The sequence below is a fragment of the Terrapene carolina genome, unplaced genomic scaffold (genome assembly GCF_002925995.2).
Source record: "Terrapene carolina triunguis isolate 2854851 unplaced genomic scaffold, T_m_triunguis-2.0 Scaffold33911, whole genome shotgun sequence".
In the NCBI taxonomy this organism is placed as follows: domain Eukaryota; kingdom Metazoa; phylum Chordata; order Testudines; family Emydidae; genus Terrapene; species Terrapene triunguis.
This window is the reverse complement of record NW_020698262.1, coordinates 10,358,492-10,422,358: the sequence shown is the minus strand read 5'-3', so window position 1 is coordinate 10,422,358 and position 63,867 is coordinate 10,358,492. Positions and strand designations below refer to the sequence as shown.

The following is a 63,867-nucleotide window of genomic DNA, read 5'->3' as shown; positions in this document are numbered from 1 at the left end:
GATGATCCTTGCTCTGTGTGTCTGTCCATTCTCCTGCCCCCTGCTGGTGGGGGATGATGCCTGCTCTGTGTGTGTCTCCCCCCCGGGAGAGGCGTATGTGGGTGGGTGGGGGCACAGGGAGGCTCCGCTTGCAGGGGCGGGGAAGGCCCAGTGCACCCAGCTCTGGGGCGTCCTTTATTTGTTCACAAACATTTCTTTCTCCGGTAATGAAGAATTACCGAGTGGGGTGATTAGGTAATTCAGGCCGCCAGTGAGCTCCTGTGAGGAAATGCGGAGGCTTGCTGCGCCCGGCATTCCAGGGTGTAATTACCCCAAGGGGGGTCGTCAAGGGGGAAGGGGCGGGATTGGTGCTTGAACTGGGCCCCAGCAGAAAATTCATTGAGGCTATTAGCTTGTAATTACAGAGCAGCGAGGCAGCAGGCCTGAGGTCTGGTGTCTGCGCAGAGCCGGGGATGAAAGGAAAGAGTAATTATGGAATCGGCAGGAGGCAGGCAGAGTGCTGATTAGTAATGCTTCTTGAACCATTTATTGGGCAGGGGGGTGCGGCGGGATACAGATGCCATACTTACTGGCGGAGAAGAGGCTTGCTTTCTATCGGCTGGTGCCCTGGGACAGCTGGTCCGGCTCCCTGTGAATGGGGGAGTTACTGATTAACCCATCCGGGCTCCTTATCGCCAAGGGGTGTGGCAGCAGGAGCCGTAATGCTCACCTAGGGATCTCAAAGCGCCCTGCTGAGGTGAGTCCGTGACATTCGCTCTGCAGGGCCCGAGGAGACACGGAGACAGGGCTGAGTTAGCACCAGGACCCAGGAGTCCTGATTTGTGCCTCCCCCATCAGCGAGTGTGTGAACGTGGCCTCACTGGGGCGGGGCGCCGGGGTGAGTTGCCAGCCCTGGAGACGGGCAGCTTCATTAGAAACGCGACAGGGACAGCCCGGGCAGCGACTCTCTGCTCCCGAGAGAGGGGGATCGCTTCCAGGCTGGCCCGGGCTTCTCTGCTGAGATGCGCTTAGGGGGTTTGCCGTGGCATGGGACCCACCAAACATGTACCGCGCAGGCCACCGGGCGCCCCCGCCGCTCGCGATGGATGTTAGGAGTCTAAATGCTTTGGAAAACCTGGGCCTTGGTGACTGTCTGCCGGCGCTGCAGCCTGGCTCTGTGCGGAGCCCCCGGAGGCTGCGGTGATGGGCGACGGCTTTAGGGAAGGGACGGCACTGGGAGGGTTCATGGACCCAGCGCGCCGAAGAGCTGCTGTTTGACATGCTGCATGTTGGTTTAGAACAGACATTTCAGGGCTGCAGCCCCTCTTCCCCCTCCGCCGCCCGCTCCCTCTGGCTCAAGCAGGTGCCATAAAAGGCAGGAGATCCCTTGCTTGGCACACGCCGCCCCCACAGCCCTCATCCGTCAGCTCCCTTCCCGCTCAGGCAGGGTTTTATTCCCAGCTGTTAGGATAATGAATTTACATGAGCTGATCATGTAGACAAGACTCCAGTCAATGGCTGAGAGCGCAGAAGTTAATAAATGCCTCTATAATGAGGGCAGAGGCGAGGGGAGAGGCAGAGAGCTCGGGCTCGCTGGGTGTCTCTCGAGGCCACCGGGGCCAAAGATTAATAAATGCTGAGTGACACTCCAGAACCACCGCCCTCCCCTTCCATCTTCCCCAGGAATCGGGCCACTCAAGTGCTTGGCTTTCTCCCTGCCTCTTCCCCGTCTCCCCACAGACGTGCAGCAGCTGCTCCTGCGCTTCTCAAGCATCCCTGTTCAATGCACACGTAGGCCCCCTGTGTGTGGCACCGTGCCTGGAGACCTGCTGGCGGTGCAGTTGTTGTCTCACTGCAGTAGGGCTCTGTCACATGGGGCACTGAGGAGCTGCAGAGGCCAGGGAGGTGGGGAAGAAAGGAAGCTGGAAAGGGTTTTTGTTTGGTGTTTACATTAGAAATTCGCCTCCTGTCCAGCTGGGGAGAGTCTGTGGTGACCGGAGAGCGTGTGACAGCCAGAGGGAAAGCTGGGCGGCCGTCGGTTTAGCACTGCGCCTGAGTGCTTGGCTGTTGACACACATCTTACTCCAGTGGCCAGTGAGCATGCTGGAGAAAGGAAGTCTTGGCTAAAGATGGCTCCCTGTCCCCTCAGCCCACGTGCTGTGAGACACGCCGGCTGCTTGCCAAGGGCAGCCCGGTTTGCCGTGCCGGAGATTTCTGAGGCGAGACGGCCTGTGTGAAGAACTAGCCTGCTGTCCAGCGCAGAGAAGGGCAGAATGGCACAAGCTCCAGGGTTTCACAGGCCACCTTTACAGAGCCTGCTAGCGCCTCAGGTGATGGCCCAGGCCCAGCTGCAAAATGGAACCAGGCCTCAGCCAGGCAGTAGTGAAGACGAGCCCTTCCTGAGGTGCCGTCCGGGGATTGCGTTGAGTGGGGAAAGGCTTTGAGCCAGGCCTCACCGAGACTGCGTGTGGAACGTGCTAGGAGGCTGGGCCCAGCTCTCGTTCCCAGCCTGGTTCTCTGGGCTCCCTGGTCCCGTCGGTTGGGCTGTATCCCCCGGAGCCCGGTCGCTTAGTGCCCCAGAGGCTTGATTAGATGGGGCCTTCCTCAGATGGAGACAACCCCGGAGCTGGGCTGAGGGGTGAGGCGGCGCCATGCAGCTGAGACAAAGCGCAGCCACCCACCCTTTGTGCCCTCGCTGTCATCTGGCCCCTTTAGCGCCAGCAGAGATGCAGCAGAGCTCTGGCTGGGCCTCTGATGGGAAGGGCTCCTCTGGGCAGCCCGGGAGAGGGAAAGTCCTGGCTCCAGTGGCCACAGCAGATGGGAGCCAGGCGGGGGGATCCCCCCATGTGTGGAAGATTCCCAGTTTGGAGAAGTCCCTTGGAAGGTGCCAGGACAGGGGGGGATAATGGGGGAGCTTGTAGATTGAGGTGATTTGGGGGAAGCTGTGACCTGCCCCCTGGGGTCACATCAGTGCCAAGTTCCCTCTGAACCCAGCGGCATTTTCCTGGTGTGCCCCCTCGTCCCCTCTCCTGCTTGGCCACCTCCATGCCCAGGAGAGCCAGACACGCAGCTTCCCTGGGGGGGCCGCCGATGCAGGGACGGCAGCCTGGGGCAGAGAGCCCAGAGGAGATTGTTGTGAGGCGACACGCCCTGGCCTCCCGGCGCTGATGTGGGCTTTCCGGTGCTCTGCAGCCTGTTCTGAGTGCAGGAAGGTGGCAGGCACTGTCCCGGCACTTGGAGCCCCTGGCCGGCCTCCCGTCAGGGATATCATTCTGACTGTCTAGTCTGATCCCTGCCCAGCCCCAGGAGGGCCAGAGAACTTCCCCCCAGGGCATCCTGCAACAAACCAGTTCTGTCAGGTGCGGCGGTAACGCCCCACGGCCCCGTTTGAACCCAGAACTCCGGCTGGAGCTACAAGCCGAGAGAGCAGCCGGCAGAGTAGGTCTGACTGCAGTGAAGAGTGTTCATGGACGGCTCTGACGGATCACTGCTTGGGCGCCGGGCAGCTCCTGCCAGCCTGTCCGCCAGAGGCACAGAATCTATGCCCCAGCCTGCCCTTTCCTGGGCAAATGGGGCCTGGCACAAGCTGGCAAGAACCTGCCTGGCTCTGAGCTCACCCAGTTACCGTGGCTGTCCTCCCCTGGCAGCTCTTCCTGGCGCCCTGTTGCTGGCAGGTGAGCCAAGCCCTGCCCCGTCCATAGCGAGTGCTAAGGCCCCAGTGTCCTCAGCGACACTGCAGCGCAGGGGCGGCCCCACAGGCTAGGAATGTTCTCCTGGTGGGAAGGGAGGGCGGGCGACGGTGGCTGCAGGGGTTGCGTGGCTCCATCCTGTCTCTGGGACTTGGGGTGGCCAGTGGCTGCTCTGCAGCAGGGGTGGGTTGTGCCACGCGGTTGGGCAGGGGTGAGAAGAGAAGTAGCCTGGATGGACGGTCTAAGGAAAGTCTTCGGACCCGCTTGCTCCCTCCGCCATCACCTTCAGCTTGGGGTCGGTGCCTTGGGAAGGCGAGGGAGGCTGGGGGATGGGGGGCCAGCCCCCCATTGGTGCAGGTGACGGGGATACAGGAAGGAGAGGCAGTGCAGGTGGCCGGAGCGCCCGTTCCTGGGTATGCACGGCTGGCGCTGAAGTGCAGGGGGACCCGGCATGGGGTGGGGGGGTGCTCAGTGAAAGGGGCGGTTCGGTGTTGCCCAGCGGGGGCAGGGCTGGGAAGGGCCCAATGAGGCGGGACTTCAGAAGAGTTCCCGTGGCTGTCGGTGTTCCCGTCTCTGCAATGGTGACAGGCCCTTCACCCCATAACCCTGGATTCCCACCTGGCTCGGGGCGCGGGGGCAATGAGTGTGAGGGGCTAGTGGATGTTTGTTCTGCCACAAAACAATTCTTTACACCGTGTGAAGCCTGATCGGCAATTTCTGCCCAGACCTGGGATGGTAAAGGGGCTGCGGGTCGGGATTGAGGGGCATTGGTAGAGCTCTGTGGGTACTGGAGGAGCCCAGGGCTGGATGACTAGCAGGGGCTGCGGGTCGGGATTGAGGGGCATTGACAGAACTGCCTGGCAGCCATGGCCCTTCCTCTTTCCTAAGCTGTATTTGAGTCCATTCATTCCCAGCTGAGCGAGAAGCCCGGAGCAGGGAGTCAGTGCGGGGGGACAGCCAGCCCCCGGGCACTGCGGGAGGAGCTGCCGCCAGCCCCCTGGAGCAACCTCTCCCCGTGCGCTGCTCCGAGCGGCAGCTGCGAAGCCACGGCTGAGGGCCCCCAGCCCCTGCGTCTGGCTGAGCAATCAGTGGTGCAGTTTGTGCTAATTCTTGCTCAGCCCTCGCAGACTCATGGGCGAGCGCGGCGGCTCAGCCCGCTCCTGGCTGCTTTCTCCCTCTTCCGCCTTTAGCGCCAGAGCGGAGGACACGGCGGGGTCAAACGCCTGGATCAATGCTGCTTCAGACGCGCTCAATAGGGCCTGCTGCTGGGCGCTGCGCTGACAAAACACCACTGTTATCTAAAAGCGGCCCTGGATATTACAGATCAGCTGGGGCCATGTGACTTCGCGGCAGCTGTTCGGCCGAGAGTGTCAGCCTGGTTTCTGTGGGGAGCAGTGTCTGTGTGCCGCTGCTTTGTTAGATAAGCTCCGAGCGCTCGCTGGGAAGAATGGGGTTTCCCTGAGCGCCGCTCTCTTTTATAATCCATCGCGGGCTACAGAAATTAAACCCAAAGCCCCCGAGCCCTCAGCTGACGGAAGCCGGGAGTCACCTGCCGGCCTGCGCTCTGTAAGCTCTTTGATTCTCTACTCTCTCCTTTGCAGGGAAGTGGCCCGGCTGACCTGGGCACCGGGTGGGCGTTTGATTCATTGTTCTGGGGCTGGGGGTTTCGGAGGAGGGGATGGGAGAAGGGGCCATGCTTTGTGCCCCCGGCGCCATGCGACTCCACAGGCCATGGGGCGGTTGGGCTCGTCGGGCAGGAGGGTTTCAAAGACCATCTTGCCTTTGGCTGAAATCCTCGTCTATTTCTCCCCCCCCCCCACTTCCCCACGGAGCCAAAGGGGGAAGCCCAGTTGCTCGCTCAGTGTCCGATCTTGTGAGTCCCGGTGGGATGATGAAATCAGAGCTTAGATTCACTATTTTTGTTGTCTCTGATTCCCTCCCCTCCCACTGGATTTCGGGAAAAGGACTGAAAGTCCAACAGCTCTGTTCTAGCAGATCCTAGGCCGGTGCAGCCTGACCCCAGGCCTTCTTCCAAGACATCTGTGTTTGGGATCTGGCCCCAATGGTCTGCCCGCCGCTGCCTCTCCCCTTTGGGCAGGTCTGCTCCTGCTTTCTTTGGAACCTGCCTGGCATCAGTTTCTGCCTCTTCCCCTTGCACGGCTGCCCGTGACTTCCTCCAGATGGGCTCGTTTGTAAAGTCCGCAGTGCGAAGGGAGGGTCGGGCGCTCGTAGCGCGCAGGGTCAGCTGGGCTTGTATCAGTATTGATGTGGCAGGCGGGCTCCTTTTGGAGCTGGGACGCTGTTGGCGTACGGAGTCTTTGATGCAGTTCTGTGTGGGTGGAAAGGATGGTCCAGTGGGTGGAGCACTGAATGGGGATTTGGGTCCAATTCCTGGCCCCACCACAGGTTCTTGGCTGAGTCACTTTCCTTAGGTTCCCAGGGAAGTTAGGAACCTCACGAGCTCTGGGGCCCGGGCCCGTGGTCTCTGTCAGATGGGGGCAGCGTGCCCCTCTGGAGGGGAGCGTTGGGAGGGTACCTCAAGTGGGAGACGCTCAGATGCCGGAATGGGAGCTCCATGTGGCACCCAGAGAGACCAGGGAGGTGGCTGGCCTGGGTGGATGGTGAGCTATGGTGATTGTACGTGGTTGCCCCCTTAGGCTGATCCAAGTTTGGGGGTGCAAGCAGAGGAGACTCCCAGCCCTGCTGGGCGCGGGCCTGGGCAGCTCCCTTAAGAGACGCACCCGTTCCCCCACTACCACCCGGGGCTGGCCTTGCTGGGCATCGGGCAGCTGTGACTGGTGACCAGGGAGCTGGGAGACTTGGCTTCAACTGGGGGCAACTTTAGGGCAGTCCTGTCCCTCGTCTCCCCCTCGGTAAATGGGGGTGCTGCCTTTGCAGAGCGCTTTGAGATCTGCGGCTGGAAAGCCCTGCGTGGGTGCCGGGGGTGGATGGCTGCTGGGCTGCCTCTGTCCGTGCCAGGAGCCGAGTGCTGTCGTCTGCCCTGGCCTCTGTCCCTGCATGCAGTAGCGACTCTCGGGTGACTCGGGCGCCTTCTCTCCCGGTGATCTGGATTGTTCTTTTCCTTGTTTCAGGCATGAGCCATGAGCCAAAGTCACCTTCACTAGGAATGCTCTCCACCGCGACCCGGACCACGGCCACCGTCAGCCCCCTGACCCCTTCTCCTCTCAATGGCTCCCTTGTGCCCAATGGCAGCCCAGCGGCCAACACCTCCTTGTCAGTCCAGTCAGCGCCTTCCTCCAGCTTCGCTGCCGCCCTGCGCAAACTGGCCAAACAGGCAGAGGAACCCAGAGGTAAGAGTGGAGCCGGGAGAGGGGCCCTTGAAATGACGTCGGGGGGTGGCGGGGAGGGAGTGCCTGAGACATACCCCTCGCCCAGCCCCGCTCTGAGATACTCGCCTAGGGCCGGAGCTGACCCCAGGCACTCACAGCAGCTCCCTTCAAGGAGCCCCAGGCTTCAGGACGAAGCCGAGTGATTGATGGTGGGGGTCAGACAGGGATTTTCCCGTCCAGCACCATGCACAGCACCTGCTTTGGGAGGGCATTGAACATGGCGTGCGGTGATGGCGTTACTCTGCTCTTCTCGAGCACCTTTCACCCCCCGGATCACAAAGTGCTTTACAAACCTGAATCAAGACTCCCAGTGCCCCCCAGTGAGGCTAGGTTAAGGGATATACAGGGATCATGTCACCCTGTGCTGAAATGCAGCCTTCTCTGGGGTGGAATGTAACAGCTGTTTATATAAGGGTCACTTACCTGGTACTGAAATGCAGCCACCTCTGGGGCGGAACACAGCTGCTGTTGCACAAGGATTCCCCCACCCCCATGCAGTCACCTCTAGGATGAAATGCAGCAGTTTTTTATACAGGGTTGCCCACCCAGTGCTGAGATGCAGCTGCCTCTGGGGTGTGGGTTGGCAACTGTTTGTGCAGGAATCACCTACCCAGTGCTGAGATGCAGCCGCCTCGGGGGTGGGTTGCTGCAGCTGGAACAGCACACAGCAATGCTCTGTGCAGTCGTTTGGGGCAAGGAGGGAAGAAGTGTTTGTCTCGCTGAAGCTGAAGGGGGATACTGGATGGGCAGAGTGTTACTTACCGGAGACCGGGCAGGACGCCGGGGTTAACAGCCCCACTGCTGTGATCGCTCAGGGACTCAGGACCATGGTTTTATGTGAGATAGGTGTGGATGGGCTGCTTGGCAACGCCTGTGCGGATCAGTGGGGTGACTGCCTTGGAGCGGGAGCCCAGCAGGCTGCAGGATCAGGCCCTGTGTCTGAGCACAGTGTCTGTCTCTGTGTCTTTGGGACAGGGGGCCCTGTGCTCCCTCGCCCCTCAGGGCTACGGCAGGGCAAGGGCACAATGCTCTGAGCAAAGGGATCCCCAGATCCTGCAAGGCCAGCAATGCAGTTGTAGAGAAAGGCGTTACTGCCCGTCACCCTAGCCTCTGGGCATGTCCCCATCATTCAAAGCCAATCCAAGGCCCGCTCTGATACCCTGTTACCTGTCCCCACTCCCCACTTAAACCCCCTTCCCGATATTAACCCAGATCCAGCTGCGGAGCCCAGCTCTGTGCGCTGGGGGCTCTGTGCCCTGGGGCGCGGGCTGGAGGTGCTCCGATCCCAGCTGTGAGGACAAGGTGCAGGGAGAGCCGTGGCGGCTGTTACTGCTCGCTCGTCACACACACACGACTGCTCCGCGGGAAGCTCAGCTCAGATAGAGCAGCCAGCGTAAACCAAAGCCCTCCCCTCCTGCTGTCCCCGGCCTTGCCGCCCGCCCCCTCTCTTCTGGCTGTGCCACGGGGAACACATGAGGCCTGGGCCCCCGTGCGGCTTTCCCTAGCCACGGCGCAGTGCCCAGCACCTGGGGGGTGGAACGGGGGCCCCTGGCAAGCCGTGCAAGCGCTACCTGGGGAGCAGCGCTGCGCCTGGCCTGGCTGGGTCCGGCCTGCCCGCTCCCTGCACCGACCCCGCAGGCTGGGTTTGACGGCTGTAGTCAGGCCAGGAAGCTGTTCAAGGACTGTGGGAGGCCGGCACTGAAGGCTTGGCTGGCAGAGCTTTGCCCCCCTGGAAATGCAGCTTAGACTGGCCAGAGCTTAACCTACCTGCCTGAACGCAATAAGCTAGACCAGCAAATGGGCTTTTGTGCCAGGCTCCCGGCTCTGCACTGGGGCGTGGCCAGCACAGCTCTGCCCCTGGGGGGTGGCAGCTTTTCTGCACTCCTTCCCGACAGCGACGCCGAGCTAACTTGTCCATGTCGGCCAAGCCCCAGCCGCCGCCCTGTCCCTCTGCCGCCGTCCCTTCCTGGGCCCTGGGGCCTGCCTCTCGCGCCAGCCCAGCCCAAGGTGGCTGAGGCTGGGGCCTGTTTGCTTGTCTCTGTGCCAGCCTGTTTCTCCCGCAGCCCAAGCGTTCCATAAATCCTGCCAGCCCTAAACCTGTCACATCAACTGTCTGGCAGGCGCCTCTCGCTCGGCAGGGCGGAGGAGCTGGCAGCGGCTGGCTTTTTTCCTGACCTCATTGAATTGTCGCTGAAGGAGCCGCCCGGGCGCTCTCAGGGGGCGGTGCTGAGCCTCCCAGTGGTGGTGCTAAGCAGGCGCTGACTGGCTGTGGTTGGCAGGACAGGCTCCCACGGCCCTCGGGGCTGTTCCCTCGCTGCGACGCGCTGGCAGGAGTTCTGGGCAAGGGCTGGGGCTCACCCCGTACCCCGCTAGGCAGCCACACCCTGGCTGGCTGGTATAGAGCTGTGCCTTCCTCCGCATGTTCCATACAGTACCCACGGGCCTTACATTGGGTCAGAAGCTGCTTCCGGTTGGCCCGTTGGGGTCCGGCCATAGGTGCAGCCCATTCTTGAGGGGGCCCAGCTGCAGGTTTCAGAGCCAGGTCGGATTGACCAGCGAGTGTTTGGACCCAGGGGGTTGGGCCTGGCCTGTCTGGGGGTCCCAGGCAGCTTCAGTGCAGCTCCAGGGGTGGGGACCCAGGAGAGACCCTTGTAACATTCACTGCGACTGTCCCCAGACTTTGGGAGTCCACTGTGGAGAATGAGATCAGTGACCCCCCCGGGTGTGAGTGGATTGTGGGGCACTTCCCCATGCCTCTGCCCTCCCCTCCAGCCCTCCTCCGAGAAGCACTCCGCCTCCCCTGCCCTCCTCCCCTGCTCCCTCTGCTGCGTTTGCCTGGGGCCTGCCTAGATTGCAGGCCCGTCGACTCCGGGACCACATCCCTGTGTGCCAAGCGCCTGGCATGGGATCAGCACTGACCCGCAAGGGCAGGACAGGAAGCCAGGCGCTCTGGCTAGTGAGGAGCGGATCTGCGGCAGGAGCAGAGCCGTTTCCATCTCACCGTCCTTAAATCCTCAGCGGATGTTTTTCTCTTGCTGGTGATGGGTAGAATTAGCACGAACCGTCCATTGGTCCCCTCTACAGAATCAACCCGGGACTCCCCAAAGGGCTGCATTTCTTCCCCTGTCTCTTTGGGCCGGGCCTCCATAGCCCGGATGCTGCATGCCCAGAGCAGACTTGCCCACTGCTAACTCCCTACCCCAGTCCTGCTCCTTGTATCCCTTTGGCTAATCCTCAGCTGAGGGGGACAGCGGGGGGGGCAACACGCACAAAACTCAGGCACGGATGCTCGGGGTTAAGAACATAAGAGAGGCCGTACCGGGTCAGACCAAAGGTCCATCTAGCCCAGTATCCTGTCTACCGACAGTGGCCAATGCCAGGTGCCCCAGAGGGAGTGAACCTAACAGGCAATGATCAAGTGATCTCTCTCCTGCCATCCATCTCCACCCTAGATGGGATCAGCACTGACCCGCAAGGGCAGGACAGGGAGCCGGGCGCTCTGGCTAGTGAGGAGCGGTTGTGGGACTCTGAGGAACAGCTTTGAAAAAGTGTCGGTCTCCATAGGACGGAGCCGCAGGCCAAACTTACCAAGAGCTCCCCAATTTGCAGGTGCATCTGCTTGTCTCTCCCTCCCGCAAGGTGCGTCTGTAGATACCGGTCCCCACTTTACACATGCAAATGCTGGGGGGTTGCACTGGCCCACTACTGCCCTGGTCTGCACCTGTGGCCAATCTGTGTGCGAGAGGCCTGGGGAGCTGGCACCTGAGAGCCATGCTCCTGCTGTGGATGGTGGGTACGGGATCACCTGGGGAACGCGCTGCCCCTTGTGGCTGTAGGGAGTCTGGATTGGTTGTAGGGCACGGGGCGGGGGGCGAGTCCCAAGGGGGAGCAGTTGCTGTAGCTGGGGTTGGGGTGCTGGGGCCAGGTCCCTCCCTACGGGACAGGGTCAGGATCCTGGAAATAAAGCTCAATGATGCCTTGTGTGTCCCAGGTCCAGGTGGCACCAAACCCCAGGCCCGTCTGGGGCAGCCCGTCCATGGCCCCCGGGTGCAAATCTAGTGCTGGCTTCCCCGCGCATTCCATGCACCGAGCGGCTTGGAACTCAGGGACGGGGAGGGTACGGGGGAAAGCCGCCTGTCTGCATCGGACTGCACCCCCTGCACGGGAGGCCAAACGCCCCGAGCGACCTGCCCTGGCTCTGATCGCTCTGGGTGGCCTGGCCATGGGTGGCTGCTTCCCAGGGAGCTGGAGAGGCCGGGCTTATTGGTGGGCTTAGCCATGGCCTAGAATCGGGGCTGGCAGGCGAAGGACCCTGCAGAGGCAGGTAGTGGCATTTTGGAGTACCCTGGGCAGCACGGACTAGGGAGACCTCCTGCTGCCCCACGCACTGACTGCTGCTGTGCCCACTGGCAGACCTCTCAGTCCTTTAGCGAGAGCCCTTAGCGGGCCCCCAGCCAGGCCTTAGACTGTCCCCTCCCTGTGCTGCCCCCTCTTCTCTGCGGTGCCCAGCACCGTGCCTGCAGACAGAGCTCTGCCTGCGCGGTGGGACTTCAGCCGGCTCGTGGGTCTGTGCTGGCGCCGATCCCTGCGGGGGACTGTGGCCTGGGAAATGTGCCACAGCCCATTGGAGCCGCCCTGCCAGCGCTGTGAACGGGGATGGTTGGTCCCCTGATGCTGCTGGAGCCGGCTGCCCAGGGAGGCTGGAGGGCAGGAGCGGCCAGGCCAAGCCGGGGAATTGGGAGGTGCTGGGGCAGAGTCTCTCCAAGGACCTGAGGCAGCCGCAGGGAGGGGGGCAGCAGTAGGGGGCAGGATGGAAGCCAATGGAGGGTTGTGGGGGACGTGTCGGAGGCACAGTGCTGCAGTAGGGGCAGTGTTGGCAGGTGGCGGGCATGGGGGGAGCCTCAGACCCCCACGGCTGCTAGAACAGTCTGTGTCGGCCCAGATCTGAGTGCGCAGCTGCCCACGCTGGGCACGTGGGCAGGGTCAGGGGAGATCTAGCCACCCCGTACCCGCTTGTGGGCTCTGCCGCAGTCACAGCAACTGGGGGCAGAGGCGGGGGGAGCCTGGCGTGCACGCACACATGCTCTCACCATCACTGCAGGCCAGTTACACGGCCACGGTTTTCCTTGTCTCATTCTGATAACCCGGAGCCACTGGTTTGATTCTCCCTGGCGGTTCCGGCTGCTCCAGTTCTTTGCAGTGCCAGCTGAGCCCTGGCATGGGGTGGCAGCCCATATTGCCCAGTTGCCTGCCGACCTTTCCGTAGAGCTGACCCGGCACCGCGCCCCTGGCCCTGGGTTTTCTAACCACCTTCGAAGCCGTGGTCTGCGGCCCGGTCTCACTCCTCTCCGCCGTGGCAAGCTCCCTCGTGTTTTTTGCTAGACAACTGCCTGCTCTCCCCGCTGCTTCCCGGGCTAATGTCTTTCCTCGGCATCGTGTCTGGAGGGGGCAGTTTAAACACTCGGTTCAGATGGAGTGATCCACAGGCCATCTCATTTGCTGTCCCCTGAGAGAACGTGATTGAGAGACGCCGGCCTTGCCCCCACCTCGGCTGCCATGCTTCAGTGAAGTTTTATTTTGCCTAAGGCTCCTCCGTGCGTTTGCTCACCAGCCAAACTGCCCTGCTAATAACGAAGCCGGCGACTGCTGGGTGCCGGCCTGGAGAAATGGATTTCTCTTTCATGGGCTATTTAACAGGAGCCCGGCCAAAGGCAACGCGCGGGCGCCGGCGGGAGGAAGCGCAGGTCGGAATTAGAGGAAGAGTGGAGGGCTGGGGGGTAGCAGGGAGTGGCAGGACTTCCCGGCCCCATGCTCCAGATTCTCATTCATGTAACAGTGCCAGGTTTGGGACCACAGTCTGGGGGAAGCAAAGACCTTTAGCTCCCTGCAGCACGGGTGCCCCCGCTCTCTGCCTTGCCAGCAGGGTTCTGCAGCACTCCCCTGCATGCTGGCCTCTCTGCTGTGGCTGCAATGGGGCACGCGGTGCAGCTTCCTTTCCTTTCACACCCGCCCGCCAGCGTGCCCAGGCCAGGACGTGCGATTCCGGGAGAGGGGCATCGTGGAGGTGCCCAGCTGAATCCCGTTCCTGATCCCCCGAGGCAGAGCCGTCCCGGGCGGTCACTCCGTCATTCCAGCGAGGTCATTCCTTTCGCAGGCCCTTGCGGCTGGCTATGCGTTATCCCGCCGTGTGTGGCTAGGCAGGCTTGGAATTCACTCTTTGGGCAGGAGCCCTAGAGACGAGGGTGCAGGAAGCACCGTTGGTGGGCACACGTTCCTTACGTCACATGTTCGGGGGGAGTGGGGGTGCTAGAGGATGCCACCCGGGACAGCTGTTCTTGGATACTCCCAATGCGCGTGAGCCTGGCCTGCATCTTGCTAGGTCATTTGGCCAGGCGGGGTTGGGCTGGCACAGTGCGGACAAGGTATCACCTCAGCATGTCTCGCCCTCGTACCCCCAGCAATGGCACCCGCAGAGGCTGTGGCCGCCCTGTGGCACCGCTCGGGGAAGTGTGGATTGCATGACAAGCGCCTGGAAATCTGACCCGCGTTTCCATTGAAAGCCTCTAATCTGGGCGGGAAGCTGCTGTGGCCAGGGGAGCTCAGAGGATTTAAAGGACTTTGTCATTCAAACCCGTGTGCCTTAAAAGGGAGACCTGGCAACAAGCAAAATGTGACCCTCTAGCTAAAGGGCAGCCAGCGTGGGGTGCGTTAAACGGCGCTCACACCCTCGCACACACCCAGCAGGGCTTGTCCCATCCAGCAGGGAGCAGCAGGACATGCACACAGTGCCCGGCTGGCCCCAAGGGGTACGCTGGACGCAGGTTGGGGTCATTCCTCCATCAGATTCCCTCTCTCCTGCTCTGGGCCATATTTCGCCCTCTTTTCTCATTGGGATTTCTCCCTCTCGGCCATTTTCTCATCAACTCTTCCAAGCAAGATGGGAGCCTCGGGATCTTCCAACTTTCAGCGCCGGGGGGTGGGAAGTGGTTTCAAACAAGCTGCCTCCTGCCAGTCGGAATCTCCCCGCAGCGCTAATGGGCAGGGCTAGCGGGACAGAGCTGTCGCTTGAAGTTTGCTGGTGGCCTCAGCCAGCTCCGCCCTCTCTAAATGGACTCCCACCCTTTGAGCGCAGCCAGCACCCGCAGCGCCAGCCGGCAGGGGTTGGCCTTAGGGAGCGTCTCCGAGCTGCAGAGAGCCTTGTCCCGGGGAAGCCAGCTTGGGAGTGCTGCAGGGCCCTGGAGCCCAAGGAGGGACATCAGGAAGAAAGCAAAGCAAGCTCAGGGGTAGCTCAGTGGTTTGAGCATTGGCCTGCTAAACCCAGGGTTGTGAGTTCAATCCTTGAGGGGGCCATTTAGGGAACTGGGGTAAAAATCTGTCTGGGGTTGGTCCTGCTTTGAGCAGGGGGTTGGACTAGATGACCTCCTGAGGTCCCTTCCAGCCCTGAGATTCTATGATTCAAGCTGCTCCTGTGGCCACGGGCTGCCCTGCCTCCTGGCTGCTTTCACTGCAGTTCAGAAAGGTCCCTGCACAGCCATTGGCTCAGCAGTCTTCTCCAAGCCCAACCATTTTCTTCCTTGGGACCCCGCTGTCCCCTGCACCCCAGCCAGCTCCCTCTCCTTCATACAGAGGTTGGCCCCTGCTGGGTTAGCTCCGGCCCCTGTGGGAGTGGCTGTGCTGTGGACCAGGATCACCGCTAGCCACTAGAGCTCTGTGACTCTCCCCGGCACAGCAGCATGAAGTCGCTTCAGCTGTCCCATCTGCTAATACCGTTAGCACTGTGGTGGTGCCACAGGAGTGCCTGTGCGCAGGGCAGCTGAACCAGAGAAGCCAGGTCCCTGGCCTGCTCATCTGGGATGAGCGTAGGCAGGTTATGGAGCTAGAGCGTAGCGCTGGTTGCTGCCCTTCCATTTGTGCCAGATGCCTCTGGGCCGTGTGCTGCCAGGGCCAGCCCTAGTCTGGAGAGGAGACGGGCATGGGCAGAGCCCAAGGGCTGACCCGTTGCACCGCACGGCAATCCCGGCTCGTTGGGGAGCATGTTCGGGGCTCCTCTGCCTTGGCCAGGCCCCTTTAAAGAGCAACATGCCAGCGCTCAGCAGCGCGTGGATGGCGTGTGTCAATCGCCAGGCCCCCTCCTTCGGCGGCACAGCGCCTGTTTGGCAGCCCATCTGTTTTATTGGTGGGGGGGGAAGTTCAGTAATTGCGCATCATTTGCGCTGCCAGCAGAATTTCTCACAGGGAAGGGAGTGAAAAATGGAGACAAGCTTCAATCTGGCTGCTCGGGGCTGTGTCTTGCGACGGGGGAAGGGAGGGAGCTGTGGGCTGCTGGTGACAGGGGAGATCTCTATGCCCGGCCGTTTCTCTGCTTGATGCACCGTAACATTTTCCACTGGCCGGCCAGCGCCAAGAGGCAAATCTCCCAAGGGACGCTCCCCCGAACTCAGAGCGAGAGGGGGCCCGGAGTGGGGTGGCAGGATTACATCAAGCGGCTGATTGGCCTCTGAAATGTGGAGGATCACCACGGCAGAGGATTCATTAATAATTACGGTGGAAATTGCCCAGCCTTCTGGAAGAGAACATGAATCACACGTGGATCCTACCTGGCATAATGGGCGCTGGTCTGTGGGTCAGCAACCCCCGCATCCCCCCACCCCCACACAAGGTGGAGAATCAATTTGTAAAATGCTATAGATTCTGCCGCCCCATTTTCCTCCTCTGTCTCATTCTCCTCAGCCACGTCTCGCTGCTTAGCCATCAAAAGCGACATTAGTGGGTTCTGACATTGATTTCCTGATGCTTAAATTTTTCTCTCGCACGCCAGTCATCCTCACCAATGCAGACATTTTCCTTTGCAGCGATATACAGAGATCTGCTCCAGCAAATTTGGTTCATAATAAAAAGCCACACATTTTCTCTGTTGATTTAGATTTAACTACTGTATAATTTGATTGCAGAATCCTTCCCCGTCTTCAGATTTCCCCGCCTGCCTGGGTTTGTGAGATGGATCATCTCCTAGATGTATAATATATGAGATTATCTAGCTCGGGAGGCTTTGGCGGGGAGAGGAAGGGGATTGTGTAGAACAGGAATGTGGCATTAGGAAAAGCTGTGGGTAAAAAGAGCACTGAGCGCCAGTGGGCCTTTGACAAGTGGACGCAAATTGGTGTGTTTCTCTCCTGTAATGCTAGAGGCTGCGGTAGGTTGGTGCACTGATCTCTCATCTCTGGAGAGCTAGGTTCAGATGTCGGTTAGATCACTGGAGAAATGAATTCGAGAGGCTCAATCCTTAACAGGAGTGGCGGAAGATCCCTAAAAGTGTGGGGGTGGACACCAGGGCCCGAACTGTGGCCCCGCCTACTGTGCCGCCCCTTCTCCCTGAGGTCCCGCCCCCACGCCACCCATTCCTCCGAGGCCCCACCCTCACACCGCCCCCTCTCCCCGAGGCCCCCCCCCCTTGCCCCAACCCCTCCCCCACGCCCCCCCCCCCCCCCCCCCTCGCTTGTCCCCCCCCCCCCCCCCCCTCACTCAGCCTTATGGTTGGTAAAAAGTGGGAGGGCCATGGCCTCCTCCTCCCCCCACCCTAGTTCCGGCATCCCTGGCCCCTAACAGATGTTTATTCACCTCCTGATTCTGAGCCGTGGTCATTGTCTTCTCAGGGGAAAGCTTGAGAGCTGCAGGGCAGGGCTGAGGTGCATTGGGAGAGCGAGTCTCTTGCACTCCAGCCACACGGCTCTACCCAATGCTGTTCGTTTCTCTTTCGTGATCATCAAATTCACTCATCAAGTTTCCCCGGAAGCCGCCCCCCAGTACAAAGAGCTCTGTATGCCAGGTCTAGCAAACCGCCCCCCCCCCCTCCGCTGGAAAAGCTGCCGGAGCCTTTTGAGTAGGATTTTGTGTCTCCTAGTCAATGGCTCGGCTCAAGCTGAAACACGACTTTAAGGGGAAAACAAGAGCTAACCAGGGGCGCCGTGCCCGGTGGGGATTAAAGCGACATGGTTTCTCTTGCAATTTCTTTCTCTCTCATCTCAAAGGAAGAGGCCAGGCAGGCTCAGCAGCTGTGGGAAAGGCTTGTGTGTGTGAGCAGCCACGCCGGGAGCCAGCCGCATCCAGAAACAGGGAGCTGCTTAACATGGTTATTGATATCAAATGGATGTTAATTGAGTTCCGGGAGCTTGGAGATGCAGCGCAGAGTTCAAAGTCATTTTTCCCCCCCTTGTTGGTGTTGCGTGAATCTGTTAAAGGGATATTAACCTCCAGGAAGGAAGGGTCTGTCGTGTGAACTCAAGGGCCATGTCAGAGCAGCCAGGGCCCTTTGCTCTCGATGTTTGTACATGACAGACAGCTACACTGATCTAGCGGGTTGGACGTTGGCCTGCGACTCAGGAGCCCTGGGTTCTGGTGACCTGTCAGGTCACCTGGGCGAGCCATTTCCCTCTGTTTGCCCTCCCCTCTGCTTAGATTGTAAGGTGGATGGGCAGTGTTTGGGCAGTACCTGGCGCAGCAGGGGCCGGATCTCAGCCGGAACCTCTCGGTGTTACTGTAACCCAGATGATCAAGATAATATCTGAGCCCCAGGGCCTGGGCTGTGCAGAGCCGCCCCCCCCCCCCCCGGTGCTGCTGTTCTCCGGGATAGAGACTGCCAGGTCCATCCTCGCTGCGTTGCCGGCTCAGCCCCGTTCTACGAGAGTTAAGCTGTCCAGGGATCCGTGCGCAGGGAGGCTGGGTACAGAGCCGGGTTCCTGGAGGCTCACCAAAATGGAACTGGCTGAAGAGAGGGCCTGGTTCCAATCTCAGTCTCTCTGCTGTGAACCCAGAGGGGCTGCGCTGGCCGCTGTGGGCTTGTGCTGCTTTTACAGGGCGTCGCTGCGGCCAGAATCTGGCCCAGTGTGCTCATCGGGCCGGGCTGGTTTCCAGCCGCTCCCAGCCCCAGTGAAATGCTGCTGGGTTCCTGCTGGCCCGTTGCTGTTTCTGCCACATTTTAGGGCCTGACCCTGCCAGGTGCTGAGACCCTGGCAGGTGCTGAGTACCCGCGCCTCCCTGGAACCCACGGCTGCTTGCTGAAGAAGCATGGCGCGTGCTGCGAATTGGCAGGAGCAGGCCCCGTCGATCTAGTCCTGGGGAAGGATTTCAAGGGAAGGGCTATTTTTTAACGGGGAGGCTGCGGGGCGTATCCTCAAGCGCATGCGCTGCTGTGTGTCTGAGCTGGAAGGAACGGCCCGCGGAGTAACTCCGGCTGGTTAGATGTGGGGTACGGTAGTGTCATCCCAGTGTGCCCCATAAGGCTTTGCCTGCCCAGCCCCCTTGTGCTCCCTGGGTTCAAACTCGCTACGGCTTCCCACGGGGCAGGGCAAGCCGACCCCCACGTCGGCCCAGCGATCCCTCGCCTTTAGACTGCAGGTTCCCAAGGACCCCTGCAGCGTCTCCATCCTTGTGAGGATCGTGGGGCACAAGGATGCAGCCGGCACGGCACACAGCAGGGCCCCCAAAGCGCTACGGTCCTCATGCATGGCCAAGCCGGGCAAACATCAGTACGGGTGGAGAGGCCCGGCCAGAGCAAAGCGTCGAGAACTTTGCCTTTCCAGGAGAGCTGGGTCAGCCCTGCTGGGTTCTGAGCCTGTCAGATGTCAGCCCTGCTGCATTAGGAGCTGATACCCCCCGAAGCCATCCCTTCACTGCAGAGTTAGCCCCGAGTGTTACCCCAACCCACCCCCCTCGGCTGGGATTGGGGGTTTGGCTAGCTGGCCTGGCTGGGGGTATAGGCTAGCGCCCAGGTGCTGCTTTCACTCAGGCAGGTAACCCGCCCGCTTTGCAGAGAGGACACCGGCTAACTCACTCTCGAGTGCTCACAGCCCTCCAGTGCCTTCCCCCGTGTGCCCAGCCAGCGAGATGAGTTCTCCCCCAGCTCACTGGGAAAGGATCATTGAGCGGCTCAGCGATGCGCCCCCAGAAGCCCTAGCGACACACGCAGGTGAGCGTGGCACCGATGAGGACGCCGTAACTCGGGTGGGGCTTTGCAGGGGGGCTGCTCACACTCAGGCTAGGCTAACCAAGTGCTCAGACCTGGGTGCCGACCAGACCTCTAGTGGTCTATTCTACTCATAGTTCAACCGAAGCATGGGAAAGCTAAAGACTTGCCCAAGGTGGCGCCAGGGACTGGCGACCGAGCTGGGCATGAACCCAGGCGTCCTGATTCCCAGTCCCTTGCTCTATGCACCGGACAGGAGTAAGAAGCTGGAAAAAGAGTGTGTCTTCAGTGCGCCACATTCTTTGCCAGCAGATGGTGACTAGTTTGGCCTTTAATGCGAATGCCTCCCAGCTGTGGATGGCTTTGCTAGAGGGGAGGGGAGGAGAGGGGAGAGACACTGTGGATGGCCTGCGAGGTTGCTTTGCCGGATGAGTCATTCATAACTCGGACCTTTGCAGTGTCTGGGATGCAGGGTCCCCGACGCCTTTCTTGGCTGGACAGAAATCTGCACCTTTTCTTGCCTAATCAAGGAGTAAATTTATTCCGAAAGGGAGGCGCAGCAAAGAGGGAGGAAGGGAGGCACAAAGAAATCCCCAAAGCTCCTCAGCCGATTGTGGGCTTCACTGGTTCAGATCTCTGTTTTTTTTCTTCTTCTGCAGGGTCTCAGCTGTTAATTACATTTGCCTGTCAGCCTCGCCTGCTAATCTGCTATCACTGAGCGGAAAGCAGGAGGTCAGACAACAAAGGTGACACCATCACACTGTGCCTCTTGTCATCTCCAATCCAGATTAGTTTCATTGACTAACTCCTGGCTGAATAGCACCAGTTAATTATAACGATCACAAACCCTCCCGTTTAAAGCCACACAGCGAGAATTAAGGTTCTGAAGTAAGACTTTAGCTTCATTAATTGCCCGGCTCATTGTGGCGGTATTGATTGTTAACGCTAGCGCGTGGTGAGTAATGGCTTCCCAGCTCAGAGGGGATTAGGTGCTAATTGTTGTTGGCCTTGCGCTGACAAGATAGACCTCAGAGGGTGTCAAATCCGTATCGGCCGCCTCCTTTGTCATGGGCAGCCTTTCTCTCCCTGACGCTCCCCGAAGAGACTCAGGAATAATTAATAGGGCTCGGCAGCTAATAACGCCTCTCCACACCGCCATTGGTAGGATTCCTCCGCCACTCGCCCCTTCGTTTCCCCCATCCCCAAGCCTGCCCGGATAGCCATGCCAAGCCCACGTGAAACAGCTGGTGCTTCTCCACTTCCCATGCTCCTCCCCTGCTGCTCGGCACCAAGCTCCGTGCTCTCTCGGTTGCTCGGAGAGAGTTGCTGGGCTCTGCGTTGCCACCGGAGCATGGGGAGCAATAGCGTTAGAGAGCCCACAGGTGAATTAGGGGAACATCTTATCTTAGAGCTTTATCCTGCCGCCCGTCACCGTGACATCTGGGCACCTTCCACAGAAAACAGTAGTGCTAGTGACGTCACGGAGTCTGCCAGGCCCAGATCCGTGCCAAACTCCCACTGAACTCACGACACGGCGTTTCCTTTGTCCTGCCAAGCGGGCGCAAGGTCTGCAGGCTCCAGTTCTGAGTTACAAGCCCTGGGATTCAATCCAGCTCTGTGCCAGCCTCATAGCTGAGAGGCGCCTTGTTCAGCTGGGACGCCATTAGCGACGTGCTGGGGGAGTCGGACCGAATTGCAGAGCCCAGGCCGGTCGGGACACCTGATGGCTGAGAGCAGCCTCAGTTCCCTTCCCGCCGGGGAAGCAGCCGTCTCGCTAAGTCCACTCTCAGAATTGGTGCTAATTAGCAAACTGTGCTGTAAATGGATGCAGCGCCATTGACTTTGTTGGCCTTTTGCCCATTTCCACCAGCAAAGAATTTGGCCCCTTGTTGACGGGCTGAGCAGAGGAGCCAAGGATTGAACGGGCACTGGAAGTGGTTAATGCTGAAGCGCATTGGCAGAGCGACTTGGGGTCACTGCAGCCCACGCTGCTCCTGCTTCTGTCTCCACGGCCATACAGCGGTATCTTTCAGGAGCACAAAATTCACACATCCCAAAGCTTGGCCTGTCCTTGCTCATTTTTACATGCTAGCAATTTGCAGTGAAGCACATGATGAGCTCTGCGTGCCCTAGTTAGCATCCCATTTGTATTTCTGGCCCAGCCTTTCCCTTCTATATGCATTGCTCTCGGTACTTTAATTCCATTTCGGAGGTTTTATTTTTCCCTTGCAAATATCACCGGCATCCCCGGGGTGGATATAATTTAAAATACAGATGTATTATGCAAATAATGCCAGAGCCTTGCCCCAGGGTTACAAAGAGTGACTCGATTTATCCCAATGCCTGCGTCTGCGAGCGCCAGCGCTCACTCAAGAGTAACTTTTGCAGCCTCGACTGCAAGTGTTGGCTAATTTTTCTTGAAAGAAAGCGATCACCCTCTCGGGTCACTGTGCCCCCACTTGTGTGCCGCGATGGGCGTCCTTGGCAGCGGGTGCTGGCGCCACGCAAGTGGCACCCTTTTGCGCATGCTTGGCATCCCTGATGCCCCTTTCCCGTCTCCAGTGCCAGAGATGAATGTCCATGCCGCTCAGTCAGCCAAACTGAGGGCTGGAAAAATTCTCATGTTGGCTCAAAGCTGGAATATCAGGACTTTGCATTAGGCGTCTGGAGCTGCCCCAGCTTTGCCTGTGTGGAGGGTGGCGTATTGTAGACTGGGTGCCCCTGGGAAGGACACACGTACTCATACAGCGTGTTATCAGCCACAGGGAGTTATTGAGTTAAATAGCATGGCAGGGTTTTAAAAGGGACTGGAACATTTTCTGAGCAGCGATAAAGCTTGTAGTTCTGTGTATTAGTCTAATCTCCGTGCTTCAGGGCGTGGGGTGATCACTGTGGAGGTCAGGAAGGAATGTGTTTCCTCGTTTACCTAGAATGGCACTGATAGCTGGGTTTGTTGTGAGGGGGTTTGTCCTCCTCTAATGCCACAGTCATAGTCCCCTGCTAGAGGGTCAACAGGGGAACTGAGGGGCTGACCTGGAGAGCCAAATCTTAAATGACTACCCCACCATATTTGTAAGTTACTGCAGCCTGCTGCTAAACTCTTCTCGTTCCGCTGGGGAGGGCATGGAAGACGGCTCAATTATCCTTGCTGAGATTTGAACCAAGGATCTTCCTATCCGAAAGCAGCATCTTTGACTTCTGAACTACAAGAGTAAGTTGGTGAGCTGCTCGTGACAGTAGCACTCGTGTCCTCTGCCCCCAGGACCTCCAGCTGGCAGAGGGGATCTCATTGCCCAGTGTCGGATTAGACATGGCACCAGAGGACACAGAGGGGCCGCGGGGAGAACTGTGAGGCACATTTTAGCCTCCCTGTTGGCCATGCAAGAGAACTGCCGTGAGTGCGGTGCTTGGGGACGGGCTCTGGAGAATAAGGCCACGGTCGGGAGCAAAGGCTGTTAGGGGAGATATTCCCCTCTGCTGTCACCACCCCAGCCGGCTGTTCCTTACCGGGGGCTGGCGCCGCTGGCTGCCTGATGGGGAGATCTGTGATGTGAGGCTGCACAGACATGGCCGCATCATGGAGCAGCCCCGGTGACCCCTGTCTTAAGGCTCAGCAGAGCTGTCTGTTTGAGAGACGGTTTTTCCAAGTGCTCTCAAGCCCCCACGGTTGGGCAGAAGGCCTTGAAAATCCCTCCACCGCATCGGGGCTTGGGGGTGAAAAACCAGGGTCCTTCGGAGGCAGTATGTCAGGAACTCCAGCCCTCCCATCCCCCCAGCAACGGACCTGCTGACCAAATATGCCAAGCCCTGGGGGAGAGGACAAGGGGCAGGATCCTCATGCACCGACCCCTGCCCTCTGCCAGCGTCTGGCACCACTGAAAGCCGGGCAGCTGCCCCGTTTGCACAAAGACGTCCTTGGTGAGTGACTTCAGCCCAGCTTGTCCTCGAGTGTGGAATCCCTCTCCTGGCTGTGGTGCTGCCCGGGCCAGGCGGGACTGACGCGAGGATCCATTCCCGGCCATTCGAACAGCGTGTGGCAAAGCCTTGTAACGCTAAGAGGATGCTTCCCAATGAGAACCGCAGCACACACGCTCACAGACAGTGCCGCGTGCTGAATAAAGGGGTATTGAATTATAAATAAACAACTAATGGCTTTTGATGCCTCTGACCCCTTTCAGCAGCAGCACATCTCCTGCGTGGTCGTCCTGCTCCCCCTGAAGCCTCTCTTGCCATGGGCAGGGAGTCAGCTTTGGGGGGCTGGGCAGGAGTAACGGTCTCTTATTAATAGCACTGTACATCAAGACTCATTGCCATGATGTACTTTACGCCCTGGCTGTGGCGGAGTGCCTCCGCCACTGAAATGCAGCCACTTCTGGGGTGAAGCACAACAGCCATTCAGGCAGCCCAGAGCAAAGGGTCATTCGCCTGAGCAAGGCAAAGTAGAGTCTGTTTGAAAACAAACATGGCTGCTGCACTCTCTGGCTGCTGGATCTTCTGGTGTGGGGTCGGGGAAGAGGGGTGTTAATAGGTCCTCAGACGTACACAGTAAATCCACTGCACGGATCCCTTCTTTAACCCCCTGGGAAATGTACCCACCTTGCTGCTATAACTGCCTCCCGCAGGCACTCTTATTCCACTAGTGTTTGTACCGCTTCCAGAGTGACATGGGATGTATGTGTGCGCGTAATTATCATTGTGCCGGGGAATTGTCCTGGGTAGACATGTCCTGAGGTTGCCTTCATCCATCTCCTCCTTTCCCTCACCTCCGGGATCTTCATCCATCTCCCCCTGCCCCCCACCTTGGGGATGGCAAAGATCCGCTCAGCCCGGCATGGGCATTCATTGCCTTGTCGGGGCGGAGCTGCCACCTGCTGGGAGTCTAACCCACACAGCAGCATTGCGATGTGGGGGTGTCTTGCGCTGGTCGCTGTGGTGCCTGGGTTCTATCAGCCCTGGTACTCACCCAGCATTTCATTCAGAGGCCTGCTTGATAAGAGAGAGGTCCCCTCCTGGCCCTTCTCCCTTCCCGGCCATAGATCTGGCTTTGCAGATTATATCCTATGGGCCACCAGGCAGGGCTCCAGTGGTGGCCGTGCCACTGGACTAGTTGGGGCATTGAGGATAGATGGTGGCCCTCCATGGGACTCTGAGGACCTTTCCTAGTGGCCCCGACACTCCGGGCCCAATCCCTCCATACCCATGGCAGTCAGTGGCCATTGTGGGTGTGAAGTAGCTCACAGGAATCCCTCAGCACCGCGTAGGATGGGGCCCTCGGTGATGTGCTCTTGTATGCTCCTGTTCAGAGAGGTCAGCGGCTCTGAAGGGGGGTTGCACAGGACGTGATCTGCTAGCCCAGTTTGTGGTCTCTGACCCAGCTAATGGTGCCACCAAATCCACAGCCTGGCAATCCGGGGACAGGGCTGTTGTCAATGAGGTTTAATGGGTGATGTGCTACTATTAAGGGTTTGTTAAAGGTTTCCCTTCTGATCCCCTTTCTCGGTTTCTTTAAAGGGTCTTCGATAAGCAGCGAGTCTTCCCCCGTCTCCTCGCCAGCCACCAACCACAGCTCCCCTGCAAGCACACCCAAGCGAGGACCCATGGGCCCCATCATCGTCCCCCCTGGGGGGCACAGCGTGCCTAGCACACCCCCCGTGGTGACCATCGCCCCGACGAAAACGGTGAACGGGGTCTGGAGAAGTGAAGGCAGACAGGTAACGTTTCTGTGTGTGTGTGTGTGTGTGTGTGTGTGTGTGTGTGTGTGTGTGCGCGCGCACGCTTGAATCTTATGCGGGACAGACTCTCTCCTGCTTCAGGGCATAAACTGGCTTCTAACTTTTGGGGTCAGGAGGGAATTCTCCCTGCAGGCTGGTTTATCCCATCAGTGCAGGGATCTTACACCTTCCTCTGAAGCAACTGGCCCCGTGGGATGCCAGAGTCGATGGGCCAGAGATCTGACCTGGTGCAGCAGTTCCTTATCCAGTGCCACAAGAATGTGTTGACTCTCCGCAGGGGTGTGTGCTGTGTATGCAAGCTCAGAGGACAAAGCCACATGTGTGCACAGCGCTGTTTGCTTTGTGCGTGTATCTGATACCGGGCACAGAAGGAGACTGGTGGGAACTTTGCTCTCAAGCCAAATGTTTTTGGTTCCAGTGCCAAGAGTGATAAAGGTGGTGGGAGCGGGGCAGCCTTTGTCTCTAATCTCCATACAGCCTGCAGTAAATATACACCCACCAAGCAGGCCCTCGCCCTGTGGCTCCCGGCACCCCAATCTGACTTGGTTTGTCCTAGGCTTCCCTTCCTGTTTCTCCCCCCCGCCCCATGCCCATGCTGCAATCTGGGTAGGAAGCGCTTGCTAATTAAGAATCATTGTTAGCAGTTCTCCTCGCCTGTATTTTACGGCGGGTTCCCGGAGGGATTACACCACTTGGAAATACTAATTAAAACACAAAGACGAGAGGGGAAGGAAAACAAAACTCTTGGTGCTTCAAGGGACGCAGGCTCTAATCCCACAAAGCAGACCCCTCTGCCAGCGCTTTGGGAGGGGCAGGGCGCTCACAGCACCTCTCTCTCAGCTTTCCCCCTCCTGGCTGCTGACTTGATTGTTTCCCCCCCCCCTAGTTGGCTGCCTCGTAAGAAGTGACCTTTTTAAAATATAGGTTAACCAGGTCTGGTTTATTGTCTCGCGTAGCTGCGTCCCAGCCTGGCGCCTGGAGACGAGGAGGTAATTGCCGCGTGCACAATAGGCTTTAATGCGCTAGGATGGTAAAGGAGAGAAGAGGCCATTCCTGCTCCTTCTGATCCACCCCTGCCCTTTGCACAACTCGCTGGAGGGGACAGCTGTGTGCAAATCCCTTAGGGCCGCGGCCCTGCAAGCCAGTCTGCGCAGGGCAGCCCCTGGGTGGAGCAGTGCTGGGCCCGGAGGTCCACACGGATCAATGTGAAGCTTGGGCCCTTACTGGCTGCATGCCTCAGTTTCCGTAGCTGTAACACGGTGGTAATTGGGACCCCCAGGGGACTGGCAGAGGGGCGGTAGTTAATGGTTGCAAAGCGTGAGCTGGAAGCTGCTGTGTCACCCTCACAGCCCCCCGGAGAGGCAGGGCAGGGCAAGTCCCCATTGTCCATTCGGAGGGCCAGAGAGGCTGAGTGACTTGCCCCAGGTCGCACAGGCAATCTGTGATGGAGCAGGGACTGGCGCCCTACCTATTGGGCCACCCTTCCTCTCCGCTGGGTGAGAGGAGTGATAGCGATACGTAGCATGTCTCGTCTGTAGCCCTCAACGCGCTTTACAAGGGAAGGCAGGTATCCTCAAGCCCGTTTCACAGATGGGGAAACTGAGGCTCAGAGAAGTGATTTTCTCCAGGGTCATGCAATGAGTCAGAAATCGATGCCACCCCCTCACATCCTTCGCCCCCCCCATCTGCCATGATCCCTCCTCTGGCCCCTGCTGCGGGGCAACCGACCCGAAGGGAGATGGTTTCAGACTGAGCTGTAGGGGACACATTCTTTACAGGGCAAAAGGATCCTGGGGGAGCAGATGAAGGTCCTGCTGCAGATAGCCAGGACCCAGCCCCCATGCTGTGACCTGCCCCAGAGATCACCTTGGACTCTGCCCCCAAGAATACTGCCTCGCCTTGGCACCGTGTCCCTTCACCTCCCCAGCTCCTTGGATCTTATCTCACTGCCCCCATCCTGAGTCTCTCCTTTCTGCAAGGCCCTTTGGCGTTGGGGGGATATTCCTGTCTACACCTACATCCCACTGGGTCAGTGACCCACACCCTGTGCCGAGAGCCGTGGGTGTGGGTGGGGCTCTCCCCTTTCCCAGTGAGCTGCACAGCCGTGCCGGGTGAGAGCACTGGGGGCTGGCGTTACTCTCCCCGCTGGGTCCCATTACCCAGGGGTCAGTGCGCTGCGCTGAGCCGTCTGCCCCTGCTCTAAGCTAGGGGGAAGCGACAGCGTAGCCCAGGGACAGCAGCGCTCGGGAACTTGCCTTCTCCATTCTAGAGGCTCCGAGAGGGTCGGGGCCTCCCGAGGGGGACAGGACACAGTCTCTAGAGGGAGAGCCAGCATCTCCATGCCCCCGGGTGGCGGTGGAGGGGGGCATGTCCTCTCCTCCTCGGGAGGTCCACACCCCGGGAGGCCCCTACTTCCCCCATTCTCTGCACATCACCCTAAACGGAATGGGGGAGAGGCCGGGCCACGCCTAAACCCCTCCCTGCACCGACTCAGGGCTCGTCCAGGCTGTTGGATTCCCCTGTGCCATCCCCAGTACCCTATTGTCCATGTCCTCACAGCCGAGTGAGTACTAACGCCTCCCCCCGGCTGCTTGCAAAGCATCCAGTGCCCCGCGAGATGGGGCCGGGACAGATCCGCTCCAGCGATTCATCGCCGCAGCGCTTAACGAACCACTAATGCTGCCGGGGAGAGCTGGGAGGGAGCTGGGACTGGATTAACAGATGATATATGGCCCTTCAGTCCCTGCACAAAGACTCAATTGAGGGTTTAATCCTCTCTTTGGGGGCGGAGGAGACAGAGGGAAATAACTTCATAAAGTTAGAGGGGCGAGTCACTCGCATCAGCAATGCAGAAATCAAAATGGGGAGCTGAGCAGCCGATCCATCAGCAGCCGCTTCTCCAGGGTTACCGAGATTTCGCCGGTAATGGGGAGCCTTTGAAAGGCCCGATTAAATGAAGAATAGTCTATTTTAAACCTAATAGGGCATGTCCTGCATTCTCACTGGCGGAGATCACTCGCTAATCGCCAGGGAATGACGGATTTCTTTTCCCCCCCGTCTCTCCTCCTCTCCTCCCCTTTCATCTTCACAGCCGCTGCTCCGAGACAGCAAATCAAACGCAGGCCGTCCGGTGCCGCTCTGAGCCCTGGGAAGCTGCCATGGGTGTGCCGTGGCCCTGGTGGCAGTGCTGTGCTTGGGGGCGTGTCGCCAATCCAGCTGGGGAATGAGGAAGGGCCGCCCTGTTTGCCCCAGGGCAGGATATCTCTGACTCATGTGACCCAGGGACATTCTCATTTGCCTTCGCTTTCTTCTCTCTGCCCCACGCTGGGCTCAGGCCCTGGTTACTCCTCTCATCCATCCGTCCAACCCAGCAGCTGTCAGCCCCTTCCGGACAGGGCATCATCTCCCATCAACCCCAAATCTACCCAGGACCCTGCTCCCTTTCTGCCATATAGGAAGAGCAGGGATGTTAGAACACCCTGATACCTGTTTGTGTCTCCTTTGGGGGTCCCCAGGTTGAGAACTCTATCTATCGATCTATCTTATTCCTAAAACAACTGGCACCCCAGATCCTATCCCCTGGGGCACCCACTGTTTCCCCTTGCTCTCTGCCTGGTTGAGCCCATGTTTGTTTCTGAATGGATTATTGCTAAGTGTAGGCCGGGTGTACAATCTGTGTCCTTCCTCTCGGGTCAGTACTGCCCGGTGACACGGAGAGGGGAGTGACGGGTTTGTTCTGACAGGCACGATAGGCTGGGCGGGAGTTTTCCCTTCTCCCTCCCTCTCTGGCCCTGCCCTGCTGTCACTGATCCCCACCTTAGCCCCCTCCTTCAGACTCCCCAATGCACTGACCGGGTTTTGATCTAAGGAGATGGCGACCTTAGTCCTGTATTAGGAACAAAAATCATCATTGCATTATAAACGGATGAGCCGGGGGCGCCTGCTGCCTGGGAGGGGTGGCCTGTCCGCAGGGCTTGCTTTCCTGGGCCCCTCCATGCAATGCCTGACTAACCTGTTTGTTTTATGGCCGTTATCAAAGGCCTGCTGGATTTATACTTGCTGTGCTGTTTCAAGCTCCATAGGCGTCTGTATCCTCCCTGGATGATTAATGGTGCCGGAGAACAAAGCTGCCTGTAAATCTAAAGGCAGGTGAAATGTGGGCCTGCTGCTAGCTCTCCTCCCTCCCACTCGCTCGCCTGCCTTATCTCAACCCCGGGCTTGATGGGAAGGGAGCTACACACAGACACACACCCCGTTGTGGGCCCCTTCCTGCTCATCCAGATCTGGACCTTTCTCAGAGAGGCCCAGAGTTGCTGGGGTGTTGTCGGTGGCGTTGCACCGAGGTCACCCTTTGGCCCATGTTCATCTCCCCGATGCCCTCGCCCCCTGCCTGCGAAAGGCAAGGGTGGCCGCTCCATATGGCCCGTCCTCTCCAGCCCCGCGGCGTACGTGTTTTGTTCCAGTCGAGTCGCCCTGACCCCTCCCGTCCAGTCATATCATTATCCCAGGAACGCGCCTTCTGGAGAAGGTCAGAGGTGGCCCACTGGGCACGAAAGAGGCCAAACGTGGGGGTCTGGGTGCCTACAAGGCGCAGAGAGTGAACAGATGTTCCTGCTCATTAAAAATTCCCATCAACGGGTCCCATCTCTTTCAATTAATTATGGCCGATGTGTCTTCTGAAGAGATTATGAAGTCTTGAGGAGCCATCAGCTGCTTGCGGAGTGTGTGCTGTGGTGGTGTTTAGTAAATACACTTGACTGATGAAGGCAGTTCCCCCGATGGTGCGGCACAGCCTGGCCCAGTGCTGTTTAAATCTTATCCGCTGTGTGTTCCAAGATGTCACTATCTGGGGATATGAAGATGGATGGGCCTCCGTAAGAAGGGCAGACTATGCAAAACAATGCTCCCTCTGTCTCCCTGGGAGATAAATTCCAGACAGGAGGAACGGCTGGCTCCTGTATCAAACTGCCTTCTCCTGCAGGATGATGTGCGTCTGGAGTGAGGGCAGGAGAAGCTTAGAGAGCGACTGAGCACCTCCAGCATACAGGCAAGGTCCGTGGGCAGCTGGATGCATGGATTGCCGCCATGTTGCACAGCACCAAGCCCATGGGAATGGTTGGGGAGCTGGTGCCCACGTAGCGCTCAGCTCCGTTCCTGTTGACTTCCCCAAGAGCTGAGAGCAGCCTGCAGGAGGCGCTCTTCACCTTGCAGGACCTGTGGCATTGGCTGGAATTGTCCCCACTAGCACCCTCCACTCCCCCCACAGCCAGTCCATAGCCCTCCCTCTCACAGACCGTTCACTCTGTTCTGCCATGCGGTTTCTTTCTTTTCCCCTCCATGACTGTTACCGTCCTTTTTTTTCAAAATCACGGTTTAGGAAATGAGTAGCCCACGTCCATCTCCAAGACAGGTTTGCTGGAGCTCTGAAAGCCCCCGACTACTGTCCATCTGGCTGCCGGTCCTTGGTACCGGCTCCCTGCAGTGCATGAAGGATGTGCTGTTGGAGCCGAAGGCCCCGAGCGAAGGGGTTTGCATGGAGTCTCGTTGGCATCCCATGTAAGAGCTGGGCGAGAGCCATGTTTGGAGAGGGGGAAATCTGCAGCACAACAAAGGGCTGACTGAGCAGGACTCCCCAAAACAGCAGGGTTGTTTAAGTGAAGCAGGACAAGGGAGAGGAACACCGTGATGGCCAAAGGGCCACCAAAGTACTTAGCAGTCCAGTACCAACGTTGGGTGCTGCTGTGACCACATCATAGGGTCCCAAAGATGGCAGGGCAACCCCACCTGATGGTGTAAAAAAAATTTGAGTCCAGCTGAGAATCCCGTTACCCAATAATACATGTGGGCTACAGTCATTGTATTGTCCTTGGTAGCCCATTGGGCTATAAACTGTCCACAGCTGCAGTAAGCCATTGCAAACAGAATGGTCTCCCTGCACACGGTGAGAAATCCTTAGAGCAGCTGGAGGGAAAGAGGTAGGTGGGGACTCCCAGGTCTCGTCCTGCAGGGGAAGGAGCTCACTGTCTCTTAGAGTCCTAGATTGCAAGGCCAGGAGGGACCCTTGTGATCACCCCTGCACAGCACAGGTGAGAGACCCGCCCCTAAATCATTCCTAGAGCCGAGCTTTTAGAAGAAACATCCCATCTGGATTTTAAAATGGCCAGTGACGGGGACTCCACCACGGCCCTTGGGAACCTGGTTAATTACCCTCACTGTTAAAACCGTACGCCTTGTTTTCAAAAGCAGACTGGTGTCTAGTCCTGGACAGGAAGGGGTTAACAGGATGAATGACTTAACAGAGTGCTCTGAAGAGGCTGAGTTTGTCTTGGGATCCCTTGGCAATTCAGTGTGTCAGCGTTTCCCCAGGGACTGGGGAAAGGACTCTCGGCAAGGAAAGGGTTAAGGCTTTGATGGCGGTGTTAACTGTTTCCTTTCCGGAGCAGGGCAGTTGTCTGAGCCCCCAGTGAAAGGGCTGGTGGGGATGGTGGTTGGCCTGTGTTTCTTTATGAAGCAGCTCCGGAAATGCTCAGAAGACCCAGCACCGGGAGGGGCCAGGGAGGCGCTTGAACTCTGATTTTGACTTCTTTTGACATCTCTGAACTGCTTTTCCGCCTCAGCACACATCCAGGGTACCGCTGAGCGTCCGCTCCCGCAGAGCCATTAGAAGGGTTTTATCCCTTTCAAGGGGCCAGGGAGAGCCGGAGAGCGCTGCTTGGCTCCCCGCCAGGGGCAACGCACGTTAAACGGGCCTGAGCAACATGCAGGCTCGGCAAAAATAACATTGCTGACATTTAATATTGCATGTCCTCGGCCGGGAGCCGCGCTGGGTCAGCGCTCGATGGCCGGGAGCCAGCGTTGGAGCGTGGCAGCCCCTCGGGAGGGGAAACGGTTCACAGAATGGGATTTCCTTCCAAATCCAAACAAGGAGTAGCCCATCGAACAAGGCCTGTCAGCCAGAAAAGCCCATGAGGTGGTTAATATTTGATCACCCGATGGTGCGTTATAGGGTGCATGGGCTTCCTGCATTGTCCACCCTGCCGGCAGGAAGCTTGTTAAGAGGACAGGCTCCGTCCTTTGGCCTGGGGGCCCAGTGCGTGCAGTAGTTAGGGCAACGGCTTGACACTCAGGAGACCTGCGCTGAATTCCCAACTCTGCTGCTTGGGCGGGTCCCTCTTTGTGCCTCGCTTTCTCCTTCCACGCTTCGGCAGTTTGGAGCATGGGCTCGTCACAGCAGGGTTTTATAGCTGCTTGGACCCCCAGTTGTGGCTCGTGGCTTCAGTGTGCTAGGTGCTGTACAAACACAGAACAGACAGACGCTCCCTGCCCCAGGGGGATTAGGATGTTTTGTGCCGTGTCCAGTGCAGCAGAGCCGCTTCTTATTGGCATGATTTCAGTGAAAGGAGCTTTTCCCCTTCATTTCGGTTTAAACATTCCCCCGCCGGGTTTGCTGTCGATCTAGGTGCTATCTGGCAGCTTCCAAACGCATTGGCTGTATTCTCCCTCCCTTCACCTCTCTTCTTCCTGCTTCCCTTCCCTCTCCCCAGGTTCTTTCCTTAGCTCTTCTGAGAGCCAGCCTGGGCTGCGGCCCTGGGAGCAGTGCCATTCCGAGGCCGCAGAGAGGGCAAGAGAGCCCCTGCCCAAGGGGTTCTGCAGCAATGGAGGCTGGGGGGCAGGGTTAGCCCCACAGCTCAGGTACAGAAGTGGGTTCAGTGCCCACCTGCCCTTACAGAGCTCCATTTTCCTCCCAGTGGTTTCTTCCCCACCAGGCCCTCAAAGCTTGCGGAGAACATGCAGCATGTGGGCGCTCCCTGGGCCATGCAGCCCTACCAGGGAAAGGAGGAAAGGCTGCGGTGGCAACAGCAGCCCCAGTGCCTCCTTCCCTTATTTTCACGTGTGCGTCGGTGCTGCCAGAATAGCTGTGACAGCACAGGCAAGCAGCTGCCTTCGCAGCTGATATCAGGGCCGCTTAGGGGAGCTGCTGGTTACAGACCAGCCTGCCCTATCCCGGCAGGAACGCCAGCTTCCTAATGTCCTCTGTCTCTCTCTCTCTCTCTCTGTGTCAGTGGTGCCAGAATAGCTGGGATGGCAAGCGAGCAGCTGCCATCCCAGCTGATGCCAGCCTTACTCCAGGAATGATCTGCTGGCGTGCGTGCGAAGGAGGGCCCCGTGCGGATCGCTCCCTCCTCCCCTGGAGCTCAGACATATTGTCTTTTCAGCGTGTCCGCGGGTCTGTGCGTTCTCAGCCCAGTAGGGATGGTGGTTACCACCAGCTGTTTCCAAACCCTCCTGATTTTATTTTTCTTACATTATTTAAAACTTTGGAAAGGTTTGGAAGCGAGTGTGTGTATATAAGTGTGTGCACATGTGCAGTCCTGAAATCCTTCCTCTGTTCGCCCTCTGGCAACATTCCCATCGGGTCAGCTCCTGAAGCACTTCCATCTCCTTTTCCACCCGCCGGTTTTCCGAGCTGATGGGCACTCGCAGAGTCACTTGTAAGTCAGGGGGATCTGCGTGCGCTCAGCCCTCCTGAAGATCAGGGCCACGGGTGGGTTTATTGAGCTGAAGCACTTCTCCCTGGATCTAGGCGCTTCAGATCAAAAATCGCTGGGCTCGCCTGGCAAAGAGCCAGAGTGACCCGGCCTTGGCAGTTCCCTCCACCCTCATGCTGCCGCTCCCAAAGGACGGATAAAGGCAGTCAGTGGGAGTCTGGCCTGAGCAGTTCCCTAGACTACAGCCCAGGGAGCCTCCAGTGAGTCTGACTGCAGGGCAGGATGGGACAGACTCCTCCAGGAGGCCCGTTGCTGGGGATCTATTCCTCAGCAGGGAGACCCTGCGACTCCCAGTTGGGCAGGGAGCACTGAGCTAGCTCCTGGCCAGATGCATCTGCTTCCTGCCCCCCAGGACAGTTTTTCCCTGACACTCAGGGTGGGGTGGTCGTTTGTTTTCTTGTAGCAAGAAGCAGGATCGAGAGGCAGCAGCAGCCGGGAGCGCCTGATCGCCGAGCCTCCGCTCCCACAGGAGAAAGCCGGGGGCCCCGCTGTCCCTTCTCACCTCCTCGGGACGCCTTACTCCTTCGGGATCCCCCCCACCTCCGTCGTCCAGGATTCCCGCTTCCAGCCTTTAAAGTGAGTCACGTCCCCGGGAGCAGGATGCTGCGTCGGGTTCACTCGTGTGCTGCCAGCTCTGACACATCCCGCAGCGGGGTGGCCTGGTATTGCTTCTCAGAGCCTGGCGTCTGCCTGCCCTTTTCCAGGCTGAGTTCCTTTGTGGCTGTTTTCTCTGGGGTTCCCCAAAGAATTCTACAGCCCTGGAGAGCAGGCCTTCCTGTAGGTGGGTGTTTGGTTTGTTTAGCTCCTGAAATAGCGCAGATAGAAGTAACCGAGGAACACAGCGAGATCTGCAACCGCAGGCTAGCTCCACCTGGCTTCTGCTGGTCCCTGGAGTGGCTCACCTAGGACAGGGTCCATTGTAATACTCGCCCTTTCCCCTCCCACCAAGTTCCACGACATGTGTTCTGTGACTTAGAAGCTCATCACAGACGTTGCCTTGAGCCATGTGGTTTTTGTGCGACGCTCCCATCCGTCCCAGCCGGGGTTCTTCCAACACAAACCCAAACCACAACTCTGAATACATCTTTCTCCCTGTACATTTCAAAACCTCAAACCAACCAACCCAGGAGCAGGCGACAAATTCAAACCAAAGGTGGGCCTGAGCTGCAGAGTTCAAGGCCAGGACTGGCCCCAAGTGTCTCCAAGGCCTGGGGGAGCTGGGAGGCAGCTCTGCGGTTTTGGGCAGGACCAGGTGTAATTAAAACAAACTGCTTTGGAAACCAGCATTCCAAACACCAATGCTGGGTGTGTCACCGGTGCTCCTTCCCAACCCAGATCTCCAGCAGCACAGACCTAAGACTTTCATGCACTGCCTTGAAGGACTGTATGGCAAATGTGCTGGGTTACATTTCACTGGGGAGATCTAAACCCTGAGGGGATGGTGCTGCTCCCTGGAATGGCCTCTGCCAGCTAAAGGTGCTGCGCTGACCGCTCTCACCAGTGGGGGGCAGCATTCCACTCAAACTGCCCCACCATTCCCAGGCAGATGCTCGGGCCAGGCAGCTGCCTTCCTCCCTCTGCCTGTGGCCGACTCTCACTGAGCAGAGGGTGACTGGGTGGGTTGCATTCTGCTGCGTTAACTCCGGGCAGCATGGCTTGGGGATGGCCAGGCCCCTGGAGGTGAAGTGCCCCGCCAGGGGGACGCAGGTGCTGGAAGGTAGCGAGCCTGGTAGGGTACGGCCGGCACAGAGTGGATTGTGGCTCTGCCTTTGCAGTGACTTCCTATGCTCAGCCGCCAGCATCTCAGTAGGAGTTGCCCCTTCTCCGGGCTCTGCATTGGGAGCCCAGTCCCCTCCCCATATCCAAGCTAATGAGGCCATCCAGAGGCTTGCGAATCTCCTGGACTGGGAAGGTCACTGACACTCCCTCCATCCCTCCCCGCCAGCAGCCTGCAGCGGCCTGTACACCATGTGGTGCCTCCCAGCGCGGTCACTGAAGATTACCTGCGGAGCTTCCGGCCCTACCACACCGCTGAGGAACTCCGTATGTCCTCCCTGCCGCCCATCAGCCTGGATCCGGCCACCGCCGCCGCTTACTACCACCCCGGCTACCTGGCCCACCACCCCTTCCCTCACCCAGCCTTCAGGTAAGCATCAGAGGCCAGGGGAGAGAGGGACTGCTCGGGGCTGGGCAGCGATTGTTTTTCTCCACGCGTCCAGCCGACAGCGGCTGCTCACCAAACCTTGCGGGGGCCGTGGATTGAGGCAGAGCAGTGCAATCAATTACCCTAGCGTCGGCTTTGGAAGCCACACAGAAATAAGTACACTTTATCCACAATTGATGGTTCCCCGGGTGCTTCAGTACAATGGTAATAAGGCATTCCAGGGAGGTCATTTACCACAGCAGCGGAGATTCCTGCGGCGGGGCTGATAACTAGCTCCTTGAGTGTGAACCCTTCACGGCAGGCTTGTATCTGCTCCGCTGCTGGGAGCAGTGCCGAAACCCCTTTCATTATCCCCTCGCCAGAGAGAAAGGAAAGATCAGCACAGAGCCCAGATCCCCCTTGCAGGCAAAGGATGCTGGGAAATCTCTTGCTAAGCTGGCTGGGCTTAGCTTCTCCCCAGAGCCCGAGGGCCCGTCCGGTGCTTGTACCGTGCAGTTCCTTTGGTATGGAGCCATGGCTCTCCACAGGCAGGCTTGTGGAAGGTCGGGAGAGGGGCAGTGATGGGAGCCGGCCTGAACCCGAACTGGGAGAGGCTCTGAGGAGCTGCCGGGCGGTTTGTAGTGGTAGAGTCAGGCTGGGATTCCCATCCCTGGGGGATTGACTAGAGTCTGCCATACACGTGAAGTCACTTCTCCCACAGCAGGTGCTTTCCCTTCAGTAGCCACACACTCCTGGCCTCTGCTGCCAGCTGCAGAGGGGAGCTGTGCAGCTTTTCAACCTGACCCGTTCTCTCTCTCCAGGATGGATGACTCCTACTGCCTTTCGGCCCTGCGGTCCCCCTTCTACCCGATCCCAACCCCTGGTTCGCTCCCACCTCTTCATCCTTCAGCCATGCACCTCCATCTGTCGGGAGTGAGGTACCCCACCGAGCTGCCCCACTCGTCGCTCTCTGCCCTTCAGTCCGAGCGGATGTCCAGTCTGACCGCGGAGAGGTAAAGGGCTCCATGTCCCGTGTCAGGTCGTGCACAGCCCCTGGGGCGGGAGGATGGGGAGGCCCGTGGAGATGCTAACTTTGCTGTTCTGTTGGTGATTCCAGGCTGCAGATGGACGAGGAGCTGAGGCAGCGCGAGAGGGAACGCGAGAGGGAGCGCGAGAAGGAGCGGGAGCGGGAAGCCGACCGGGAGCGGGAGAAGGAGCGCGAGCGGGAGAGAGAGCGGGAGAAGGAGCTGGAGCGGGAGCGGGAGAAGGAGAGGGAGCGGGAGAGAGAGCTGGAGAGACAACGAGAAAGGGCCCGGGAGAAGGAGATGAACCTGGCCAAAGCCATGGAGACCCCATTTCTGCCAGTGGCAGAGCTGCACGGGCTGAGGAGCCACCCGGCGGAGGAGCGTGTGAAACCAGCCGAGCAGCTGACGCCAAACAGACCAGGTAATTCCCCCCACGTGCCGCAGAGCCCTGGCGTGGAGCACTCCGGGCTGGCTGCTCTCCCAGGCACAGCTGAGCCAAGCCCCACTGGTAACTTCCCAGGGGCCTGTCCTTCGTCTGGGCCTTCTATGAGACTCACAGCCCTGGGATTTTGCATTGAGTTCACCTGGAAGCTCACAGCAAGACTCAGCCCAGCCAATAGGGAGTCACAAACCAGGCCGTGCTCCAGGATTTTGCCCCAACCCAAATGACTGCCACTGGGTTCCTCTCGGTTCCTTCCGATTGCCGAGCCATTTCTGGGCAGACGGGCTGCTCTTGACTACAGGATGGGGTAGGCTTGCCCCCGGCAGCTTCCCGACACTAGCGACGTACCAAAGCTTTGTCCTTCTCCAGCCCCCCTCCATCCTTGAAATGCCACAGACAGGTGAATTTAGCCTCCCAACCCCCAGGTGAGGCAGGAAGGGGTATTAACCGAGATCCCACGGGAAGCCTGTGGTGAGGTCAAGGCTAAAGCCTAGATCTTGCAGCTGCCAGTCCTGGCTGTCATTGCATGTTAGTCGGACTCTCATTAGTATCTGTGCTGGGGTGCTGGGTTTCCAGCGGGGATGAGTTCTGGGGACCGTTCCCATTGCTCTGCCTCATGTAATGAACACTGCACCTAGTTGCCCACCTATCATCTGCAAACTGATTGGCTGGGCTGAGAGTAGACAGCAGTTCTCTCTGACTGCAGTGCGTCCTCTTCCTCCTGCAGAGAAACCCAAGGACACGACCATCCCAACTCCTAAGCCCGTCCAGCACCCCTTGCACCAGCCGCCCGCCTCCCACCATCCCGTGCCCAGCCTCATTTCCAGCCACAGCGTCTTCCCCCTCCCCGGGAGCAGCGCGGCCACAGCTCTTCTCATCCAGCGCACCAACGAGGAGGAGAAGTGGCTGGCGCGCCAGCGTCGGCTGCGGCAGGAGAAGGAGGACCGCCAGTCCCAGGTGTCGGAGTTCCGGCAGCAAGTGCTGGAGCAGCACCTGGAGATCGGGCGGCCGCCGAACCAGCCGGAAGCTGAGCACCGGCCAGAGAACCCCAGGTAAGGGCTGACTCCAGCGCTGGGATGGTCAGGGACTCTCTGGAGTAGAGCAGCCAGGCCTGGCTTGTGTGATTCAGGAGGCACCTGCTGCCTTGGCCGGAAGCGCTCGGCTTTTCTTGAGTCCACCTAAGAGGGCTCCGTGCTGTGTCTGAGCAGCTGGGCTACCACAAAAGGCTGGCAGAGCCCCTTTCTCGTAGGGACGGGCTGGCTCAGAGGGGTGGGCAATGGGTTAAAGAGTCTTTCCCCTTTAGGTCACTGGTTCCAATCTGGTCTGTGCTGGCAGTGACAGCAATTTAATATCTCCTGACAGCTGCTCAGTGGCCTGTGTGAGATAAGTCTGGTGACCTCAGGCCAGTTGCTAGTGACTAGATGTTGCTAATTGCTACCCTGGCTGGCAGTATGAAAACACTCAGACTGCAGGGGAAGCGAGCCACGGCACCCCCGAGGGGCAGCTCCTCCAAGATTAGGAGTCAGGCACCCTGGCAGGGCAGGAGGAAGCAGCGTGCGCTGCTGCCCCGCCTCGGACCTGTTCTGGGGCTGCAGGGCTGTCAGTGTGGCACCATTCACCAGCATCTACCTTTAGTCCCAGTAAATACAGGGGCAAAATCTCGTTGTTATTTAATGAGAGGACGAGTCCAGATTCTTTCCAGGTCCGAGTGCTCCATCAGCGCTTCCATCTGTCAGGCGCCAGCTGAGCCCTGGGTGCAGTGGGGAGTTCAGTATGGTAGCCTGCCTTCCTGAACAGCCAGGAATCCCGGCCAGCCCCCTGCAAGCTGCATGCCAGCCTAGCCCTGCTGCGCAGCACCCCTCTCTTACCTTGCAGCGCCACGTCTGCCCTCGGCGTTGGGAGCAGGTCAGCAAATTACAAGGGGTCAGTGGGGCAAGAGCGGCACGCGGCCTCCTTCGACGCCTCCTGATGTGACTGCCCCTCTCTCTAACCCTGCCACCTTGGGGCTGATTGATGCTGGCTTTCTTGCTCTGTGGCTGAGCACTTAAGCGCTGCTGGCTCATCCAGTCATCTCTGCCACTGGATTCCATTGTCATTTTTGGGTATCAAGGGGATTAGCTAAACTAATCAGGTATAATAGGGAGCGGATTGCAGGGCTGCACAATGGTAAAGTCTCATTTCACTCTCCACTTCCACGTTCTCATCCCTCCCCAAACCCAAGCAAGTAGCTCAAGGTCACCTCCACTACATGGACCAGAATGTGTGTGCGTGGGGGCTGGGGGCTTCTTCACCCTCCACCCCTCCACAAGTGCAGGCTGGCTGGGTGGGGAGGCTTGCATTGGGAGCGGCCACAAGGAAGCGTGTGGGTGCTAATCTGCCTTGCTCAGCAGAGGTGCTGCGTCTCCCTCGAAGAGGACTCACTCATGCTTGACAATTGAGATGTCAGTCGAGCCGGTTCACGTCCATCATGACTGAATAAGAAGCCCTGCTACCTTGCCATGTCGAATTGAATGCGCATTGCTTCCCTGCCTTCTTAAAGGTCTATTAAACAAGCAGGCTGCTGTGACATGGGCCAATTTCTCCAGAGCTCTGTAGCTAGCACAGGATCGATCTATACTAGACAGGCCTATAGAGCTCATGCATGCTGGCAGGGGGAAAGCACTCTAGGTAGGAAGTGGAAGAGGCTCGTCTCCTGCTCACTGTGGGTGTCTGTACCTCTGCTTTCCACAGCTCCATGGCAGCTGCGCTATAAATTGTAGTACTGATCTGAACTTGATGCTTCAGTGCACGGAGGTCCGGGGCTCTGAAGTGGAAAACTGTTAAATGCACAGCTTCAGCGCATGAAATATTTATTCTGCTAACAGTTTTATTCCTTTGCCGGTTACTTAAGAAGGGTTTCACGGTGTCGTTCCCTTTGTGCTTCTAGAGCGCTGAGTGCCATGCCCCATCTCCTTGCCTTTGTTCAGCAGAACCTGGGCAGAGGCTGTATCTGGTGGTTTGTAGATGGCTAAAAAGTAGATTTACCCCCTTGGGTCCTGCGTTGGGACCCACGCAGGTAAACTGCTGCTTCTGTGCGGATCCCCACTGAACAGAGCTCCAGGCGAGCACAGGAGTGCACCCACAACAATCACGAGGCATGATCAGAGCCTTGGGCTGGAAGTAAGATATCTATAGGGGAATTGACAACTAGGGTGGGTCAAATAGCTAAACAAGCAATTGATGACTAAAAGTGCCGAGCTTCGATGGTTAAGATCCATGGGCTTGACCAGCAGGTATTTGGGGAAATGTTTGTGAATCCGAGAGTTTTTAGCCAGGTGTTTAAGAACCAGAAAGCCTGTCCAATCTGGGCAAGAAAATACCATATCATATGACTTAGATGACCAATAACGAACCATTAATTGTTTGCAAACAGCCTTGAGTCACAACTTTGTTTTTTAGGCCAGTTGCTTATCAAATGCTTCTAAATAACAAAGCCATTGAGGGAGACTCCAGAGCGGTTTGTAAATGATTCATTAACCTAAAAAGGGGGCAAAATTCAGACTAAAGCTTATGCATCAGAAAGAGAGTAACTTGATTCCTGACAAACTGGTTACATATTAAATACTCCCCAAATTATGTAGGCATTAAGGGTAACTGTGCCATCTCAGTTCTTCCCAGGTTCACTTATGTATTACCACGCAGTCTTTAATTCTGTAATCGCATCCTGCAACAGCTGATAATGGAATAGGTCTATACATAATGTGAATGCCTTCCACAGTTGTGTATTATCCACTGCAGTTAACCAAATGACCACTAGATGTCGTGCCAGTTGCATTCAGAGGCAGTCTGGTTATCAAGCCTTGAAGATGCAGTTTAGCAGGGAATTTTTCTTCCGTCCCAGAGTTAAATGCCTTCATAATCTGAATACCTCTTTTCCTGCTGCCATCTCTTGGCTATTCCCCTGGGAGGCCCAAGATGTGTCCTAGGGCTTGGCTACACTTGCAAGTTAGAGCGCCCTAACTCCTGAGGTGTCCACACTGGTAAGGCACTTAGAGCGTCTGGACTCCGCGGCTGGAGCGCCCCTGGTAATCCACCTCCACCTTGCTGCGCCCTGGCTGAAACGCCGGGGTGTCAGTGTGGACGATGTGTTGCATTACTGCGCTGTGATTGGCCTCTGTAAAGTCGTGAAGTCAAGTGGCCACTCTGGTCATTGTTTTGAACTGGGCTGCAGGCATGTGACTGTCCCCTTTCAAAGCTCTGTTTCTGACAGCCGGCATGCTTATCTGCTCCGAGACAAAGCAAACCATTACTGTGGAATGCTGCTGTTGCAGAGGCAGGTGTGTGTGTGTGTGTGTGTGTGTGAGGCAGGGGGTGGGGGCTGATGTCAGGGTTTCCCCCTTCCCTCGCCACTGTCTGAACTTACAAGACAGCATGCTGACACACTCTCTGCCCCCCAAAACTCACTGTCTCTCCCCTCACATACACATAACACACTCCCTGTCACGCTCCCCGACCCCATTTGAAAAGCACGCTGCAGCCACTTGCACACTGGGATAGTTACCACAATGCACTGCTCTCTGTGGCGTTGCGAGAGCTGCTAATGTGGCCACGCCCCTGCGCTTGCAGCTGACAGTGTGAACACATGGCAGCGCTTTCCCTGTTGCGGTCTCCGAGGGCTGGTTTAACTTCCCGCGCTCTACATCTGCAAGTGTAGCCATAGCCTTAGTCCTTACAGGTCACGTGGTATGGTTTCCTCACCTGGAGAAATCACACCACTCTAAAGAGCTCTTAAGGCTGCATTTATCAAAGCTGAGTGTGCAAATGTGCCCATCGTTCCCATTGGGGGGGGGTGCCAACTGGGTGACCATTGCCGACAGATGCATTAAAAAGGCCAGCAATGCAATCACCCCGTGTGGCTGTACTGATGCGGCAGTTGCTTGCGTAGATGAGGTGAGGAATTGCACATGCATTTTTGCACCTATCTTTTTTGATGATCTGGCCCTTAAAATCAAAACGAAAGCTGAATGTTTCTGGTAAAGTTCAGAAGGAAATGAGCGTGAAGCTCCCCTGTTGCTGGTGTTGCGTAGGGGCTCCCAATGCTGGTGTCAGGGGGCCCTGAAATGCACTTGCTCACATAGACCCTTTACTGAATGGGAGCCTCTCTCCCCCCAGGAGCAATGTGAAAGGATGCAGATGAGCAGCATGGGAGCAGCTTCCTTTTGCGAGGTCTGCTTTGGGTGACAGTGGCAGGGCATGACTGCTATGCACTCCTCTTATTCAAGTGTCCCCCAGTGGCACCAAAATTGTTGCTTCTATGATCCTGCTGACACCTCTCTAACTTATTGTGGGTCTCTTGTTTCGCAGATCAGGACCAAACCGCCATGAGCCAAGTGGCCGAGACCAACCACAGCACTTTGGAGGGCCCCCTCCGCTCATCTCTCCCAAACCTCAGCATCATCCAGTGCCCACCTCGCTCTGGAACCCTGTGTCCTTGCTGGAGAACAACATGGAGCCGCGCAGGATCCAGGAGAATCACTCTCTCCATGCCCACCCTGCCCAGTACGAGCCCAGCCGACAAGCCATCCCCTTGGTGAAGGTGGAACGAGGATACTGCCCCGAGAAGCTGGACGAAGGGGCCAGAAAGAGAGAGACACTGGACAAATACCAGCCTGCCAGGGAGCCTGGGGCGTCGGAACATGGTGGGTTCTCCCATGGGCCCTTCCTGGCAGAACTGGAAAAGTCCACACAGACCATCCTTAACCAACAGAGGGCATCGCTTTCCCAGCCGGGGCAGTTTGCTGAGGTCAGCCTGCCCAGCAAGCCTAGCTCACCTTACCGGCACCCGCTGCCTAGGGCCCACGACCCCATGTACGTTTACGACGAGTTCCTGCAGCAACACCGTAAACTAGTCAGCAAACTGGACCTGGAGGAGCGGAGGCGGAGAGAAGCCAGGGAGAAAGGTGAGTGCCTGCATTGAGGAGTCCCTTCCAGCCGCAGTGCCGCAGTAGCGCTGAACATGACATCTCACTGAGGGCTTGTCTACACAGGATGCTACTGCGCTGCGAGCCAGGGTGTGAATCTACAGCACAGTAGCTTGCTGTGCCATAACACCCTGTGCTACAGGGCACAAACAGGCCGGGAGAGTGCTTTGACTTGCTACACTTTACAAACAGTAGTAGCCAAAGCGCACTCCTGGACGGTAGATCAAACCCTGGCTCGTCGCGCAGTAACGTCCTATGTAGACAAGCTCTGAGAATAGAAACAAACTGAAGCAGTGCTAAAGGGCTGTAGCTTTGAGCAGGGGGAACTGGACAGATCAGAAGATTGGAAATGAGCTGAAGAGCCCTTAACCCTAGAGCAAAGGCTCAAACCCAGCTGGGGTCAGCAGGGGATGAAAGTTGTGACCATCTGATGGCTGATCAGTGGCCTGCGTGAAATTATTCAGGATGGGGATATCTTAGTCCAATTCCTGTTGAACAAGTCTCTTGTCTCTCTCACTCACCCACCACCATGGCTGGCTCTCACTGGCACCCCTGTCTGTGTCCATGTAAAAGACAAAGATTGAATGGGCCGTGTTCATTAGAGGGGGTTCCTCTGAGACGGGTCAAATGCATTAGCCGGGCAGCACTGCCATTGGCCCTGCTCTGGAGATGAAGAGAGGACTGGAGTTTTCAGGGCTGTGAATCCTGCTCCAAACACAGTAAAGCAGCAGCAGCATTGTCTCTTCCATGGGGGGGAGAGAGAGTGTGAGTGTGTGTGTGTGTGTGTGTGTGTTGTCCAAGACAATTAAATAAGGACAATAACACCTTTGATTCTGAACAAGCCCTGGTAGTGGGGTCGTATGTCTTCCAGGGAGCTAATTGACACCTCTGCCTAGCAGACAGACCACACTGCTGTCCCCACTGCCTATGCAAATCACGCTGAAAGCCAAATCAGAGCAGCTCTGTACATCCTCCACTGCAGACATGCCCAATTAATAAATGATGAACTGAGGCTAATAAGATGGCTTTAAATATTAATAGGACTGAACAAGCAGGGATAGGAACAGAGGGAGGAGACTGCTCTGCGGTGGGGAGAGGAGGATTTGGGGCATGGGAGCTACACAGTCATTCTCTGGGCTGCTGCTGTCTCTGCTGCTGACACATGCTGTGTCTCAGATGGCTGGCTCTTGGCTCGCCGGCATGTTGCAGTTCTCTTCTATTCCCTTTTGGCACCAAACGTTCTGTTATTTCTGCTTTGCACTTGGCCCACCTCCTGCCTCTGCCCATTAACTCTTTGGAGCTAGTGGAAGCAGCTGACGGCACAATAGGCTGCTACACTGCCGTGCATGTGAGCCGTGTCTCCTGCAATGTTGGGTACTATGCCAGGGTGGCACGCTGGTCACTCCTGCAGTGCACAGATGCTTCTGCCATAAAAATGAGACACACCACTCCACCCCCTCCCTGCAGAAGGCTGCCTGGTAGTTCATGGCTTCCATGTACCCAGGAGGACATCCTTATTTGAGGCTATTCAGCGGGGCCTGAACTCCTCACTGACCTGGCTGGGCATATCCGAGAAGCTGCTTTCTTGTGACAGGCAGGGAGCAGTTACAGATCTGCAAGGTTGCAGATGTTTAATCTGAACAACTGTTGATGCTGCAGACCCAATGTGTCGCAAATTCTACACGTGACTCCGAATGCTTGCGGGAGGGGCATGGGCTATCGGCCACAGTGCACTCTGGGGAAGGCCATTGGCTTCAGGGGAGCTCCTCCTCATATGCAGGGATTCTGATCTCAGCTGCAGATCAATATCCGCTCCCAGTGTATTGCTCAAGTGTGGGGTGTCAGTTTAGTTTGAGTTCCTCTATCGGCGGGGAATAATCTTGAAAGATCAGCTAATATGATCACACACGCAAGCCTATCTAAGCACACAGACACACATGCCTATTCTGCATACTCCGTTACCATGACTGTACATCCAAATGACCAGTGCACAATCATCGTAGTTGCACATGCAGTTGGCTGTAATAAATTGTGTCTCTAATCATGAATCCCCCTCTCATGGGATTATTTGTAATGTGTCAAACTACTGAGCAGCCTCAGACAGCTGCATTTATATGAAAAACAAACCCATCAACAACCTGGGAAATTATTTCTTCTTCTCCTCCCACTCCAAACCCAAAAGGACCAAGCCCCAGGATTGACAAGCCCTGAGCCAATAGCGGTCTGAGAACTCGCCAATTCTCCACTCATCAAGACTAGAAATGGGAGCTTTATCCCATTGGGAAGGGGACTTCCCAGCTTTCCATTGGGACCCACAGCACATTCTGCTAGCCTGTGACCAGTCCCAAGATTTCAGCCATTTATGTGCTATTATTCCAGAGAGAAAAGCCATTTTGTGGTGAACTTGTAGAGGTTTATTAGTGATAATTCCCCACTTTTGCCTCCAAATCCTGGCCACTTGCCTTCCTGGTACTAAAAGGAGCTGCGCTTCCCAGGTGGAAGCTTATGAATAAAGGACCAGTGATAGCTTAAAGCCTCTTTCAAACATTTCAAAAGCAGGCTTTCTATGAGACATTTGGCACGTAGAGAATATATTCCCCACGCATCATAGATGCAACCCAAACTGCTGCCAGTCACCACGGCACCCCGTGTGGTTCAGGTAGTGACGTAGGTACATGCACACATGCCCTGGACTGTTCTTTTCCCTGTGTAATGGGCCCAGGGAGATGGACTGAAATGCACTTGTAGGCCTATTGCATGGCATGGCCTTCAGCCCCCTGAGGGTACAGCCAGCCGCTTCTGTGAATTACACAGCAGGCTGAAAACAGTTCCTGCAGGGAGCCCTTTGTCCAGTCACAAGCCCTTAGAGCTGGGCAATTCTTCCAGGCCTGCTTGCTGAGCCCTCCCGGCGTGTCACTTGGCTGGGATTCATCGCAAGCTACCCAAGTCTGAGTTGATGGAGCTCTGACGGGTTCTCTCGAGTGGGGGGGGGGGAGCTGTCTGTTCCACCTCTTGGCCTCACCGTCCCACTTTGCGTCTCTCACGCACAGGCTATTACTATGACCTGGATGACTCCTACGACGAGAGTGATGAGGAGGAAGTGAGAGCCCATCTCCGGTGCGTTGCCGAGCAGCCCCCGCTGAAACTGGATACTTCCTCGGAGGTATGCCAGCTGTCTGATCCTGCTGAGGTTACTCTTGAGCCTTTGTGGCCAGTCCTATGGGTGAGGTGCCCTGAGCCAGCTCAGACTCTATATGGTCACTGGGCATTATGGGGCAGAGCAGCCTAGGATACAGCCATGGTATGTTTCTAGCCCAGGAGTACCATTGAGGACACTGTGGCTTTGCTCTGTACAGATTCTCAGACCTTTCCCACTGCAGAGATAAGTAAGTAGCAGCAGCAGGAGGCAAGCCACAACGAAGGGGCCCAGTGAAAGGATGGAAGGGGTGTTTTCAGACAAGGAAGGTGACTGGACGAGGTGGAAAGATACAGTGAGGGGGTTTCAGAGGGTTGATGCAGAGGAGAGACTAAGCTTTTCTCAGCTCGGAAAAGGGGCTGTAGGATCATCCTCCTCTCACCGCCTCTCTGTACCCGAGGCTTAGCCATGGCTTGCTTAGCCCGTTGCCAGCCTTTGGAAGAGGGCCTCTATTAATGTGTAGCCCACTGCACTAATCAGCTTCACAGCATTTCACCAACATTAACTAACCTGTGTGAGACAGGGGAATGAGGATTTATTACCCCATCGGGCAGATGGAGAAACTGAGGCAGGGAGGTAAAGTGACTTGCTTGGGGCCGTAGAGAGAGACAGTGTCCGAGCCATAACCTTCCCTTACCCTTAGTCTGTGTCTTCAAATTGCAAGTCCTTCAGGGCAGGGGTTGTCTCTTTACTGTGTCTATACAGCACCTAACATAATGGGGCCTCAATCCTGACTGGGGGCCTTGGTCCTACCATACTATAAATATTTAATAACAACAACAGGAGGAGGAGTGCTCGGAAGTCTGCCTTCCAGTCCCATGTCTAGACCGCTAGCCTGTAGCTCTCTGATCTGAACAAGCACAGTGGTGCATTTTCCATGCTCCCTGCTGACAGGCTGAATTGTCTTCAGCATTTAGGTTGGCCACCAATCCTGTCCCCTTTCCGGATGGCTTATACATCTGTGGTTTGGGAGGAACTGAACAGCTCATTCTCTGTTTAAAAGACGCTGGGTTTCCCGTGCCATTGATTTTAGTATTATGGATTCCTTTCCAGACTGCGTAAGCGTCCCCAGAAAGCAGTGTGGTGTACATGGAATTATACCCCCATGAACCTAGCTAGATAGAGAGAAGTATATGACAGGGAAACATGACAGCAGCAGGTTCTTCACTGTTCAGCTGAAGAAAAGTCCCACTGAGCTTTGAAACTACTCATTTATGTGGCTCTTCCCATTGCCAAACTCCAGAAATTGGAGTTCCTGCAGCTTTTTGGCCTGACCACCCAGCAGCAGAAGGAGGAGCTGCTGACTCAGAAGAGGAGGAAGAGGCGGAGGATGCTGAGGGAGAGGAGTCCATCCCCTCCCACAGTCCAGAACAAACGTCGGACGCCCTCACCGCGGCTCCCACTCTCCACGCGCTACAGCCCCGACGAAATGAACAACAGCCCCAACTTCGAGGAGAAGAAGAGGTTCCTGACCATCTTCAACCTGACTCACATCAGCGCAGAGAAAAGGAAAGGTACGGCTTGATCCGTGCAGGCCAGTGGGGAGGGATGTGGTGTGTTGGATTCTGCAGATGACGTTCTAGGTACATATACAGCCCTGTCACTATGGTATGAGTGAAAGGAGGGGGAGCTCACAACACTGGTGGCCATGGGCTTTAGAGCAGCACTAGGAGAAATGTCTCAATTCCATGAACTTGTGTGTCACAACATGGTGATGGTCTTTTGCCCTGTGATGATGCATTGCCTCATGGTGCTGTGACTTCCCTCCCCACCCCTACACACAGCACCCCTAGGGTTTGATTTTCAGAAGTGCTGAGCACCCCCAGGGGGAGCTGCAGATTCTCAGCACCTCTGCAAGGCAGGTCCTGAACTTCTGGGACAAGTGACACTAGTCTGAGTTGAAGATGCCCACTTAACTCTTGATTTCAAGGTTTTCATTCTGCTGCAGGCTGGTTAGAGCTGCTTTGCTTCTCCGGTAGATCCAGCCTGCCCTGTTCCTGATCTGTGCTTTGGTTGTGGTGAGCAAAATGAGGGCATTTGCCACTGCCCAGGAATGAAACCCTTTGGTGCTGGGGCGTCCCCAGCTAGTGTGATAAAAATGGGCATCCAAAGGAATGTTTAATTTGCAATCCAGTTGTGAGCCTAAACACATGAATGCCGTCTCTCCCATGACATGGCATGCAACCCGTCAGCAGCCTGGTGGGAATCTGCCCAGTGCTGCAAGAGAGTAGCATGGCTCCACTGGCCAGGTAGCCACCCCCTCCCCGGAGCCAACACACAGGGCCGTTCGTGTCCTGTTGTTCAACAGGTTTGGATAGATCAGCTAAGCTGATACAGGAAGCATCCTTAACCCCGTGCTCACCACCACCACCCAGATTATGGACAGTGCCGTATGCTGCTGAGTGGGCACAAGCAGTGACGTCCTACTAGTTCAGCAAAATGCCCATTGCAGGCTCTGATTCGTAGCGACTGCAAAATCAGTTGCTGTTCCTTTGCTGCCTTTGTGCCCTGTGCTGGCCAAGTGCCATGTTCGTGTCTGTGTGCTGTAACTCCAGTGAGACTAATTTCCCACGTATGCACTTGCAAAGCCAAAAGCTGCCCTTGTGCTGTCTGCTTGCGGCATCTTCCTACTTATCTCTGCTCCAATGGGCAAAGGCTGCACTAAATCTCAGCTTCCCACCCTGCAGATAAAGAGAAACTGGTGGAAATGCTCCATGCCATGAAGCAGAAAAGTGTGACGGCAGCAGTGGTGGTGAAAAGCTCCCCGCGGGACAGTCCCAGTCTCACCCCAGCTGGTAAGTAGCAGGGCAGAGGAGCTGATGGGGGGGAGAAAAGTGGGATAGAGCGGATGGACAGACCTCCATGGTGCTCCTGAGAATTGGATCATAGGGACTAAAGAGTGAGCACCTAGTGGGCCTGATAATCCTCGTACTTTGACTGGTTTTACTTTGATGTCAGTGAAATTACACCAGCATGAGCGAGAGGGGAGCTGGGTCCAACCAATAACCTCTTCATAACTGAACTGGATAAAATGGGCAATATTCACCTGTCATTCTGCCCATTGCCCCCTCCTCCAAAGACAGACAGGTGGCTTTCACAGTACCTGGCTAATGCAGAGTTTGTTGAAGTGATGGAGGGGGGAGGGTCAGGCCTGTTGCAGGCTTGGTGTTGAAACACTTCCTGGGTCAGATTTTCAAAGGGCCTCTACAGCATGTGCAGAGCCTAGTTGGGGTGCCCTGGGGGAGAGTTGTGCACAGTCATGGGCCAGACAGTCCAAGGTGCAGTGAACTGATCTGCAACTGCAACGTCTGCTGGGGTTTTTTTAGAGGTCCTTTAGCATTACAGGCCCACCTGACAGTTGGCACAGGATTTCTCTTCCAGCCCCAGCCAGCTGGAGGAAGATCTATCCCGTGTTGTGTGAATGGACCTTCTTCTAGAAAACAGCAAATCAACCAAAGAGTAGTGTGAGAGCCTTCCCCAGAGCCATGATGTGTCCAGCCATTCAGTAACGCCTCAGGGAACGCAGGGACATTCGAATCAAGCATCTCCTCCGAATCAGTCCCAAGCACCACTAGTAACTCTGTTATGTTTTATTTCCCAAAGAGCTCCAGGTGCAGCAATTTCCTGTGGATTCAGATAAACCTGTTGGTATCACCGCCTCCTTGCCAGACACTCAAAAGACATCAGAGCCCAGCCGATTAGAACAGCTGAGACCGCACGAGCTCCAGAGGGCCAAGGAACCAGCTCCGGTCTCTGCTGAGAAGCCCAGGCTGAACGATGGGCACACCGGGAAGAAGAGCCTGAGCATATTCAATTATGTCAGGGGCCCTTTGCCTAAGGACATCCCGGTGCCACTCTCTCACAGCATGAATGGGAAGAATAAGCCATGGGAGCCCTTCATAGCTGAGGAATTTGCACATCAGTTTCACGAGTCTGTGCTGCAGTCCACACAGAAAGCATTGCAGAAGCACAAAGGTAATGGGACAGACCCAGAGGGGAAATGGAGGGGGAGACAGCAACAGTATATGTGTACAAATAAGAGCACTGTACTGAAGTCTCAATGAGGCTTCCATCTAAGCTCTAAAGCAAGTGTCCACACTTTTGCACATGTAAGATTCTGCACGCACACTTTTTTCCTCACCTGAGTTTTAGCACGTGCAGATCCTGAATAGAGGCCAAACTTTATTTGCTTGTACAGTGTCAGGTATTTAGACATCAAAACCTCCAGTTTGTGTACACAAAGGACATCTGCACATATACATGGCAGTTTGTGTGCACAAAAAACCTAGACCTGAAATAAAAGTGCGTGCAAAACTTGTGCATGTAAAAATGCGGGAGTTCGTTTAGAAAATCTGGCTGTTGGTACAGATATAATGACAGTAATTCCCCAGCCAGCCATGCTTTTGTCTCTTACGTGTTCTAGAAAAAAAGTTTTAGAAATGACCATTATGGGAAGGGAGAAAAGCACATCTGACTGCCAGCCATGTGGGTACTCAATGTAAGCATGAAGCACAACCTGTTTCTGGAAATTATGAATACATCTGTGCTTTCCCATCACTGAAACAGCCTGAACAATTACAGTAGGAGGTAAAAATATGGGAACTTCATGAGAGGCACTGAAAATATGGCTCACGCACTGAAAAGCTCATTAATTTCAGTGGGCAGAAGTAAAGTTACAACAGTGTGTAGGGAGCAGCTGTTAACAGAAAATTAAAAAGAAGTATTAAGAAAGCAGAGAGGAGCAGCATACAAAAAATGTAGACAGTACGGGGCCATAAATGTATGCAATGACTGGCTCAGAGAGCCATTAAAATCTACTGAAGACATCTCCAACACTGAGGAAGAAAAGTTAATCTTATAGACAAATTAATAACCCAAGGGCAGCACATTTGTTAATGCAACCTGATCAAAAATGTTTTTAAATAAGAAGCCTATTTTAAGGACACACATCAGTGATTAGGTCACTTAACTGACAGGCAAGAGACCGGCACTCTAGTCCCAACTCTGCCACTGACCTGCTGTATGACCTAGGAAAAACTTTTTCTTTAGGAGAGTGGTGAAGCACCGGAATGGGTTACCTAGGGAGGTGGTGGAATCTCCTTCCTTGGAGGTTTTTAAGGTCAGGCTTGACAAAGCCCTGGCTGGGATGATTTGGTTGGGAATTGGTCCTGCTTTGAGCAGGGGGTTGGACTAGATGACCTCCTGAGGTCCCTTCCAACCCTGATATTCTATGATTCTACGGCAAGTCACATCATTTCTCTGCACTTCTGTTGTTCCTCCTGCCCTGTCTCTTATCTTGCCAGTTAGGATCTCCCCCTAAAGAGCTTAGGGGCCACTAGGCGCTACTGTAATACACAAAATAGTTGTAGCATTTTAGAAAAGCAGTAACATATTTCCAGGTGTGTGTGCCATCAGGAGAGGGTGAGGATTAGAGAAGGATTGTGAAAAGAGTTTTCTTGCACTCACTGCACCTTCTGTTACAAAGGGTGTGCAAGGGAATTTGCAGCCTTGCATTTGGCATTCTCTTCACACTGATGCAAGTGCATAGAGTTCAGTCACTCATCCTTTTTCGATTTATCAACCAGTGTGATTCCACATGGGCTGCCCGGACAGTCAGGGTCAGACTGTTCCTCGCAAGCAGGGAGACAGAGAATTCTAATCAGACACTAGTGGCCAGGTGATCCACACCCCAGCTCCCACACTCCTCTTGTCTCCAGCAAATGAGAAGTCAAGCTTCTTAGCCTTTGTGGCTGCCTGGTACAGTAACCAGACACTGCTACGAATCTGATTGTCAGTGGAGCTTCAACACCTGGCCCCCACTTGTGCATGTCCACCTGTGTGCATAGGTGTTAGTGCAGAGCAGGTGCATGCACACGGATGGAGGCAAGGGTTGGAAAATCAGTCCTAATATACTTCATTGCAGGACATGCTTTGACACCCAGAAATTAGGCTGATCGCAGGTGGTAGCTGTGGAATTAGCTCATGTAGACTATCCGCGCTGGCCCGGGCCTTGAGATGTTTTCCAGTATGTGCCCTGTTTAGTTTGAAATGTCTTCTGAGGACATAAGAAGTCGTCTTTTCTGATTGTTTTCTGTTCCTGTCTTGCTTTCAGGAAGTGCAGCAGCACTTACTGCAGAGCAGAACCACAAAATTGACACCTCTATCCATTACAACATTCCTGAGCTTCAGACCTCAAGCAGGGTCCAGCTGCCTCAACAGAATGGGCAGCAAGACACCCCACTGGCACGAAAGGGGCTCATCCCACCCGAACAGGACAAGGACTCTGACTCAGAGGGGGAGGAGGAGGAGGAGGAGGAAGAAGAGGAGGAAGAGGAGTACCCTAGACCTAAATGGCAGGGGATTGAGGCAATCTTCGAAGCTTATCAGGAACATATAGAAGGTAAGGGAAAAGGATTACAAATGGGACATCAAGGCGATTTCAAGCCCTCCTGTCACCTTGAGGTCTCAGTCCTATAAATGACAGTATGGTATTTCTGCTACCATCTCAGAGGGTGCTCACATCACTACATTTTCTGTAATGTAAGAGGAGAAGGTGGAATTTTGGTGAAACTTCCAACTTCAACCTCAGCTGGAGTGGAGAAGGAATAGCAGGGCTACTGCTGTCCCTGTTGCTGCAGTTGCTTGCTTGACTGTGCTCTCTCAATACTGAAGGGTTGTCTCTCTGATAATGATAAGAACTGCTCTGTGCCTATTAGTTTCCAAGAGCACTGGGTTCGAGCCTTGGCTCTGCCATCGACCCATTGGGACCTTGGGCATGTTACTCTGTGCTTTAGTTTCCTGATCCGTACCATGGGGATTAAAAACAGATCAGTCTCACAGGTGAGGCAAATTTATTCACATCTGTCGAGCACTTTAAGATCCTCCGACGGGAAGGGGCTGTGGAAAAGCATAAGGCTGTTAATTAGCAGAGGATAGACATAAAGGCGACAGGTGTGTATGAAAATTCATTAATACGACCCAGCACCTTAGAGCAGTGTCTGTAAGGCTGCACAGCGAAATGGAGTCTGGATTCAAGAGCGCAAAACCCCTTGATGTTTTTCTCCTTAGTCTCCTGCTTTATATTCTTGAAATGTGTCTAAAAATAACCCCGCTGATGCACCGCCTCAAGCTGGCAATGGAGATGCCATACAGGTGTCAAACGGTGACCTGGCGCACCCTCCACTGTGCCCCAAAACAATCAGATAGCTCAGCCACTGGCATGCGCTGCACCCAAGGGGCTGTGAGTCATTTTCTTTTGAACAACACTTCACTTAAGGGCTGTCAGTCTCATCTGTGGAGAGAGACACTTTAGGAATTACAACACAGCTAATTACCAAATGGCGAGCTGGAGCCAAGTCTCAGGAAAACACAAATGCAGATTGATCACCAAGTCTTTCCCTAATTTATTGCAGTTATAAATACATGTGTAGGCTGCAACTCAGAGTCTGAAATAGGATTGGGGCATCTTTTACCATTATTGGTGAATCTAATTTAATCTGTTTTCCACAGCACCTATCTCTGTGGTATCCACCTGATTCTCCAGCTCTTAAGACTCAGGTGTTTGTTCATGCCACTGCAATTAGTCCTCCGTGATTAGATGGTTATCAAAAATACACAGCAACCTTTCAGCGTCAATACAGCTGGCTAACCTATGAACACCTATGAATGCTCTACACATTCAATGCTGCACAAATTTTGCTACATGCTGTTTTACTTTCCGGCGCGCTGATTATTCTTTGTGTTCTTGATAAGACGATAGAAATATTGAACAGCTTCCAGTGGATCAGCTGCTTTAGGTTCCCCTCTCGTTTTATCACGGCAATAAATCCTTTGTTAGTGTGCAAGACCCAATAATGTTTCTGATACCCTGGAAGTTAATTACATCTCACGTACTCAGATCCTTATGAATACAGTTTAAATTGTCTTTTAGAAAACTGAAAGGTGCTGTTAGCTTTCTCAAAGGAGCTTCGGCAGTGTTTTTTCCATAAGCTGCGGACCCTTTATTTGACATCAGGCTGTCTTGCAGATCAGTTCTTACTTTCCTTTAGAACATGATTATACTAGTTTGCATTCCTGAGAGCCTTTCATCTTGGAGGATCCCAAAGTATTTCACCAACAGCACCACTATAATGTAGCTACCTCTGCCATGGGTGGTGGTAGTCATCTGGCTCAAAGCAGGCTGCGCATGGAAGGAGGGGTTTTGGACAGGAGTACAGTCCTGCCTTAGGAAAAGTGGTATTGGATGGTTAAACTCCACACAGAGCAGAGTCTCTGTTTAAAGTGTGGAGTCAGAAAAATGACAGGGGGAAATGGACCTCTCTCAACAGCTCTGCTCCCTGTATATATTCGGACTCTTGTCTGATGCCATAATAAGCTTTTACTCCTGTTAGCCTTGCAGAGGCAACAGAGCTGTGGGAGAGGAACCTGGATGCTATGTTTTGGCTCACCCATCAATAGAATCTTTGTTCCAGCTGCAGAGCCTGTTCTCCATTCCCATGGTATTTAGGCACCTAGTTGATGATGCACAAGCAATAAAGAACCCAGCTTGTCTCTCAGATCCTAGGCTGTATTTGCATGACTGGCAGTTAAAAAAAAATCCTTCCTTTATGCAAACTGAGCACATTTGAAATCAATGGAAGATAGGAGCCTAAACACCTTTAGGAGCTGGGCCTACATTCTGAAGAGGCGGTAAGTCTGGAACCAGCACCATGCTGCATTCTAGAGGCACTGTAGACTGCCTGGAATTTATTTTAATCTATTTGGGAAGGGCAGAGTTAATCCTGCTGGAATAGGAGAGAATTTGGCAAGAAGTATCCTGCCTTAACTTTTTACAGATCTGTCCAGTGTGCCAGTGCTTGGTTTAAAGAATGCCAGCGGTCATGTCTGGTGAATGCACAAATGAACACCTTAGGAACATTGCAGCATGGTGCACAAATTTTAGGAAAAAGGCCAAGATATGGAGGACTCTTCCATCCATGAGGTTATGTAGTTTGCTGCGCAGTTGATCATTGGCTACAGTGGTGGTGTCCTTAATCTCCATGACATAATATGGTGAGAACATTTCAGTAGTGGTGGATGAAGGTTGAGAGGTCCATGCTGGAGCAGACTGGCACGTCTGACATCTTACCTCTGGCAGTGACCTTCTGAGGTTTCAGAAGGCCAACATCAAGGGTGAGAATTCAGGAGCCTGGTGTGGGAAAGACTAGCCAGACCAGAGATGCTATTAGCCAAATAGTCTGATGATACCATGCAAGGCTGATTGTTTCTCATTTGCTTGCAGAACAAAACCTGGAACGCCAAGTGTTGCAGACACAGTGCCGACGGCTGGAGGCCCAGCATTACAGTCTCAGTCTGACTGCAGAGCAGCTGTCACACAGCATGGCGGTGAGCGATAGACACTTTGACATGCTCGGGGGGGGGAGGGGGGGCGAACCTACTGGAACCCCAGTAGAGGAAAATTGGAGTCTGCCCTTGGGAATGTGCCGGTGAGGACAAGAGAACCAACACATGACACGTGTAGTCGTGTTGCTTATTGCACTATTGGAAGGCACTCAGACACTATGGTGATGAGTGTGGTGTAAAAACCTGTATAGAATAGCATGCTTCTCAGATGACCTACTGCCCATTTGTTTACAGCATCTTCTGGAATAAAAATGCACTAGCAAGTATCATGCAGACAGGGTCACTGTAAGCAGCATGACCCTGGTAGCAAGGAAAGGAGACCCATCCAGAGTCTGTGCAAACCTATAAACAACTTGTAGGGCAGAACTGCTCCCCTGTGATTCTCTGTGCTTGTTCAGTGCCCCCACCATCACTGGGAATTCAGCATGTGCAGGGCAGTAGGTTTATTATAACACTTGCCCTGTAGGATTTTTTAAATGCAGCAGTACAAGTTTTGCCATCCCTTTTAGTTTCCTGTCTGGCCCAATGAAAAGCTGGCTGCAGGGTTCCCCACCTCTGCACCACAGGAAAAAGACATGGGCCGGCTCCAGCCAAGGCTGGATGTCAGGATCTCCATTCTTAGGGCAGGAGCTTTGAGGCAGTAGGGTGGACAAATGTAAGAAGGAACAGTGCTGAGAAAAATACAGATGCCACAAAGTTTGAGGAAAACATGTGGGTCTGATTCCGAGCTCACTTACTCAGGGGAAACTCAACGGGACTACCCCAGCATGATTGAAAATCAGCTCTTCTGATTTGATCCAACTTTGCTGTCATTTCCATCTGCCCACCAAACCACCCAAATGTTGACTGCAACAAACCCAGTGGCCTGCCCCTGCAGAAGAGCATAATATATCCCCCATAGATGCACACGCTGGAGAGAGGTGTCAATGTCCCCTTTTTCACTTTGTTTTTTCCTATTCCCTTACAGGAACTAAGGAACCAGAAGCAGAAGATTGTCTCGGAAAGGGAGCGACTTCAGGCCGAACTAGATCACTTGAGAAAGTGCCTTGCGTTGCCTGCAATGCAGTGGTCTAGGGGTTATTTCAAGGGATATCCCAGGTGACGCTCCCTTGCACTAGGCTGAACATATAGTATAGAAATAATAATCTATTTTATTACCTTGAATATTTAATATTTTTCACTGGGAGGTTTGAAGCTAAAATATAAATGGAGAATGTGCCATGCATGGAGCAAAGGATTATGGGATCCAGAAAAAATACCCACCTCTATCTTGACTTCAATGCAACTGAATCTTTGTAATTCTGCAAGCAACCCACCCATGAAGGCTAGATTTTGTTTAATTTTAATGAGGGGTGCTTTTTTTCCTCTTTCCCCTCCACTTTTTAATTATTATTTTTTAAATCTGATAAGACTTCATCAACAACACTAATAGCCACCTCCCTGTAGAGGGGGTGCTGTCCACACACAAAATCATTCTTTTGTTGCCATATTAGTCCAACTACTGTACCATGGGGTTTGCCTGTTCTTCACGGGGAAGATGGTGTGTCTCGTGTTAAGAGGAAGTTGGGTACACTTTTGAAAGCAAATGAACTGTGTATCTCCGATACGGAAAGCTGTGGTAGTGATCTGCAGAGTAACAAGTCCTGGAAGGAGCCAACACAGCTTCAGAACTTGAGCCTTTTCCTAAATCAACAGGCTTTCCACTGGAAATGCACTTCGCTATAAAAAAATAAAGTGAATAAACAAACCGAAGGTACCTTTTTATTACTGTTTTGGGGGGTAGGGAGCGGAATGTACAGAACAACAACAACACACACACACACACCTAGAGAGAGAGAGAGACAAATTACATACCCTAGTGGGTGAACTTTTCATACAAACTCAAACGATTTTGCAATTAAAAAAAAAAAAAAACAAAGTCAAAAAGGTGCTTCAGCCTTGTACTGTGTATATATTTAAAAAGTTTTGTATGTTTTTATTACTTTAATTATTGTTATAAAAAGCTTGCCATTTTTAATATGTTTCTGCTTTTTTTTTTGGCAAAATAACTTGCTTTTAGTGTTTGTACTGCTGCTGGTCAGGACATGACAAATATTGAAGTGTTTTAAAACAATTTAAAAAAAAAAAAAAGCTTTCCACTGGGGCATGTGCTATCACTTCTGTTTTTTGCTTTGTGTAGCATCAGTTACTGGTACAGAAAATTCTGTTACTAAAAGGCCAGGAATTAATTATTCCTTACTGCCCTTTCACTGATTTTTTTTTCCCTTCAAGCACTTCAAAAGTTACATTACAAATATGACCAGCTGCTACTAAATGGGGAAGGGAGTGGAAAAGTCTGTGTTGGGAACAAAAGTTCAGGAACTAAATGAACTGTTTGGGTCTATGATTCAGCGTTACTGATGTCTTTCCGCGCTCTGACGAGTAATCTAGAAAATGTTTTAAATGGGCGGGGGGGGGAGACTGCTTGTGTTAGCAATGAGTTGTTAGAGAACAACAGGAGAGGAAGCAATGCAGACTGAGCTGAATTTCCCGTTGTTCACGCACATGAGAAACACCAGTGGGAATAGGGAGGAGGAAGTAGAAATTCTCCCAGCTTGCCCTTTCTGTCTCTTCCATGTAGTTATTCCTCAATAACATTTCTGTGAAGTAGGCGGACCTCTTTCACAAAGAGCTGGCTTGAAGTTCAGTTTACAGTTGGGTTATCCCTAACCTAGCTGAGCTCTAGTCCTTGTAAGCAGCCAAGGGGCAGCTGCTGGCAAAATTCAGTCTTTTCTGAGCAGTGCACAGGAATTGATTTTGTTTTTTATTAATTTCTTAGATGGGTGAGGGATACTGTGGGTAATAGGCTTCCGCTTCACCCTACTTCCTAGCAGCTGGCAGTAATATTGCATTAGGTATTTCCTCATATTGCATTTGCTGTGCATGTTTATCAGGAATATTTCATCTTAAATTAAGATGAAGTGGCAGCAGGAGGAACAGCACTAACAGGCTCTTCGTTTTCAGCTGTAAATTAGACAGGAAGGGCTATAGATGTACATATCCCATTCCCCTACTCAACAGCTACTGTAAATGTTCTGTAGCTGGGGGAGGAGTCGTGGGACAGTTTATGAGGGCAAAAGTATCACAGACATCTCTGATCAAAATCTACATACTACTGTTGTCTCTAGACTTGGTTGGAGATGTCTCCTTCAACAGCAGATTTTGGAAGACAGAGACAGCCAGAGACACCTGTTCTGTTGGAACTGTGAAGCACTTGGCGTGGAAAAACAGCCTTTAGTAATCACAACATGCTCTAGACAAGGTTCATGGCCTTCTGTCTCCATGTTATTTGCTTTAGGTTTCTAACAGTTGACACTTAGAAGGCAAGACATTTAGGCTATGTCTACACTACACACCTTTTAGCAACACAGCTGTGCCACTACAGCCCTACCACTAAAAGGCATGCAGTGCAGTGTAGCCACTGTTTAGCAGCAGGAGGGAGCTCTCCCACTGACAAAAAACTTCCACCCCGAATAAGCAGCAGTAGCTTTGTCGGTGGAAGAGCTCTCCTGCCAATGAAGTTCTGTTCACACCGCTTTTTGTCTGCAGAACTTTTGTCATTGGGGGGGGGGGGAGGTGTTTTTTTCACACCTCTGAACGACAAAACTTTTGTCGTTCAGTTTCCAGTGTAGACAAAGCCTGAGTCTATTGCTGTTCTTCCGAAGAAACATTCACGCTGCCCCCACTACATCTCAGGCAGGGCAAGGGTTGGCTTATTGCATTCCTAGAAGATTTTGCACCTACATGTTGTCAGATGGCAGTGACAGCTACTTCACCCTCTTACATAGCTCGTGATTGAGGGGCTAGCCAGAGTGAAACAATGAGGGCAGAACAGGGAAAAGCAAATCTATGTGCCACTGTTTAAGTAACGTCAACCTATTGTTAGATGTAGTATGTAGAGCAGGGGTCGGCAACGTTTGGCATGCGGCTCGCCTGGGTAAGCACCCTGGCGGGCCGGGCCAGTTTATTTACCTGCTGATGCAGCAGGTTCAGCCAATCGCGGCCCCCCACTGGCCGCGGTTCGCCGTCCCGGGCCAATGGGGGCGGCGGGAAGCGGCGCGGGCGAGGGATGTGCTGGCCACGGCTTCCCACCGCCCCCATTGGCCCGGGATGGCGAACCGTGGCCAGTGGGGGGCACGATTGGCCGAACCTGCCGCGTCAGCAGGTAAATAAACTGGCCCGGCCCGCCAGGGTGCTTACCCTGGCGAGCCGCGTGCCAGACGTTGCCGACCCCTGATGTAGAGGCTATGATTTTCTTTTAGCCATAGCTCCTACAAACACCCCATTGCAATCCTGGTAGTTTCCACATTGAAGGCTCTTTTTTCCCCCTCCCCCTCAGGAGTACCCCCAAGACAATCAGATTAAATAAATCGAAGGCTGTAATGCAGCATGAACAAGAAAAAGGACCAGAAAGGAAAGCTGAAACTAATACCCATTTTAAGCCATGCAATTCTATATTTTTTCCCCTTTTGTGTTGGTATTTAGGGCAGTGCAAACAGCAAACCTCTAACCTATCTTGAGCCCGTTCCATTTTGCAAATGGAAGAAAATAAAGCAGTCACTGACTAGTGTCAATTTAGCTTTACCCAAAAAGCTGAAATGATTAATTGTATGACTGCTCATGTGTGATTCTTCTTTTCTGGTGGACTGACACTATTGCCCATCTGGGAGACTGAAGAGCAGACAAAACATCAACAAACATATACAATAGGAAGAACAGCAAATATTACACAGCACAGTTGACTTCAGAGGTGATTTATGCCACTCTGGTTTCAAAGTATTTACATGAAGGAACTTCTGTCTTCCATGACTAGCAATGTCTTCACAGCAACAGGCCTGCAGTTTTCCTTTCACTCGGAGGGCAGAGATTTTTTTTTAAAGTGCCATTATGGGCAGGCAAGTGACTAGAATACTATGTGGTTTTTAAAGATTTACTCTTAGTTGATGCTTTTGTTATCAGACTTGCCTATTTTTACAACTTAAAGTGAGACTATTTTTAATGCCAAGGCAGGTTACTGCTAACCTGAAACTAAAGCCATAGCCTTCCTGCTTAATACACTGTCAGCAATCAAAGATTCTAGCATCAGAATTTAGTTGGCAATGCTGCTGAGGTAACTAGAATTTAGCTTCTGGTGTTCAGTCTTGTAAATACTACACGACTGACCGCAGAAAAAAATGTAAGTGGGTATTAGAAGATGAGACCGCTATGACTCAGAATACACCAAGCAGCACTATAATGCTGTTTTTAGTCACTTTTCTAATCATAATGCATTTAAGTACTGGGGGCTTTTAAAAATGAATAGGGCTCCATTTAAAAAAAAGGAAGTTACCACTGTTTTCTGTTTCAGGTCTATTGTTGCATGTGCAAAAAGTGCATAAAAAAAAGGCGCACAAATTCTTGGTTTAACTTACCTGTTTAAGAAGCAAAATACACTTATGGCTGACAGTTCTTTAAACCAGATTGCATAGCAAGCCTTTGGCCTACTACCTGTCAATTCACAAACTTCATGATAATTTTAACACAGAAAAATACACTTTATGCTTAAATCGCTGTTTCCCCTCCCAGCCCATGATAAAAAAGTTCATTGTCAGGTTATCCATCAATTTCAATACACTGGAAAGTGGGAGTTCACAAACACACCACCAGATGGCAATGTTTAGGAGCCCGTTTGAAAATGTAACTTTGCTTAGCAACAATTCCTGAACTTGAGTGTCGATTCCACCCCCATCCCTCACATACCAATAGAGAAAGGAGCTAATCACCAACTTCTTGACCCAGTGCTTAATTAAAAAGTCTCAGTAATACTCCCCTCCCTCTCCCTTGCCCCAAGGGCCATGTTGACTGGTTGTGTTTATTTGTATGTACCCTGTGCAGAATTGCTAGAGCAGTAAAAACCAGAGCATGGGAGGGAGAGGCAGAGGGGGGAGGAAGCCCAGGCCTGCTGGGGGCAGTTTAGATGCTGTGAAAGAAAAATTAAACCTGTTCTAAGTGTACTTGTTTGAATTAATTGTAATGTAATATATTATTTGTTGAATGTAGTAATTAGGTATTTATGAATATATTGCTGTAATTTCTGACAACATCCAAAAAATAAAATTGTCCTAAATCATGGCAAAGGATTGTTTTTCCCTCCCCCTAGTGGATGGAAAAGTTACACTGATCCAGCGTGAAGGACAACATGTACAATGCACTACCATTATTTACAAGATTCAAGCAAAAAGGCATTGTGTGGTTGACACTACATCATGGCATTTAGCCAGTACCCAGCACAGACTCTACAAGCTGTTTTAAGGCAGGGGTGAAGCATCTGAGCAGCTTACACATAGGTCAGGGGATTTGTTATTTCAGAAGGATCAAGTCAGTGCAGAGTAGCCTACCTCATTACAGCATCAGATACATAGGCCACTTCACTCACACCCACTTGACGATAATGAGATACATACAAGTTAACCAGAGACTACATAAGAGACAGTGGGATAGCAAAAACAGCATAGGGGAAGCTCAGAAGGGAGTAGATGGTGGGACCTATTTGGAAGACAGTTCAATTGTTGGAGAGTAAAGGCAGTAGGGAAACATTTGTCCGAAGACATGGGGAACGTTATGGTGATTAAATACTACTGCCTGATGAGAGCCATGGACAAGAGACTTGCTTTCCATTGAGCGAAGGGCAGCCCCCATACACATTCAGCTACATTTGATTCCTTGCAGTGTTCACAGAGATGTGACTGCTATAATTGAGCCTAAAACTGACAGTAAGACCAGTTTATAGATTCTGAGATAGACAGGGACCCCCACATCAGCTGCAAAGGGCAAGAGAAGAGGAGGTGTTTTCACACAATACCATCTTGATCTTCACACAATTAGTGTACGGTAAAGGAAAAGGAGTCTTATTCTTCTGACAGACAGTTCACTCTTTTTTATGCCTGATTTTTTTTTTTTTTTAAACAAATAGTAACTTCAGTCAAAAGATCAAATGTACAATACGTCACGGTGACATGTCTTCCAACCATCCAGAATATTTCGTTCTGCTCCTCCAACTGGATTTTGGACCCACTTCTTAGTCTCCCAAACAGCCAGCAGCTTGGCTAGGCTCTCCCCTTTACTGCTGTCCACATAGAGCCTAGCACAGCAACTGGCATGTTGTCAGAGATTAGATTCAGTGCAGTGGGAGCTAAAATGCATCATAATCTCTTGCTTTCAAATGATCACCTACCCCCACAGCATTCAGGAACATGCTCTATGAACACCACCTAATATGCTCTCTAGTGCAGAGATTATGATAACATTCATATTCAGGAAAATCAACAAAGGGATTTTTTTTTTTTTTTTTTTTTTTTAAAGTGTACATGAGCGAGAAATGCTGCTGGTAAGCCACCACCTGCCACAGCTGCATCCACACCGAATAGCTCAGGGGCCTGCTAGAAGCAGTACCTGAACCAAATGAGGTAGTGTGTGTTCTCTTTAAAGCTGTATCCTCCCACTGAGGGAAAAATACAAAGCTACAAGTGCACAGAGAGAGAACTGTGCACTTAAGTGGCCTTGGCAAGCCAGCCACGTGAGCTCATCTCTCAGCTCTGCTCAGAGATGAATGTACTGTTGTGATGGCCCGGTTGAAGAAACAAGCCTTACGATGCAATAGAGTTGGGTTAAAATCCATATATCACTCCGTAGCCCAGGGAAGCCCCAGGACTGCTGTGCATCCAGGTGTTCAAAACAGTCCCATTCTGTGATCTTCCTCAACCAGGCTTTAGACAACCCAGAGGAAGGAAAAGAAGAGCAAGACACTAAACTAAGAGCATATTTATTACTGCTACATATCATTTAAGAGATATTAAATCCCCATCCAATAAGGCAATAACAAGAAAAACCTCCCAACAGCATCTAACTGCTGCAACCAATTCATCTTGCAAAGACAGCTGCACAGGGGCTGGGAGAGTTCTGCCAGGTAGAATCATTTGTTTTGCCAAGGATGCTCATTACAGAGCAGAAGCTGTTCACGATAGCAGCTGAGCAGGAAATGCCCTCTGTGCCATTAGCAGTCCTCAAACTTATTAATATGCAGCCACAAGACTGCCTTCTTTCTATTGCCTGAACACACACACACACACACACACACACACACAAACGATACAATTGACAGGAAATGTGTAAGATTTGTATGGTTTTTAGCAGAGATCTATACAGGGTATTTAAGGCATAAAAACAGCATAAGGCAAGTTGCATTAGGACTCATTAATAGTGCCCACAGGGCAGAGTCCTCCTACTATTATTGCCTCATCCCATGAGGGTTTTAGACTGTCAGAAGGCATCTTAGAAATCCTGGGACTGGGCACTCTCACCCGGCTGAAGGTTTGTGCGTAGTTTGTACATGTGATCTAAGGCTTGAGTAAGAAAAGTCC

General features: G+C 54.4%; 2 protein-coding genes across 2 annotated transcripts in view; one reads left to right on the top strand and one right to left on the bottom strand.

Annotated features, from left to right (window-relative positions):
* The first annotated feature begins 6,881 nt into the window (after positions 1-6,881).
* Positions 6,882-56,774, top strand: LOC113405066 (genetic suppressor element 1-like). The gene is made up of 15 exons (XM_026663806.1): positions 6,882-6,979; positions 24,492-24,691; positions 33,665-33,837; positions 35,210-35,407; positions 36,226-36,417; positions 36,522-36,850; positions 37,599-37,923; positions 42,215-42,810; positions 45,882-45,994; positions 47,271-47,541; positions 48,715-48,822; positions 49,631-50,002; positions 52,140-52,427; positions 55,308-55,411; positions 56,397-56,774. Exons 2-15 carry the CDS (start codon positions 24,578-24,580, stop codon positions 56,529-56,531), a joined length of 3,318 nt encoding a protein of 1,105 aa, XP_026519591.1. The 5' UTR covers positions 6,882-6,979; positions 24,492-24,577; the 3' UTR covers positions 56,532-56,774.
* Positions 56,775-63,253: 6,479 nt separating this feature from the next.
* The window catches only part of LOC112108586 (DNA replication complex GINS protein PSF2), a 5,947-nt gene continuing 5,333 nt past the window's right edge, over positions 63,254-63,867 (bottom strand). Inside the window, exon 5 of the mRNA XM_026663769.2 lies at positions 63,254-63,867. This exon is cut by the window's right edge and continues 37 nt beyond it. Coding sequence (XP_026519554.1) covers positions 63,779-63,867 — 89 coding nt within the window. The 3' untranslated portion in view covers positions 63,254-63,778.

Excerpts from the sequence above, each read along its gene's own strand:
- LOC113405066 (XM_026663806.1), top strand. The coding sequence starts at position 24,578 with ATGGGCCCCATCATCGTCCCCCCTGGGGGGCACAGCGTGCCTAGCACA. Across the intron at positions 50,003-52,139 it reads AGCATTGCAGAAGCACAAAG|GAAGTGCAGCAGCACTTACT; the intron begins GTAATGGGACAG and ends TCTTGCTTTCAG. Across the intron at positions 52,428-55,307 it reads TTATCAGGAACATATAGAAG|AACAAAACCTGGAACGCCAA; the intron begins GTAAGGGAAAAG and ends ATTTGCTTGCAG.